The following is a 72,089-nucleotide window of genomic DNA, read 5'->3' as shown; positions in this document are numbered from 1 at the left end:
CAAATTTAACACCCACGTTGATTTTGAGTACACATGTTGTGTGGGTATTCTAAAAAGTTGATGTAAGCTATAGCTAAATAAAATAGATATATTTTCATAAACAATATGCTGAATAGATATAACACTGATTATCAGAAATCTAGTGACATATTTTTGATTAGAGTGAATGATACCTATTAACGGAGTTGAAAATTACTTTATGCAGTTAATATATATATAAATAAATGTTTGAATAATTTATTCACTGTAGATCTGTTTCAAATTCAAACTGAATATTACTAAGGGAGTTTCTCCATGTCTGTTATTATTATTATTATAAAAATACACATATACATAAACATAATAGATGTTCAGTTTATATGATCCTAACAAAAATGCCACTAAATGTACCATCTTCAATCTATGATTTTGATTACTTTCTTAAGGATAGTATATTTTCAAATAATGCAAACTAATTTTAAATTATCTGATTGTTTAAATTGTTTACAATTCTTTTAAAATAAGCATAATAAAACATTTATATTAAAGTTATTATATATGCATTATAAAACACTATCACACTCTATAAATATTTAAAATATATTTTAGTTCTACAACTTTTAAGCAACAATGTTGAGTTCGACACCAGATATCCCAGGATATGAATTAGAAGCAAAAAACAAACTTTTAATAGAACATATTAAAATAGTTAAAAACATGCCTCTTGCCTTTGGAATATTTTTTTATGCATCAGTAAAAATCCTTTCAGAATAGTAATAGAATAAAGTATAATTAGGAAATGGCAGTCAATTACTCTTGGAAGTATTTCTATTTATCACCATTAAAATGCTGCTAAGCTTAAAGACAAATGTTCTGTGTGTGTGCATTTGTCAGATAAGAATTCTGAATAAATAGTGTTCTTAAGATTAACATAAATAGCCTAAAGGAATGCCAGTATATGAAATAAGTCAAGAAAGAAAGGACAAAAGGAAAAAAAGAAATAAAAAATGCCAGGTATACCCATTCATCACAGTTTAGATTATTTTTCTGCTCTTATATTTATTTAAAAATTCAAGCATGAATTTCATCTATTTCTTTTTCCTAACATAATATGCCCTCACCCCCCTCACTCCACAGAATGAACTCATTTTAATAAGGTTACGTTCATTTTATACCACCATCTGTAAAACAATTTGGGAAATCCTCCAAAGAGATGTTCACACCATTTTAAAGTTTTTATTTTCTTTTTTTTTGCAGTCAAAGGGCTTTAACTCAGAGCATGGGTGCTGTCCCTAAGTTCTTTTGTACAAGGCTAGTCCTTGAGACATAGCTCCACTTCCTGTTTTCTGGTGATTAATAGAGGTCATAGTCTGATAGGTGTTCCTGCCTGGGATGGCTTTTGACTCTCAATCCTCTGATGTCAACCTCCTGAGTAGCTAGGATTACAAGCATAAGCCACAAATGCCCTGCTAAACATTTTAAATTATCTATATAATGTTGCTAATGCTGTAAGCAACGTAGAAATACATACTATCAGAAATAGTAATGGAAATGTCACTGTACACCTTTCTTTCCTTTTTCATTCTTTCTTGTGCACTTCTTTTCAAAAAGGAGTATTTTTTCACTTTTCTGTTTTTAAAAGTAAATCACTTTCTTATCACTTTTTAAAGAATTTACCATCTTCATCTACATGCATAATTTATTGAGTCTTTTCCTTTTGCTTCCATTTTCACCATTTAAAACTTTATCCTGTCCAAGTCATTAAGATTTTTCTGCATCTCAAGAGACTACATTTAGTTAGATGTTCATAAGATCATCTCAGTTATTTTCCCATCCACCACTTTAACGTGGTGTCATTAGGAAATCATCCTTTACTTGTTTTAAGAGGAAATATTCTAATTCAAAAATATATATGTATGCTTATAAACTCAGGATATAGAACTATAGCCTTGACAACCACAATTTTCCTAAAATAAGAACTGAGTTTCTACAGCCAAAGCAGCTATGTCACTACTAAGGAGAGTGGATTGTGAAATATCTTCAAGTTCTGGTAGCTTTGAGCCCATGAACCATACATGGGCTTAGACAGAAGCAATACCAAAATACAATCCATCTAGGGATGAAAACAGTGTAATGAAACTCATTGAAAAATATTGCATAACATTGAGTATAAGAATGAGGAAAATGCATATAAATGAGGGGATCAATATCACATATGCTTGTGTAAAATACCAAAATGAAACCTCTTTGAACAATTAGAAAATGCTAAAACAAATAAACATCAGGGAGATAAATTAGATGCTGTCTGGGATGAGCACTATGGGTAGATGGTATGATAAATGAGAAAGCCTAGTTATAGTAAAAAAAAATGTTCCATTCTGTTTTATTAAATTGTCACATCAATTTTTATGTTTAATTATATATGAACCTCTTTTTGAAAAGCAAAGAATGTTCCAATTGGTTCCAATTGTGGAAGCTTCTTCCCTCCCTCTCTCCCTCCCTCCCTCCCATCCTTCCTTCCTTCCTTCCTTCCTTCCTTCCTTCCTTCCTTCCTTCCTTCCTTCCTTCCTTTCTGCCCATCCTGGGGCTGGTACTTTGGGCCTGGGCGCTGTCTTCAGCTCTTAAGCTCAAGAATAGCATTCTATGACTTGAGCCACAGCGCCACTTCAGGTTCCCTGGTGGTTTATTGTAGAAAAGAGTCTCAGAACTTTCCTGTCCTGCCTAGCTTTGAACCCCGATTCTCATATTTCATCCTCCTTTGTAGCTAGGATTACAGGTGTGAGCCAATGGCACTGGTGGAAGTTTCTTTTACGTTGTAAAGAAAACCTTACGTGGTTTCCATTTTATAACACCAAAATATCCTTATATAATGAGATAGTTTTAGGAATTTTAAGGAAAGTAGAATGACAACATATATCCTTGAGCTGGTCAGCTGTCAAGAATATATTGTGAGATCATGCCTCATTCATTAAAAAAAAAAATGTTAAAGCATCAAGTTATTATAGGAATGGAGTAATAACTGAGAAGAAACAATTTGGGTAAAGGTTAGGAAATCACAACAGGTATTTTAAAAATTACATAAAATATCACAAAAGAAAACCGAACAACCCCTTCTTTTTTATGGTCACTACAAAATGCAAGTAATTAGATTTTTTTTGTTTTCACTTAGAAAAATGTTTTTAATTTTGTATTTATGGGTAGTTTCTAAAAGAAAGAGTATTTTTAAGACTACTATATTTTATTTACCAACTATTTTACTTGAATTCAAATAATATTCTTGTATGCAATACGATAACTTTCAGAGATCGTTTAATAATTGATTTTCATGTTTCATGAACCTTTCAGTTGTCCTCATATTCAGCAGGATGTTTCTAAAAAGATAAACTTGATGTTACATAAGCATTTAATGAAAATGTTTTACAGTTAGAAATATAATTGGTTAATAGGAATAGAAAAGAAGATACTAGGCCTTTAAAACACATTTAGAAATTAATTCTATGGTCATTTTGAATGTGAATTCTAACACAGTAACTTCATAAAATGTTGTGTAAACAGAGATATTCTTTTATGATAAGATAATTTTATAATTTCTAGTCTGTCTAAACACAGTTTCTCCTCAAAAAAGAGTATAAAATCCTGCTCATCTTTTATGCCACTTATCCTACTCTGAGACCTTGTGAGGTGATTTCAGTTTGTATCTTACAGCTTTCTAAGGAGACTATTTTTCAAATATTACAGAAGTAGTTTAAGATTTGCTTGAATTTTGCAAGGTTTTGCTTTATATGTTTCTAAACTTCTAGATTAGAAGAAGGCTAAATGAAATACCAAATTAAAGTTTACTAGACATAAGATTTGATTTCTGGCTAAGAGAAATAATTAAATAATCTGAGTGCCACTCCAAATACATTCTTAATGATTTTGATGTGGATCCATTATATTGTGATAAACACAACATCTTAAAATTTCAGCTTTTATTCCCTTTGAGTTTGTTAAACCACAGTCATGGACTGATAACCTCATATTATTTTGTTTATCTCTATGAGTCAAGTGGTCTTTGCTTGGTTTGGGGCTGGCAAACATATCCCAGACTGAATCCATTTGGGAGCCACAAAAAACAAAAAAAGATTTAAAAAGGAGAACCAAAACACTGAAAATATTTGGCCAACATTTTCTCAGTTATGACTCTGAAGTAGTTAAAACAGAAATTTGAAAGCACATTCTAAGTTTATTAGTAATGTAACAGAACACATTTTTAAAAAATTTTATTTCACTTTTCAAAAAGAAGGTATATTTTTGTTGGTTGAAGCACTAAAGTCATAATGTTAATGTCTATATAATAAATACATGTATGTTATATATGTAAAACTTTTTCAAAACAAATTTAAATAATATAAAACATTTTATTTTATGCTATGTTAAATTATGTATTTTATTTCATATTAAAATATAGTGAAATAATTCTTTATATTCTTACAAACTATAGAATAATCAATTTTACATACAATTTTACAAACAGCCTGGGAACAAACTTGTAACTTCGAAAAGAAAATGTTGATGACATAATACCTAAATGTCACAACATTTGTATTTATGTTATTACACAAGTAATTAAGCACAACTAACATTGTTTTGTAGGCCCTATCCAGAGTTCCTTGTTAGGCAGGTTTTGGTTGATCAATTTATCCTCTCATCTCAATTTGTAGTGGCCACAGTTGCCTAACTGTCTTTTTACTAATTTGTGTCAATATGATGTGAAAGATCTTTAAAGTTTATTTGTTTGTATCCTTTTTCATATTTTTATTTACATATTTCATTGCTGCTATGATCCTTTGTCTTTGAGGATCTAGGTATTTAGTTTCTTAGAGATTTTATGGATGTTAGAATGTATTCTGCTCTCAAGACTTCTATATATCAACCACATGTAAATGAGGACTACTTGAGTCAATTGGGAAAATGTTTCCTATCTTCTATCTTTCATATCCACAAGTGAATGGGTTGTAATGATGCATTTTCTATTACTAACATGAACACAAACATTGAGTCAGTTCACATTGTTAACACAATAATTAAAATTAATGTATTCTCAATATACATGTGAAAAATATGTGGAGGGCATCAAAATCCATTCAAGATGAAAATAGTTGTGTTTGTGGTAGGGCTTTAGTTCTTGCTTAGCTTTTAAACTCAATGGTGCTGTTGTACCATTTGAACCACTTTAAGCTATTTGCTCATTAGTTAGAGATAAGTGTCATGCAAGATTCTCTGCACAGGCTAGCTTCAAACCATCATCCTCAGTAGTGATACATTTATGATTGTGTGAACAGAAGTGATGTAATTGTTCTTGCTACATATTATATGTGATACATTAATTTCCACAAGGAAATCACAGCTAGAAGAAAAACAAAATATGAAAACCCAGAATCTAAACTTCCAACTTAGAATAGAATCCTAATGAATCTATTAAGTTTCCTAATAAATCTTTAAGTTTCATTAGGGACATATTTATAGGAGTTTATTGAAATAAAGTTTATTATTACCCAGATATTACATGATATGCAGTTCAGCATTGATTTCCCAGTGTTATTCAGGACCCAGACCAGTGGATACTTAAAAGTTACATAGTTTTAGTATAGTTGCCAGAATAATCCTTTAGAGTGCTAATAATTGAAAAAAAGTCTATTAAAAAATCAAATTCAAAGTTTTATTAACACTCCAGCAATTAAAGCTAAAGTAATTCTCTTGCATTGCTTCTTTGCTGGAGTATTACAAAGCATGTGAGTTTGATAACAGATTATAATTCTATGTCACTAACTAGGAATGAAAGAAAAAAATAGACAGAAGTGACTGATAGGTAACCCCTGGAGAAAGGATGGACTGAAATTTGATTGATTCCAGAAGTCTAAAGTTGAGCTAATTTGGGTGTTGATTAGACTTTTATTTCATTTTTTTTATTGTAAAAATACTTTACAGAGGGGTTACAGGTACATGAGTAGGGCAATGAGTACATTTCCTATCAAGTCTTGTTACCTCCCTTTTGATTAGACTTTTTAAATGAAGGGGGAAAGAGGGAGGGAATTATATTTTATTTATTTATTTATTTGTTGGTCATGGGGCTTGAACTCTGGGCCTGAGTGCTGTCCCTCAGCTCTTAAGCTTAAGGCTAGCGCTCTATCAGTTGAAATACAGTGCCACTTCTGGTTTTCTGGTGGTTTATTGGAGAGAAGAGTTTCACGGGATGGCTTTGAATGGTAATCCTCAGATCTCAGCCTCCTGAATAGCTAGGATTACAGGTGTGAGCCACCAGCACCAGGCTAGAATTATATTTTAATGTTAGTTAAAAGACAAGAGAAATGATGAGACCACTTTTTTGGTTATTTATATTATTACATTTTTCTCAGATAATATCATTTCTTTTAAATTTTCATTTGTGTGTGTGCTTAATTTTGTTTGGGATGTCATCTACATTACTTAATATTCACATCTCTTTTTGATAATACTTGTTCCTATGCATAGGAAGAATTTAAATGAGAATTAAAACATACATTTTTGGATGTAATAATATACATGGAATATTATTGTGTTAGTAATAGTTAGAAATGTCAAGTTTATATTCCCCTAAAATTAAATTTGAATTAATATAAAATACAGATTTCCTTCACTTCCATCCCAAAAGATTTTATTTTACAACAAATAGATCAATGCAGATTCCATGCTTCTGAATGATATAATAAATTAAAACATAATAATTTAATTTTAATATATATAGCTGTCTGAGACACTTGATAAATAGACTTTATGCTTGTTACTGATTTAATTTAATTTAGAAAATTATTATCTTTTATTTCCCTTGAAATATTTTCATTATACACATCGAACAAGACATTTGCAATATAGTTTGCATGTGAGTACATGTGAATATATATATGTGTGTATGTTATATATGTTGTATGCATTATAGATGTTATCCATATGGTTTCATATATATGTATATTTATATGTATGTATGTTCAGCTTGAACATGACATTAAATTATACGATTATATTTCAACCATAACAATTTATTGTCAATAGAGAAGTTTTCAATCCTGTAGATTTCTTGAATGTCTCCTGTTCGGGCCACTTAATGATCTTGAAGTGTTTTCACTTGTAAGGTGTCACATTATTTATGAGCAGACTCTTAGGACTGTGGCAGCACACTAGGCAGCATTAATAAAGCATGTCTTGGAGCAATGTATTTGTTTTCACAGGCTGAAATCAATTCACCTTGAAAGCTCTGCTCATACAGAATGAATAACTCTGGAGATAAAAGATCTATCCTATTAGCAATAAAAGAATAGTCTTGGACAGTTATAAATTTAAAAGCAAGTATGTTTGTTGTTATGCATTGTCTCTGCCTTTCTATATCTTAAGCTGGCTTGGTTATTTGTGTATAACGTGGGAAGTTTTTCTTTGTTCTAACTGGTGAAATCTGGCATTTTTGGACATCAAGGCAAGAAAAAACACTGAATCAGTGGGGCTCATCTGTACACAAAGGAAGAAACATAAAAATGTCATGCTGTGGCTCAAAGTGATTGAGTTCTAGCCTTGAGCTCAGGGAAAGTGTTCAGGCCCTAAGTTCAAACCCCATAACCAACACAAAACAGAAAGTAAGAGGGAAGAAAGAAAAAAGAAAGAAAGAAAGGAAGGAAGGAAGAAAGGAAGGAAGGAAGAGAGAGAAAGAAAAGAAAGAAAGAGAAATGAAAGGAAGGAAGGAAGGAAGGAAGAAAGAAAGAAAGAAAGAAAGAAAGAAAGAAAGAAAGAAAGAAAGAAAGAAAGAAAGAAAAAGAAGCATGAAGGAAGGCAGGAAAGAAGGCAGGAAGGAAGGAAGGAAAAATAAATTATATGCATCATGATTACAGTGTAAAAAATAAAGTGTTTCCCAATCAGAAATAGCTCAGATTTAATTAAAAATCAACATAGATTTACTTAAAATGGTTATTTTTTTCAGAAGAGAAAAACGTAGCTGGTGTTTTTCAGGCTATTTGAAGATTATTTTTCATTTCTTAAAATATTTTTAAAGAGTTCATTAATCATGTTCAGGTGTAATTTTTTGTAATTGTTTGTAATTGAATTTACTTGTAGATTTATAGACACACTAATGAATCCAAATGAGGGAAACCATGCAGCTTATGTTTTTTTGAGTCTAGCTTAATTTGCTTAATATAACTTTTTTCAAGTCTTTCCATTTCCTTAGGATGGGAACAATGTCATTCATCCTGATGGAAGTATAAAATTCAGCCTCTTTCCACTCTGCTCCACACTCTACACACTTCTACATACACAACTTGTTATAAACAGCGAAATCTTTAAAATCCTTACACTTCTTTCTCACTAATCTCTGGAAATGTGATTATGCTGCATAACTATAGAGCATTGCTAGTTTCACTTTAGTAAAAAATTTGAACATGTTATATAGATTAGTTGCTTTTTAATATCTTGAAGGTTATGTCTTTGAATGGATGCAATACTGTTCATTTATTGTGTAATTAAACTGTCATTTCTGAAATAAAAACTCTTTATTCATTATTCATTTTATTATTTGTATTTATTGTTTAATTGTAAGGTTTGTGGGTACATTTTATAAATAATTTATCAGATTTATAATATCCCTAATTGTAGTTTTTCTTTTCATTACACACACACACACACACACACACACACACACAGGAGCAGCAGATACATTCATAAACACATGTATATATGCATTTTTTTAAATAATACATTCTTTTGGTTTTAATTTAAAATAGACATAAAACTGTAATTTAAAATACTGTGTAATCAAATAAAAAATTAAAAAAATTAAAAATAAAAATGTTCCAGCAAAAAAAAATACTGTGTAATCTATAGTACCTTTCTTTATAATTCAAGTTATATTTCATACAATTTGTACAAAATTGCCATATACCATTTCATCTTTTTCACAAGCTGTGAACCATGTGTATTCAGGTTATATGTTGAATGTTGACATGTAAGTTTCCAATATTCCATTGCTTTTCTTGAAGGATTATCTTTTCTGCATTGAACTATCATTTCAGCCGTGTGAAATGTCAGTTAAATCTATTTTGTTTAGATTTCTGTTATTATTTCATTTATTTGGTTTACAGGTTTATACCTCTGAAAATATCACTCTTCTTGGCTTACTTTAGTAAAATTAATTATATGTTGGAACTAATTGAATAAATAATTATTTGGTCTAATTAATTAAAATAGGGTAAATCTTAACGTTGAAAATTTTCAATTGTCTATATCTGTTCTTATCCAGAGTAATTCATTATTTTTGATATCTTTATACACTTTTTAAAATTAATTTATCAATACCTCAAAAAGTTGTGTTAAATGGGTAAATAAATCTCTAAACACAACAGAGAAGTAATAATAACTTAATAATTTTATTCTAATGTTTCTAATATGACACATATTTTCATTAATTTAATCTTCTTCCATTATCATTATAACCTTTGTGTATTTTCCCATGTAGAGATAAGCCTGTTTTATCAAAATGACCTACAATAAATAGAATGTTACAATAAGAGATTTAAAAAATATTTTTTAATATTCACATTTCAGATATTAATTAAATACAATTAAAGATTAATTAAAATTCAATTAATTAAGTCTTTAGCTGCTATTTCCAACTGACGTTTTAAATTCAGTTTATTTTTGTCCCTGTAAAAATATCAGATGAATGCAAGTAAAGACAATTTTACTTATTTCTTTACTGTGGCTAAATTTATGACGTATTTTCTCCTTTTATTGCATGAGCTGTTACTTCTCCTGTGATGATAGAATATGAGATCATATCTTTACTTTGTTCCTGGATATAGGGAAAAAGTGTTCACTCTCATTAAAGGTGATGTGTGACATGTGTATTCCAAAGATAATCTTTATTAGGATTCTGAAAATTCTATTTTACTAAAAGCTTGTTGAGGTCATTTTTCATCATGAGCAGATATTGAATTCTTGTCATTCAAATTATTAGAAAAGTTAGTACCAATATAATAGGACTTTATTATGATTTTTATATGTTTTTATTGATTTTAGTATGGAATATTTTGAATTCTCTACTAATTTGATCTGAATTAAATTTAATTCCTCTCCTACATACTGCAGTACATAGTTTATATGAATAGAATAACTTTTTATCTGCCCTATATACTTTGACCTGTACTATATTTCATAAATCTTATCTCCACTAGAAAACCAGAAGTGTCTCTGTGGCTCAAGCAGTAGAGCGCTCGCCTTGAGCTGAAGAGCGCAAGGACAGCGCCTAAGCCCAGAGTTCAAGCCCTACGAATGAAAAAAAAAATCAATTGCTAGTATGCCCTCAGTTACATTGTACCCAAACTCCAAAACGCTACTTATGGTCTGTGTCTTTAAGTGGGCTTGTTCTATTTCTGTAGCTTCTACTCATTAATTGATTGCAAGAGGAGCCCCATATTTGAGACAACCAAATATATAATACAAAATTAATATTTTTATCTATTTACTATCTAAAATATGAAAATTGTATAAAATAATGATATTCATATTTATTATTTGGTATTAAAATTACAATACAACAATCTGAAAAAGTTTGAAAAATAAATCTCTACCTCTCACTTTGTTTGGGTCAAGGATATAGAATATCATAATTGCAGATCACTGACAATGGACCCACCTTGACATAGAAGTCAAGTTATCAAATAATCCTGTCAAACCTTTGTCAATGGCAACTCTCTCTACAGTACTTTTCACAACACAGGAGGAGGCATTCTCTAGACTGAGTAATTCAGGAACAAATGAAATAGAAATCTTTCGAAAGATGAAAATGTAAGCTTCCATACTCACACAATAATCTTTGTAATACAATGCCATCATATTGCTCATATCATGATCATTAGAATTAAATCCTGAAGTCTAGCCTATACATAGTATGACAGAACTATGTAAAATTTGAATGCCTGTAAGCAGAATTCAATGTAGTCATTCTAGAAGTTCTCCACCACCAAAACAAATACTGATATTCCTCCACTAATCCATACCATAATAATGACAAAAGTATTTTTTCAGTTTTTATATAAAACCAGTTTTTCTTTTTCACTTATTGAATTAAAAATATGCTACTAATTAATCATCCAAAATACAGGATATAAGATTTTATGATAGTTTTGTCAAGAATTGTTTAGTAGCAAATATGCATGTCACTTGACATTTATCAGAGTTGACATTAATAATGACTCACTAAATTATGTTTCATATAATCCTACTGTGTGCTAGGAAAGGAGGCAAAGAGGAAACACTAAATTGCTAATTATTTTCTATTTGTTTCTGTACTTAGTAAATAGTATCTAAATTTGGGGACTTAGTCATATACCTATATTTTTCTTCAGTTGCTAAATATATTCCTAGGAAGTTACAATGGAATTTATCTAACGTATCACAAGCATCAAAAATCTACTACTGATGCCATAGAGATATGTCACTTAAAATGAAGTCTTCTGCTAATCCAATGAATAATCTGAAATTAATTTTGTTTTTGTTATCAAGGCTTCTGGTAAGCTATATAAATGATATCTCTTGATTCATCTATTTCGATACCTTTTAAATATATTGCCTGAGACTGACAGGGGCATTGATGACTACTATTTGGATCTGACCCTCCTGTAAACATTGTACCATTTATCAAGCATGCTGATGAGCACAACATATGAACTGGTGCCAGGAGGTCTTAGTAAAATTCAGATTTATTAGATTTTTTCTTCTCTTTATCTAAGAAGTCTGTCATCCTGTCATCCGGCATGAGTAATGCTTTCAAGTTGAATGAATCCGAGATAGAAAGAACAAATATGCTGCCACTTACCATTCTTTAAAATGCCTGACTAATTCTGAATTCCAAGTGGAGGGAATGGACTGCTGACATGAACTATCTCTACCTTGTGAAATTTAATTCTTCTTCTATTTTTTTCTTTTCCTTTAGTCAAGATTGAAGAAAGAATATTCACCCATCGGGAACAAAATTTACAGTTCCCTAAGCAAATGGTGGTGGCTATAAATTTTTTCCTCATTTCTCTTTCTTTTGCAATATCCTGGTCACTTACATGTGTGAATTCATTATGCTTTCAATATGACACATATTGGATTTCTTGTTTGACAGCTGTGGCTGACAGATGAGGACATTCTAGAGATCATTCAAGGGCTGATGCCCTTGGGTGAGGTTGAGAGGTAGATGGCTGGCAGCTTATTAAAATTGGTTTGGATTTCTAATGGAGAAAATCACTTTCATAGCTTTGAAAGTGCACCAATTTCAACATTACAACGGAAATCTAATCACTAATGCAACAAGCTAATACTTTATTTTACATACAAAAATAACTTTTCAAATCTTTGTCCCCCCTCCTTCCCTCTTCAATATCAAAATTCTGTTTAATGATAATACTAAATTCTGTCTTAATGCATATTTGATTAAATACATAAAGGAGTCAATTTAAATATTACTCATTCGTATATGATATTCACAGTGGCTTAGTCTATGAAATTGTAAATGTTAGCTGAACAAAACTACATGTTGTCTATAGGGGAGAAGAAGAGAAAGTTCAGCATTCTGAATTTAAGAAAATATGAAAATCTTCAAAATTGAAAGATATAATTTAATGAATAGAAATTTATTAGTTCACCCTGGACAATGGAATTGCAATTCGGGTCTATATCTTTTGTGAGCCCTCTACAACTCAAACCACAACTCCAACTTTGATCTTTCTTTTTTTATTAATTAATCAACTTTTTATTGTAGAAGTGTTGACAGAGGGGTTACAGTTATATCAGTCAGATAACAAGTACATATTTTTGAACAGTATCACTTCTTCCTTCCTTTTCTCCTAGTTATTTCCCTTCCTGATCCACCTCTCCCACAAGTTGTATAGTTCATTTTCAACATTGCATTCACCCTTCATCTCACCATTTTTCTGATTATTTCCAAGATATAGTCTTGCAAGCTTTTCTGCTCAAGGCTAATAGATGTCAAACCACAGTCCTTCTATTCACAGCCTCCCACGTAGCTAAGATTCCAGGAATGAACACTCCATGCCTGGAAAACGTTAAAATTCTCAAGAGAAATCAGGGAATGGCTAAAACAGTTACAGGTGATGGGTGATGGATGGAAAGTTGGCAGGTGAACAATAAGGGCTAATGTGAATGGCTCCACCTACAGAGTTCTTCAAGAAACTATATCCAGTCTTGTAACCTTTGTAGTGACCATGCAGAATAATTCTGAAAAGCTAGATCTAGTGACACTATGCTACAACTTATATTTTTGTAAGAAGACCTGCGTGTACGATGTCTGTGCACTTTTTCCCTCTAATTTCACAATGCAGACTTTCTTCTCCAATATCAACTTCAGGAAATATAAAAGGCCAAATAATAAAACAAATTAATGAGATTACAAAAGACATTAGTCTCCACAGGAACATTTTAATATATCAAGCTAATTAAATCACCAGCCAAAAACTTGACTTTCAACTTCTAGTAAAAATTTCTGGAGTTGCTCATTAATATTCTTGATGCTGTTGCTTTAGGTAATGGTATTCGGGGATAATAAATGTTTGAAGAGGTTCTACATAGCAATTAGTAATATTGGAATGCTGTTACTATATTAGCAGCCTTATTGACTCTAACCATAAAATTTCATCACTGTGTAACACCATGCCTAATCTAAGCTTAGAGACCACTTAAATAGGATCCCAAAGCAGTAGCTTTAACACTTTTGACATGTTGATATGACTCTGAACAAATCAGGTGTGAAATGCACTACATTTCCCACAGAGTTATCTTGCTTCTCTGTCACCATTATTTCCCAGCCTATATAGTGCATACAATATTATGATGATATACTACACAAGGAAAGTCAAGATCAGCCAACATCCTGACAACACTCAGAAGAAAACACCTTGATGGGAGAAAAAAAATAAATGAATCTCACCAATAACCAAATAGGATTTATATAACCTTTGAGGTTTTTGGTCAAATATTAGTATGTTACTCTAAGATTCTTATATACATATTAGCAAAAATTGTATATTATAAATAAGAGAGAAATAATCAACATCATCTTTGAGTAGAGAAGATTAAGGTTACTCACTCAGTGAGCTTGGGTTGATGAACATTCATAGTGTCCTGATACTACCATTTCTAAAAGCTTTTCAGATAGGACATATTTTTTTAAACTGTGAAATAATAGATTTTTTTGTTAAATTACTTTTGTAATATTTTGGGTAATTAAATAACATTGACGTACCAAATACAGAAATAAAATTGAAGGGTTACTTTTTTTCATGTATAATGTAATTCAAAATTGTTAAAATGGTCAACATTTTAGAAACTGAGCTGAATTAATAATAATAATGCTTGTCTTACAGTATGACTATCTCAATTTAATACTTAATATAAAATAAGTTTTCAAAACATAGGGAATTAATTCAATTTAAAATTTCAATTCTAATTTCCCTCATATTAGGATATGAGCTGTTTTATTATATGAACTTTTAAAAAATAATTTTGATGTGTGAAGTTTGAAACTATTCATTACATAAATAGAATTATAAATCAATGACAGGTTTGCATTTTCAATAAATTAGATTTAGCTAATGAATTAAGCTAAAAATAATTGAGTTTCACAGGAAATTACTGCTTTTAATGCATAAAATATTGTTTTAGTACAAGTAACTAACTCTCCTCCCAAATATCCATTATGCTGTGAATTGGTTTAAATACATATTACAAGGACACTAATGGATAGTCGCAGTCAATACAGTAGATAAGGAGAATCACACTGTGAATCTAGCTTAGAAAAACAGATAATCAGATCTCAACAAGTATGCTGAATATTTTAAGGGTTTTTTTTGTCTTTCCTGAGGCTTGAACTCTTGAACACTGTCCCTGAGTTCTTCAGCTCAAGGAGAGTTCTACCACTTGAGCCATAGAGCTACTTCTGGTTTTCTGGTGGTTAATTGGAGATAAGAATCTGCCCGGGATGGCTTTGAACCATGATCCTCCATCTCAGCCTCTTGAGTAGGTAGGATTACAGGCAGGAACCATTGGTGCTTGGCCAAGGCAATTTTAACACGAGCTACATAGGAGGTGTATGAAGGAAGATTGCTTTCTAAGGCTGTATATGGAACAAGACAGGTGACTCTATCTTAAAATTCTACAAAAAGGACTGGGGGATGGCTCAAGTGGAAGTAGTTCTACAGAGCATGTTGAAGCCCTGTATTCAAATCCAGGTTCCATTATATATACATATATATGTATATATATATATATATATATATATATTTGACAATTCCATTGATGTTACTTTTTCCTTGAGGAAAATATTCATTTTTATCCATTTGATGTGAACTGCAAGTAGTGATCCATTTATAATGAATAGAAATGACAGTAGAGGAAGTAAGTACTGTTACCATGCAGAATCCTGATTGAAAACACCTAAAACAACCATATTAATATTATCAGTATATAATATTGTCAATATGTTTTCAAAAATATATATTATGCAATAAGAATGACTCACCTAGGGCTGGGAGGCTGGCTCAGTGGCAGAGTGCTTGCCTTGTATACATGAAGTCCTGGGTTTGATTCCTCAGTATCACATAAGCAGAAAAAGCCAGAAGTGGCATTGTGGCTCAAGTGGTAAGAGTGCTAGCCTTGAGCTGAAGAGTTGAGGGATAATGCCCAGGCCCAAAGTTCAGGCCCCATGACCGATATTTTAAAGAAAAAAGAAAGAATGACTCACCCATGCTATTGTATACTTCTTAAGAGGTCATAACACTCATCTAATAATGAGAAATATGTGTCAATCAAGCTATTCTGTATAAAATATCTGTCTTTTTTGAACTTCACATGGCCAAATCCATAAAACACAGGAAAGCTTAAGACACTAAGGAAATAATCTCAGAAATGATACATGGTGACCTGAATGAGATAGGTATATACTGTTAATACATCTTGAAAGCATACAATCATGCAGCAATAGCCAAGCAGGCTCAGGAACCAAACTCAGAACCTCAGATGTATAGACATTGATGTCACTTCAACACCATGCACATAGCATTCCAAATATCCTCTTAAATTTAGCCATACAACTAAAATATTAAAAAATCTACTAATAAGTGTTTAAAGAAAACAAAAAATTTCATAAATAAAAGCGAACTTTGTCCTAATATATTAATTTTCCATCCTATATAATTTTTGACTACCTTATTATTTTTCTTTGAGTAAATGCAAACCATAAGAAGATCATTATATGAAGATAAGGATAGCATTAGCTAATTCTGACTCTAGTATTTTCTGGGCTACCTGATAATGAACTTCAGGTAGGAACTGGCAGTTTCACCTATGGAAATTACTCATATTATTTCATTCACCTCATCATCTACAGATGCTAAACAGATGCTGATATTCCCTGAACGATATATTCATTTACTGAATCAGATTTAAATGATAATTCATACCTAGGCTTCTTTTGTCAAAAAATATCAATACTATTATATGCAGAGCTTATTTCTTCCATTGAAGTCATGTGCAAGAGTGAACAAGCTGTACATGACAGAAAGAATGTTTGCTTGCAAAATACCAAGAGAACATTAGAAACTTAAACGTTGGAGCCCATCGTTCCTTGTATCCCACTTCTGTGAAAATTAGGTGTTGGTCTTGGAGTGATGCCAATGTAAAATAAGACCCAAGGTGATTAGTCAATTACTGTGTACATTATCGGTGGAGATACATCTTTTATGTGAACATAAATATAGAAAAGTTTTAATAATTACTATTGTTAACTTTTGCAATTAGATATGCTGCTATAGGTTTTATAAACTTCACTTTTTCATTTGTGATTGTCCTCATGATCTTGTTTTGTGATATATATTATACACTGGTTAAACTGAAAGTCAATGAAAATCATTCCATTTTCATCTGTTTTTACAGATAAGAAATCTAAAAGTGCTCTTTAATGTGCTTTATTCACTATGATATCTAATAAAATAGATTACACTTAGAAATGGTGAGAGACTTCCATTTTTCATGAGAGAACTATTTTAAAATAAAACTCAAAGGCTTCATAAAGAATATGCTTTTATGTGAGGCTATATGTTGAAAAAGTTCAAGCATGAATACACAAGGTGAAATTGGAGAATATACTAAAGAACAAAGTAAAAGTAAATTATTTTGTGCTTGTTGGGGAAGACATGGTTAGTGACTCAGTTTATAGATGAATTGTGCTGTGGAATTCATGAAGTTTTCAGGTACACAAAATTTCCGGCTTCTAATGAGTAGACAGATTAGAGAATATCTACTGTCCATAACATTTAAATGAGAACTGAGGGTAAACAAAGTCCTTCAAAGGAGTGTAGAGGGAGATGCCTGGATGAATTGGGTATAATGATATTATTATTTATGATATTGTTTGATCAGCCATTCTTCATTAGAGAAAGATGCACACACACACACACACACACACACACACACACACACACACACACACACACACACAGAGTGAAATAAGTCACTTTTCTTCCAGATTCCAAAAGCATCACCAAAGCTATAAAAGAAGATTGAGTAATTTCATGCTATGGTAGTTGAATTAGATAATCAAGAGCATCAAAGTTACTTCCATTGTCCTCTGTTTATATATACTCACTGATTTTGGTACTTTGCATCTTGTATATACATTTATCTAATTTGGGGAAAGAAAAGGGAATAACAAAATGCTGAAACAAGGACACAGGATAACCCAATGCAACAATGAGACTCACAAGACACTATGTTAGAAATGAACTTTAGAACTTGGGGGAGGAAAGTGGGAGAAGTGGGGAGGGAAGGTTTACTAGGAGAAAAACAAAGGAGGGGTTACTATGCTGGACAAGAAATGTACTCATTACCTTCATCATTTAACTGTAACCCCTCTGAACAGTATCCTTACAATAAAATAAAATATATTCATATAGACTCTTCCTATCATGTTATAGCAATCTCAAGAAATGAAATGATTAAAAATAACCAATCTGAACATTTTTAAAAATAAATTTGATCTCTTCATAAACTATCATATTAGAAACTATGAGGGACAGTTACATATTCCTTATTTGATAGTAGAAACTCAAAATATAGGTAAAACAAGTTTGAATATACAATGTAGTCATGTAAATGCAGAGAACAGACAAGAACAAGTAAGAAAAAGAAATTTAGGGAATCATTGTGTTTAAATATTAGATACTATACTGTAATAGTTTTGATATTGATCAGTGGACATTACTGTGGTTTTCCAATTCTAGAAAAACATACATATTCAAGCTTTTGTAATAAGTGTTAAATCAAGATGCAATTTTTAAAAAGTATGCTTCATTTAGATATGGAATTAAATTACTTGAGTATGTAAATTAAAATATAGTTATTAGGTACATGATTTTTAAAAATAATTTTCTTAGATGTCCATTCAGGTTTTTTACTTTGACTAAGATAAGTCAGCCATAATCTAATTCTTTCTTTCCTTTCCAATCTTCCTCATTGAAACATAGAGACTCTAAGGAAAACCAGTGTTCTCACACCCCAAAGTCTGTCAAGCACAGATGCATGATGATTTCACTCTAATCTACAATATCACATCCCATTGTTATTCTGAGCCTTTTTAGAAATGAAACCAAAATGGCTATGATTTGGCATGAATGGAACTTGATTTAAATAAGGGATGCAGTTCTACTCATCCCTGAATACTCATAGATCTTTCTGTTTCATCATTTTTCTCTCTGGCTTTTATGGCTTGGCCACTTCCTTATTCACTTGTTGAGTGCTTTCAGACATCCCTCCCTAGCCTCCATTATTACCCCAAAAATTGTATATTTATTCACATATAGATATCAGAAAATATTTAATTTGCTTCTTTGTGTATTATACATGTATAAGATTAAATGCAAGTTGTTATGACAGATACCTAACATTGCTTTTCCACTACTCTAAATCTAAAGAGTGACTTGAAAAGGGTAAATACTGAAAATTATTGGTTCAAGGAACAAGACTTAGTGCATATAATGGTTGTTACAAAAATAGTACAATCTGTTTAGTAAATTGTTTTGGAAAGTGATTTTTTAATCATTAACATTCTCATGTTAGAATTAAACTTTTTGCTTCTTTGAGCTTCAACCAGGAACATGAAGTAGAAAATTTGGTTGTCAGTAAGTAAATAATCATATCAATAACCAACTCAAGCTGACAAATATATGCTGATTTATAAAAGTTCCTTCTGAATGAAAAGCATTTATTTTTTTCTAAATTTCTGACTAGGATTCATTTCACAAAAGACTTGCCAAGGGAAAAATATTTTAATGACTGAGAAATAATATTTTCATACAACCTTTCAAAGACTGAGAATAAAGTAAACTATTCGCTGCTACATCAATATGAAATTACCATCAACAGTTTACTTTGGCTAATGTTTTTATGTGTATCTTAAAAAACATATTCAAAGTTTTTCATACCCTATTTTACTGAAAATAGATATAGATTTTAATGGCTATATCTATCTCAAATTGAAGCAAATAATTAAGTAGTTTAGTTTTGATCTCTATGTATTGAGAGCCTACTAAGATCAAGATATTATGCAAATTGGATAGAAGTCATCCTTTACTTAAAATGTCAATAATTTTTGATCCAATTTGGGATAAAGCTCAAATGTATTTCATTGCATAAAAGATTTGTAACATGACTCTTGTATGTCTTTCAGATATATCATGTTGTACACTCCTTTCCAGCATTCAAGATCACTCTACAATCTTCATGCTCAAGTAGTCATAATGGCAGGAATATCGCATAACTACATACAATTGTGTGTAGATTTCACTTCAATTAGAATAATTCCATTGTAATTATAGCATTGTATTCTTTAACACTTCATTATCCAGTCTTTAGAAAAAAAATATTTCTCAACCTTTATGCTAAAAAATAGAGATTCTGGGAGAAACACAACAAATCAGAGAAAGGTTGAACAAAAGGGATTGCATGAAACTTCAGAACTTCTGCATGGCAAAGGATATAGCTAGCAAGATCAACAGAAAGCCATGGAATGGAGGCTTCACTAGCTATACAACATATGACCTCATATCTAAACTATATTTCAAAGCAAAAAATTGAATTTCCAACAACAAATCCTCAAAGAAACAACTTCTCCATTAATAAGTTGGCTAAAGACTTAAAGAAAGACTTCTCTGAAAAGGAAATAAGAATGGCTAAGAGACACATGAAGAAATGCTCAACTTCTCTGGCCATGAAAGAAATGCAAATCAAAACAACATTGAGAATCCACATCACTCCAGTTAGAATAGCTATAATCAAGTAATCTATTAACAACAGATGCTAAAGGGTGTGGCCAAAAGGGAACCCTACTGCACTGTTGGTGGGAGTGTAAACTTGTTCAACCACTCTGGAAAGCAGTATGGAGATTCCTCAAGGATTCCACATACAGCTCCCCTAAGACTCTGCAATCCCACTTCTGGGCATTTACCCAAATGACCACAAGCAAGGCCATACTAAAGCTACCAGCACAACTATGTTTACCACAGCATTATTCACAATAGCAAAGACATGGAACCAACCCAGATATCCCTAAAAGATGAACGAATCAAGAAAATGTGATATATATATATGCTTCCACCAGAAAAGATGACATTGCCCATCTTGTAAGGAAATGGAAAGATGTGGAAAAAAAACATATTAAGTGAAGTAAGCCAGACCCCCCAAAACATGGTCTAGTGGTTTGTCCTATTTACGGTGATTAGGATATGTCTGAGATAATCTTAGCAAATGACCAGAATAGCTCAATAGTTGTGTACATACAGACCATACAAGATGACAAAAGGGAAAATGAACTCCAAGACATGGACTCAGAGGTTTTTCCTTTGTTGGTGGTGTTTTTAATGTACTATGTGGTTTTGTTTTTGTTTCTTTTATATGTTCTTCCCCCTGTGGTATATGCCCTGTTGACCATGTATTTGATTTGGTACTCTGGTATTGTGTATACAACAGAATAATGAGAATAAGGACCAATGCAACAGCGATATACACAAGACAATAGGTTTAAAATAATCTGTACAACTTCTGGGTGGGAAGGGTGGGGAAAGGGAAAGTAGAACAATGAGAGAAGGGGTAAAAAGTTTGACAAGAAATGCACTTATTACCTTACCTATGTAACTGTAACACCTCTCTATATCACCTTGACAAAAAAAATAATATGTAACTTGCCAAGTTCTTACTCCAACTCTTACCAATCAGGAGAATAGAATATGTAGTATCAGTCCAGGCAGAATTTTAAAAGCAGTTCTAAAGATGTTCTCATGTGATAGAATGTCAGTTGAGCAAGAAGTAGAGCACAAGTCTCTGAATTCAAACCCCAGTAATACACACACACACACACACACACACACACACACACACACACACACACACACACACACGTATATATTAAACTTTCAAAAGAGTAAGGAACTCGACCTGTTGTTTGTTTTTCTTTTCAACTGAATGTTATACAAGGTTTTTGTTGTTGTTGTTTTGTTTTGATTTTTGCCATTCTTGGAGCTTGAAATTAGGGCCTAGGTACTGTCCCTGGGCTTCTTTTACTCAATGCTAGCACTCTACCACTTGAGCCACAGGGTTACTTACAGCTTTTTCTGTTGATGTGGTATTGAGGATTTGTGCATGATAGGCAAGCACTCTGCCACTAAGCCATATTTCCTGCCCAAAAGAAAAGATTTTGACAGAAGAATTGCAGTAAGTGGTTTGGTAGTAAATATACAATGTTATAATGGGAACTCTATTCTTAAAGTCTTGCAATCCTTAGCCCAGCAGTGGTAGGTAGTTCACACCTGTAATCTTAGCTACACAAGACGCTGAGATTTGAAGCCAGCCAAGGTAGGAAAACCTGTGAAACCATTTTTTTGTTTGTTTGTTTTGTTGGTCATGGGGCTTGAACTCTGGACCTGGGTGCTGTCCCTCAGCTCTTCAGCTCAAGGCTAGTGCTCTACCACTTGAGCCACAGCACCACTTTTGGTTTTCTGAGTGGTTTTTTGGAGATAAGAGTCTCACAGAGTTTCCTGCTTGGGCTGACTTTGAACCTTGATTTTCAGATCTCACCCTTCTGAGTAGCTGGGATTACTGGTGTGAGCCACTAGCACTCTACTCTGAGAAACAATTCATCTTCTCCCTTCAAAGAAAGAATGCAAGATAGCAAGGGAGCAAGGAAGGAAGGAAGGAAGGAAAGAAGGAAGGAAGAAAGGAAAGAAGGAAGGAAGGAAGGAAGGAAGGAAGGAAGAGAAAGGTCGTTGTTTGGAAATGGAGCTGTAATTCACTTACTAGAACACTACTTGGGCACAAAATCTCAGGGACAATACCCAAACCCTGAGTTTCTGCCTCAGGATGGAACAAAAATAAATAAAAAAATAAATGTGCAATTCTGAAATAATGGTTGAGAGAGAACCAAAGAAAATAAAAAAGATATAATAAGGGAAGGAGGGAGGTAGAAAGAGAAAAGTCATCCAGAAATTTGGAGATGTATTTAGAAGAGAGGAAGTGGAAAGTTTCCATTATCTAAAAATCTGTAAATTAAATGTAAATAATTCTTTGTTCCTATTCAAATATTTTAGCTAACTTAACAGTTACATCAATTCATTATTGTTTTTATTCATCTTTTAATGCTTAGCATTTTTTAGCTCTATTAGTTATAATGATTGTACAAACGGTTTGTTATGATGTTTCTATATATCCGTACAATGTGTCTTCATCAAATTCATCTTCTGTAACTCACCCTCCTCTTTTCTTCTCTCTCTTTAAAATAATTTTTACAGAATTCATTGTTCCTTTTGCATGCATGCACATGAATACTTCTAGCATAGTCACTATCCTTAACCCTCTCTGTTCATGCTGCCCTCATACTCTGTTGCCCAATCTCCAAAAGAACCTGTTCTACTAGGCTACTATTCATTTACTTTATTGTATCTAAATTGTACAAAGGGATTTCACCAGAGAAATTGTCATATGCATACTTTATTCTTTTGTGAATATTAACCTCTTGAATTTCCCTCTCCTCCATTTCCCTTACCCCTTCATTATTCAAGGGCTTCCAGTGAGTTTTCTTTTGGCATCTTCATATGTAGATATGATATGTATTGATATTATTCATCGTCTATCAATATTCTACCTTTTTCAAAAATCTATATTTAAAATTAGAATATACAGAAAAATACAATCTTATGAAAACATGGAAAACATAATTATCCTTATGTAAGTTAATAAGGATGTATAGTAGTTTTCTATGTTTATACGTAAGTCATTTTTTAGTAACATTTAAGATCTATAGACATATATATATTGACATTCATCTATGCTTTGAACAAATTAACATATTGTTTGTAGTACATTTTTAAATATCTTATTGATATGGAACACAGCTGTTTACAGGAGAAAACAGATTTATATTGTGATAGTGACAAAAGTAGCTGACAACAGTCAACTAATTTTCTGATGCTTGAACACATCAAGATATTCAAAGCAAAGAAAACTTGAGTAGATTTCCATATGCTCAGTTGTTTTTACAATCTTCTTTACTTTTATTTAGCTCACATGAGAAATAGCTCTCTCCCTTGGCCTTGGAAAGGGTAACCAATCTTTCCCAAGGAAGTCTTCTCAGTGAAGTGTAGAAGGGATATTGTTTGACCACATGTTTCACCAAGTCCCATGTGGTATAAGAGTGGACATAAGCTTATGATGTTACAAAGAGGTGATGGAACCTATAGAAGATGAGGACCAATAAGAAGAAATCAGGTGGTTGCTGTTTTGCCTTGAAGAGTACAACAGTCCCTCAAGCCAGAAGGCCAAATAATCTTCACAGAACTCTATGATAGCAGGGGACAAATAACCGTGTTTTCATATTCATTATCCCCTGAATTTTGTCACTGTGAGAAAAAGCACATGCCAAGTTAATTACTGATAAACGATATCATGCACAAAGCCAGAGATGAAAATCCAGACAAGTAATCAGCTAATATGTAATAAAGATTTTCTTCCCTTCAGTGTCCAATAATGTTCTCCCATCAGAGGACTTACTACAGACAACTTTAGTATCTTTTCAATTGTTTGTTAGTAAAATTTTGTTAGAAATATTATAATGGTATGCAGATTTAGCAAATTCAAAATCTTCTAGAAATGCTATTAGTCTGTAAATGGAAGGAAGAGTTGTAGATTGAATCCAAAATTGTTTTCTGAAAGAAGACCTGCTGTTGGGGATTCGAGGCTTTTAATTAAGTTAGTAAGACCTACCAATGAAATGAAAGGTCTATGATTTACTCAAGTCTTCCAATTTAAACAGCAGTCTAATCTATTATTCCTCCATAGAAATGTCAACACAACTGTTTAGCCAAATATAGCTAAACCATGGTTATACCAAGTTTACACATAGACAACTGCAGTCTCTGTCTTCATCTTCCACTGATGCATTTAGGCACTCTTTAATCATTCAGAGACATGATAACCAGTGTCAAAACTCACACATATGGGCTGGTGTTATAGCTCAGTGCTAGAGCAAATACATAGGATGTCCAAGGCAATAGCTAGCTACCTAGCTAGCTAGATAAGTAGATAGATATATGGATAGAGATGTAGGTAGGTAGGTAGGTAATAGGGAGGTAGGTAAACAGACAGATAGACAGAAGATAGATTAGAAATGGTATTGATTAAGAACATTAAATTATTTGGAAATAAAATGTGTTTTCAAATTTAAACAAAATAAATGAAATGGATGACCTTTGGGACTTAAAAGCTTGGAAAAATTGAAATCAAAGTTACCTTTGTAAACATGCAAACTCTATGGCAATTAGATAACTATATATTAATAGATTTTGTACCCTTAAAATTCTTAATAAAAATATGCTTTTATAAAATTGCCTACTGAGTAAACGTATGTGGTTCTTTGATGCTGTGACTTCCATTTATTTTCATTTGTATTTATCTGCTACTTGATTACTGTGATTTCTTTTCATTATACTATCATTTTAAAACTCATTTCAGCTTTTAGAACAATTTTCTTTGACTTTTTTAAAACTAATTATATAGTTAAAAATAGTTTTTGCTATTTGTCCTGATAAGATAATGACAGTAGTCGTGATGTGTAATGTACTTTTCTAGGTTGCCTCTCATTATTCTTGTAGTGTGTTCTGACACCTGATAAATGCAAACCAACTTCAAAAGCACTTAGCCATGCAAATAACTATGCTGAAAGCATTATTGAATTTTGGAAATCCAGAGCTGCTTTTATATATTTGTTAGAATGCAACAATTATTAATCCTAGCATCAGTACTGAGCTTGCTGGAAATGACAACTCACCAAATATTTTAATTCTGAAAAACCTGTGTATGTTTTTGTTTACATAAAAGCTAACTTTGTGTTTTAAAAGTTGTTGAGAAGTAAACACTTTGGAAGAAAAATATATTTATTTTTGTAAAGCGCATGACCTATATTTTTATTGTGCAATATACTATTTCATTCCTTCAAAATGTTTACACTTAAATTCCTTTTGAGTTGTCCTTAATTTGTCAAAGCATCATTTGACTGTCATCCGTTCCATTAGTTTTTAATGATATCTTCTGCAAAATTAATGGCTTTCCACTAAGGTTTTCTGTGTTTGTTGGAATGTTGTATGGCAGGCAATACTGGGATAAGCCAAAGCAAATAGATTAATTGATGACATTGTGGCTGCAAGTTATGCAATTTTAAGATTCTCCTTTTTACAAACACTAAACAAGTAACATTCAGAAGTGTGCCCTGAAATAAAAATACACACCTTTTCTGAATGCTCTTATATTTCTGATTGCTCTTTAAATAAAGCACAAAGCAAGACAATCATTCTGAACATTTTTTCAAGAATAAATACTATTGTTAAGCTAAGGTTTGTTATAATAGCTTTTCCTTGGCAATTATTATTGAGAAGTAGTAATTAAGTCATAGAATTGATTTTTTATTGATATTCAATAAGGAGAAATAGACTGTTCAATGTTAAAAAAAAATGATTCCGCCAGGCAATGGTAGCTCACACCTGTAATGCTAGCTACTCAGGAGGCTGAGCTAGAGGACTGCAGTTGAGAGCCATCCTGGAAAAGAAAGTTCATGACACTTTTCTTTTAAGTTAACCCCCAGACAACTGGAAATGGTGCTGTGTTCAAAGTTGTAGAGAACTAGCCATGAGCAAACGAGCTCAGGAACAGCACCCAGGCAGGCCCTGAGCTCAAATCCCAATACCCCCCAAAAGAAAAATAATAATAATTCCTATTGCAAAACTTACTGATGCTTCCCAGTAGATCTAGGAACATATAAATTCTATAACTTATATTAACGTTCTTTCATTAATAATAACACGATTTGTGTTGAAGCAATCCAATTTAAATCTAAAATATTTGGTGAAAAGGAAACAATGTCTATGCACTACATCAATTTCTTCTTCTATTTTTTTTTTTTTTTTTGATCATGGAGCTTGAACTCAGGGTCTGAGCGCTATCATTGAGCTTTTTTGCTCAATGTTAGTGCTCTACCACTTTGAGCCATAGCGCCACCTCTGGTTTTCTAATGGTTACTTGGAGATAAGAGTATCAGGGATTTTACTGTCCTGAGTAGCAAGGATTACAGGCCTGAGCCAACTATGATTCAAATAATTTAAAGGACCATTGAATTTTTCATGAGATGAATGTGAAATTCAGGCAATTGAGCCTCAAAGCAAAATTTATTTCTTAGTTGTTCACTTAGTGACTTAATTATGAAAGGATTTTGTTTTTCCTCTTACGAAGTGGTTGAATAATACATTTTCTAAGGGTGAAATTATTTTTTATTTAATTTTTAGGAAATATATGAATATCACATATATATAAATGTATCCCAGAACAAATTATTGATACTTCTGAAAAAATTACAGTGACAGAAGAAATATGAATTAGGTAAAACTCAGGTTGCATAACTAAACATTTATAATGATTAATGTCTATAGATGCAGTAGCTTTATATGACTTGAGTATAAAGGAGGCTGAGATGTGAGGATCACTTTCAAAACCAGTTTAGGCAAGAAAGTTCATGAGGCTTTTTATCTCTAATTAATCCCCAAAATGCCAGAAAAGGAACTGTGGCCAAGTAGTAGGGATCCAGTCTTGGTCAAAATAAGTCAGGAACAGCATCAGGCCCTGAGTTCAAGTCCCCAGACTAGCAAACACAGGAAAAAAAATCCTCCATTGTTTTTTTTTTTCAGGTATCTCTGTGATAAATACAGAAATACTGAGCAGGGTGCTGGTGGCTCTTGCCTGTGGGCAGGAATGTCCCTGAGACTTTTATCTCCCATTACACTACCTCAAAACCGGAAGTGTTCCTGTAGGGCAAGTGGTAGAATGCTAGCTTTGAGCTGAAGAGTTGAGGGACAGCCCAGAATAAAGACTCGAAATGAGAAACAAGGATGGGCTATGTTCTCACTACACTGCCATTAGTGGTGCTCAAATAAAATTATCTAAAATCCATATGATGTCGATCCAGTACAAACAATCACTCAAGGGCTGGGATGTAGCTCAGTGGCAAAGCGCTTGTCTAGCAAGCACAACGTCCTGGGTTCCATCCCCAGTACCAAAAAAGAAAAGACAAAAAAAATACAGTTAAAAAAAAACCCCAAACAAACAATCACTCAAATGAAGGAATGTACCAGTGAAAACAGAGCAGAAATTTCTAGAGGGTTTAAGACAGACTTATATATATATATTTTTGTTCATGTTCCCTTTGGTTTTTCAAAGAAGAGTTTTTGTAATAACTTAAAGTATTCACCAGCCTCATTTGATGAAAGGCAATAAGAATGCAAAGTCATGCCAGACACTGTTGCTTTGACCTCACAGGAAGCCAAGATTCCTTCCAGAACACAAGAACCATAGTGATACAATCTAGAGACAGAGCACATCCCGTGTACAAATAGAAGCCCTCAGGAGCTGACATGGGAGATATTTCTTAGAATTTATATTGCTGTTTACAGTCTGTTTCCTGTTGCACATACCATATGCTTTGCATTTAAGTACAAATCAGATGCTCTGTACATAAACAACTTGAAGAATCTTCACATTACTGTATTAGCCAGTTTGGTTGATTATAGAAAGCTCCTGTCATACCAAAACATTTTTTTTTTTGATCCAGTCATGGGCCTGAACTCTCGGCTTGGGCGCTGTCCCTCAGCTCAAGGCTAGTGCTCTACCACTTGAGCCACAGCACCACTTCTGGCTTTTTTCCTTTTTGCTTATGTGGTGCTAGGGAATTGAACCCAGGGCCTCATGCATGCAAGGCAAGCACTCTACCACTGAGCCACCTTCCCAGCCCAACAAAACATTTTGTTAGACATCTGTGCCCTCAAGATTGCTTTTCAAAGCCAGCCCAGACACAAAAGTCTGTGAGACTTCATCTTCACAGTAACAGATAAAATCTCAATTGGTAGAAAATAAAACAATAAACTGAGTGTGTGCATACTTAGCTCTGAGTTCAAGTCCCTCAAAGGGAAAGAAAAACACAGGAAAGAATAGAAAATGGTTTCCTTCTATGGTAAATGTGTCTTCTCAGATATTATCATCTAAAAGGGTTTCTTGTTAAGTAGTGAACTTTCTAAGAAAATAGACATGCGGAGTGAGTTTAAAAGTGTCTGATACCATTATTAATAAGAGACATTTTAAATAAAATACATTTTCTTGTGGACAACAATATAGCTCATTATATCCTAGTTCAAAAAGTGATATTAGTAAACTTTTATGAACCATCTCTTTTACTTCAATTCCCTGGAGTGCTTATACTCCACATTTTCAAATAGCAAAGATTTTCTAATTAAAAGCATTTATTATTTGCATTTTTGTTGAGAATAAAATAATGAGTATAAGTTTCAATATAAGCATTTGAAATTCCATATTTTAGTCATTGCCTCACTTTTCCCTTCTACGAAATAAAAAAAATAGCTACAGAATCATGGAAAGTTTGCATAGAAAGCACTGGAATGAAAAATGAGGTCAATTTGGGTGAACTTCATAATGTTGTAGAAATCTATTTCCCCCTCAGATGGGCCAATCATTCATTTTTATTTTGTTGCTTACATGGTAATATTATTAAACAATGAAACATGTAGCTATGAATTGAGAGAATCTGATAAGTTTTCCATTAACAAAAGTGAAATTTAATACAATATGATTTTAAGGTAAAATAGAAATATTCAGGTAATTAATCATGTCCAAGAGTAACAGCACTCTGTAAAGTTTCACACAGTGTGTCTAAAGGAGGATGTTCTTAGGAGAAGATCACAAGGGCTCAATAACTATGAGCATATGAACATATACAATGATACTTATTGAAATGAACTTCAAGAAATGGAAGCAAGAGGTATTTTGTACTTGTGCTTCTCCTTTTTTCCCTTTCTTCTCTTTCTTTCCTTTTCCCTTTGATTTATTCCCTTTTGTTGCTGTATTTGTTTTCTATATCTTTGTCTTATATATATCTGATCTAGGGAGCAGGACGGGAAGTACAGAAATGGTGTGACAACGTGTGAACTAATTCAGCAGTCATATTACTAGACTCTATGTTAGAAATGAACTATACAATTTGAGGCAGGGGCGAGTGGGCAGATAAGAGGGGAAAAACTAGGAAAGAACGAGAAAGTGGATGACAATGTACAAAAGGAAACGTGCTCATTACCTGACTTACATAACTTACTCCTTTTTGTATCAGCTTAACAGTATGTTTTTGCCAGTCCTTGGACTTGAACTCAGGGCCTGGGCTCTTGTCTCCGCGCCACTCTGTGTTCAAGGCTAGCCATCAAGGCTAGTGGCTCTATACTTGAGCCACAGTGCCACTTCTGAGTTTTTTCTGTTTATGTGGTACTAAGGAATCCTACCCAGGGTTTCATGCATGCTAGGCAAACACTCTATCACTAAGCCACATTCCCAGCCCAGTAAAAAAAATTTTTAAAGAAATATTCAGGCAAAAGTGATACAGAAAAACAAGACTTGAATAAATTGGAGGTAGAGGCAGTGTTCAGAAAAAAGACTGGCACGAACATAATGTTCCTTCTACATTTATGTAGCAGCTTTTTTGAGGTACAAGTCACACATTGAACAATTCACACAGATAAAGTGCACATACATTTTTAGTGTATCTACTAAGTTATACAGTCATCACCAAAAGCAATTTTAGGATATTTTATCACCGTCCAAAGAAAGTCTTCCCATTAACCATCCCTCTAAATGGCTAATCCCCAAGCCCCACACTAAAACAACCATTAGCTCACCTTCTCTGTGGATTTTCATATGCTAGGCATGTTTGTGTAAGGAAAATGATAAAGAATGTGACCTTTGTGATTGGGTTCTGGGTTTTAGAGCAAATAACTCAATGTTTATCATGCTATTGTAGACTATCTCTTTTTTGTTTTACAAAATATTCTACTGAGTGGAAACACCATACATTATTTAATAATTAATAATTCAGTGGAAGGTTTCCACATTGTTTATGAAGATTAATGCTCCTAAGAAGGTTGCTGTTAAAGGTTTTTTTTTCAGACTTTTTTTTTAATATTTATGGTGTGTATCTAAGAAGTGAATTACTAAAATGCATGACTAGTCTACATTTACTTTTAGTGTTAAAGGTCAAATAGTTTTCCAGAAGAGCTGAAACCATTTCCACTTGCACAAAATTGTCTGAGGATTCATTTTCCCCAATCTTTTAAAAAAGTAATTTGTCTTTGTCCATCTTTTGTTTGTTTTGTTTTCACGCGAGCCTTTTCAGTGGCTATCAACAGATTTTTCACTTCCTGATTTGTGTTTCCTGAGAATGTGTATGTTGGATGTTTTTTTTTTTTTAAATCTGGTAGCCATTTGTATGTCTTTTTAGAGAAATTTCTATTCAAACCTTTTCTACAGTTTTTAGTGAATATATTTTATTGTAACACATTATTATGTACCCTAATAAAAACCCATATCCTTTATCTAAGATATATGCATATGTCTCTATATATTACATATATATTCTGTTTTCTTCACTTATGTGGCGGTAACACTTAATACACACACATATACATACTCAAATTTGTAAATAAATTGTGATGAAGTTTTCTCTATGTAGCTTTTATTTTGTTGTCTATGGATTTTTTTGTAATTCTTGAGAAACGATTGCTTTCTAACTATAACATTCACATTTATTTCAAGGAGTCTTGGGGTCTTGTATTTTCTTTATTGAGATAAATGTAATATGTCGTATCAAATGGAATTTAGAATTCATCCATGTGAATATGTTTACTTATATCATGTTTTGGAAGTCCATAGATTTTTGGTTTTATAGGATTTTTGACCTAAGGCCACTTAATTTAAGCCTCAACTCAGAGCCAATGTAGCTATGCCTTGAGCATTTTTTTTCTGCTTCAGATTTTTTTCATATAGATACTTATATTTTTCCCGTGGTCAGTCATGGACCATGATCCTGCTATCTGTGCCACCTCAATAGTAGGAATTATAGCACAGTTTGTTTATTGAGATGGGAGGTTTTTCACTAAATTTTTGGAAGCCTTGCCTTGAACTGTAGTTCTCTGAATATGTCCTTCCTAAATAGTTGTAATTATAATTGTTAACAACTTTATCTTGTTAAAACCCCTGCTATTTCACTATTCCATTTTCTGTATACACTCATTGAAATCAATTGGCCAAAAATTATAAAATAAATTTCCTGGCAGCGAATTCAATTTCATTGATCTATATGTTTAGCCTTATGAAGTTTGTTTAGTCTCTTGACCACCAATGCCATATAATTTTGCAGTTTAAAAATTTGAGTCTCTCAATGTTTTTCCATTTCTCCATTGTTATAACATTTTCAGATATCAAAATTTTATGTGAATTTTAAGATGAAGTTATAAATTGCAGCAAAGAAACCAGAAAAAAAACCTTACAAGTCTCAAATCATACATCAATTTGGAATTAAAACCCTTTGGAAGTATCATAAAAGCATAACATCTACTCTTCCATACACATGGAAAAACTATTTACAACTTCTAAATCTTCTTTCAGCAGTATTATTGTTTTAGTTATATTGTTCTTCTTTTGATAAATTTATTCTTAAATTCTATATCATGTTATGCCATTGTTCCTCATGTTTATACTACAAGGGAATCTCTTGTTTCAGAACAATTTCATTTCTCCTCCACCCCATTTGATAGGAAATGGAAAGACTTGGAAAAAATGATATTAAGTGAAGTAATCCAGACCCATTTGCAATAACTAGTGTATATCTAGGATAATTTTATCAGATGAGCAGAAAAAGTAAAAAAAAAACTATGTACATATGACTATATAAGATGATGCTAAGTGAAATGAGCCCCAAGATAAGGACTCAAGAGGTCTTTCATTGTTGTTGTTGATTTTTAATGTACCATGTGTTTTTTTCTTGTTTGCTTCCTTGGTATGTTCTTCCCCCTATGGTATATCCTTTGTTGTCACTGTACTTGAATTTGGTAACCTGCATCTTGTATATACATTTATCTAATTCAGGGAGTGGAAGGGGAATAGCAAAACACTGAAAACAAGGAGACAGTATGACCTATTGCAACGATGACAATCACAAGGCACTATGCTTGGTGGGGGCGGGTTGGAGAGTGAGGGAGGTGAGAGAGGGAAGGGATAGTGGGAGACCAACAAAGGAGGGGGTAATAATGCTCAACAAGAAATGTCTCATTGCCTTACTCATGTAACTGCAACCCCTATGTACAGCATCCTTACAATAAAATAAAATAAAAAAGTTAGATGAAGCTGGGAACTGGTGGCTGACACCTCTAATCCTACTACTAAGGATGGTGAGATCTGAGGCTTACATCTCAGAGCCAGCTTGCACAGGAAATTCTCTGTGAGATTCTTAATACAAATGAACCACCAGAAAAGCCACAAGTGGAGCTTTGGCTCAAGTGATAGGGCATTAGCCTTGATCACTAAATCTCATTAGCAGCACTATGCCAAGAGTTGAAGCCCAAAGACTGGCACACACACACACACACACACACACACACACACACACACACACACCAAACTAAATGAAATGGAAACTACTATGAGTGGTGACTCAAAGAAACAACACCCACTTTGTTCCACATGAACAGAAGTGATTCTCCAGGCCCTTTATTGAAGGCTCCCACTTTCTGTAAGAAAATAAACAACTGGAAAATGTGCTTGTACCCTCTATCTTAAAGATAAGACCAAAAAATTGGTCTTATAACCTTGAAACCTGGTTACGAATGCATCAATATAATACAAGTGCTCACAAGTGTCTGCCAAAGAACATGTGCCTTATACTGAAGTACCTAAATAAAGGGTGGGTCACAAGTTTTCCTGCATGCTTTGTTTCTGGGTCTGGGTGGATCTTCATTTATTGTATAAGGAGTATTAGGACTGTGGGTTACACAAGAAATCTGATAAAAGAAAACACACAATAGAAGGAGGGAATATATGTTGATTGTTACTATACTGCATTCATTCAGCACAGAAAACATAATATTTTTTAAAAATTTTTATTTTATTTTAAAGATGCTTTACAGAGAGAAGGGTTACCCTTACATGAATAAAGCGATAAGAACATTTCTTGTTGAGCATTATCACCCCTTCCCTTGTTCTCTCACTATCTCTTCCCTCCCCTGTTCATATTTAATAATCAATTCAATAAGTAAATTAATTAACTTAACATTTTATTTTTAATTGCCCTATATATATCCTTCAAAATTATATACAAAAAAAATTAGGCTACAATATGGGATAGAACTGTACAATCATACACCCTCAGAGACATGACTGACAAGAATATTTGTTAAAATATTTTTAAATGTTAAGGTTCTTAAATCTTAGAATGAAAGAGAAGATTCAGAACAATTTATAGAAGAAAACTATACTTACAATAACTATAAGTCATCTGTGTTTAGAGCAATTTCAGTTTTAAACAAATTTACCGAAACTGTTTTCATAGAGGAGAGGGAAGATATTCTTTTACATCTGTATATTAACTGAAGTTACTTATTACAATCTGATGTCCATTTAGCATCATAACATTTGCACTAAATTACTCTTACGATGAGCTAAACATTATACTTTATCACATAATTCAATAGTTTAAGATGCTCTTTGAAATTACATATTACAGCAAAATAACCAAAAGTTTGAAAAGGACTTTAGAATACTTACAGTGCAATACATATTGATATGGTTTATGAAGTCAAGAAATTTTCACAAGATTCTGCCGCAATTTCACTAAGACAAAAGAATAAAAGCAAAGAGATAAATATAATTTTTTTCCTGCACACATTTATATTGACTACTTAGTTTTTTTCAAAATTTAAGGCTATTGTATGCACATTCTTTCCCACTACAATTCTTTGTTATGTTTCTGCATATTATGATGAGAAGCCCTAAATCATGGCAGGAGTGGGCATATACAGTCTGCTACTCTTTAAATCCAGATTAACTATCCATTACTATCCAATCTATCTCAGGGGGCAAGTGTGCCTCTATTTAAGTTCTTTAATTTGGGAAATTGACTCCTATATATACTGAAGAAATCAAAAGACCTATTGAATCAGAGCAGTGAAAATAGAGCTGGGAATTTAGCAGAAATCACAGCCATATAAACTTTATAATATTTGTTTCCGAAAAAGACAATTTTTACCAAACCAAGGTTAGAGACAAAAATCAAAATCCATTTAAGGTTAGATTTATGGGTCATAATATTGAAGGAAAAAAATCATACAGAGTTATAAAGAAAACTAACTCTACATAGAACCCTGCTTCTAAAATAAGAATCAGCTCCACTAAATCACCTAGTTTCTAGCTCCAAACAAGGCTATTCAAAAACATAAAATAAAATAAAATAAAACTGATTCTCTATCTCCAACTCTAAAGCTGGAAAAATTACCCTTTTTCTCATAATTCTTATAAAGTAAGTTATCTCTTGCTAGTGAGAGCAAACATGTCCTTACCAGACTTGAACTACTAAACCTATTCTGACAATGTCTTTACCTGTGATTATTATTGTTTTGTACATCCATGGCTTTTGTAAGAATCCACTATATGCGCCATTTGTGTTTGGCTCTTTAGAGGATTATTGGGATTTACTTTGCTGGCGTCTATCTTGCTATTACTTCTTTTACTTGTGTTCTTCACTTACCCTTTCCCAAAGCAGACTGTGAATTAACTCCATCAGAAAAAATATGAGACAAAAATCACACTTCAGAAATAAGGGCCGCAGTGAGTTCTACAGATATAATATTATGCAAAAGAGCTTCCTTCATCTTGAATCATTTCAGAGCAATCCTTTTGACATCTAAAGAAACCACAGATCAAAAAGAAGCAGTAAATAACATCACAGATGCTATTAACTTCCATGTCTGCTCTTGTCCTCTGGAGTGCTGGTAGAAAGTCAAGTGCATTGCTCTTGTGCTGTTTCTATTTGTCACTTCATCAACTAACACAAGTTAGCTGTTTCAAGTTGGTGACTATCATTTGTGTGTCTTTCATCAAAAATTTTTCCCACTCTTTATTGATGTCTTTGTTTTAAGGTCTTACAGATAGATAATATACAGAACAAATGATTTTCTGTATCATTGTCTTTGTCCTTGGTAGATTGTCATTTTTTAAGAATGGGTTTCCACACTTCCACATTGTTGCTCAGATTGACCTCAAATTTATGACCTTGGTGACAGCCTCCTAAGTAGCTGGGATTGCAGCCATTAACCACCATTCTTGGCTTCATTATTATTTTTAATATTATATCTACCTTTTAAATTTATATTTTATTCAGGAAAATTATTTATGTGCCCTCTCTCCATTTCACATAGTAGAAGTATTATGATACATACTTTTAAAAAATAGCATCATTATATTAACTGAGGATGAGGAAAATAAAACTCAGATAAACAACTCTACATGAATCAGTGGAATATTCGAAGGTTTGCAGTTGAAACTGCATTAAAGTGACTGAAATGAATTAAACTTCTGTCTAGGCTTCTTTTTTATGTAATTCATTAATATACTACATATACCTGTTCATGTAAAATGTTCAAAAATTAAAATCATGAAGAACCATTGTAAGACCATTTCAAAGTCTTTAAACTGACTTCCGTCAGTGTGAAAAATCTAACATTTTAAGTTTGTGGCTTGAGTGCAGTACAGCACTTCTATTTTTTTAAATCCAATAAATTTTTAGCTTATCTTACATACAAAATATAGGGAAATTGAATGACAATCAGAGCTATAAATATAACTAATTGTAAAGTTATACAAATTTAAGAAGGTTGATATATAGATATATAAAAAATAAAATACATAATACATTGAAGGAAGTTTAATATGAAATATTGGTATCTAATGTATGCTACATGGAATTACAGGTTTTTCAAGGCAAATAAGAACATGTGTCTTGCAAGACTAAGATACTGTAAAGATATTGTACAGAGGGATAAGAGTTACATGAGTAAGGTAATGAGTACATTTCCTATAGAACATTGTGACCCCCTCCTTTGCTACTATCCTTGCCTTCCCCTCCTCCTCACTTCCCCAACTCCCCCCCCACAAAGTTACAAAGTTCAACTCACTTTCCTTCCTTCCTTCCTTCCCTCCTTCCTTCCTTCCTCCCTCCCTCCCTCCCCTCCCCACTCTCTCTCTCTCTTTCTTTCTTTCTTTCTCTCTCTCTCTCTCTCTCTCCCTCTCTTTCTTTTATTTTTGTCACCATGGATCTTGGATCTTAAACTCTGGGCTTGGGCGCTGTCCCTCAGCTCTTCAGCTCAAGGCTACCACTTGAGCCACAGCACCACTTCTGGTTTTCTGGTGGTTAATTGTAAGAAGAGTCTCATGGACTTTTTGCCCAGGCTGGCTTTGAACTCTGATCCTCAGATCTCAGCCTCCTGAGTAGTTACAATTACAGGTGTGAGCCACTTGGAGCCTGGTAGTTCAGTTCGTTTTCTAAATAGTGTCTTATATGTCTCATTGTTACAATGGGTCAAGCTGTATCCTTGTTTCAGCATTTTGTTATTTCCCATTCTCTTCCTAAATTAGACAACAGTATATACAAGATATAGGACACCAGAATCAAATACAGTGACAACAGAGGTTATACCATAGGGGAAGGACATATAAAAGAAATAAAAATAATTGCATAGTACTTTAAAAACAACAGCAGCAAAGATGAACCCTCTTGTGTCCCTATCTTGGGGTTCATTTGGCTTAGCATTATCTTATATGGTCATATGTACATAGCTTTTTACCTTTTCTGCTTGTCTGGTAAGATTATACAAGACACATACTAGTTACTGCAAATAAGGGAAACCATGGGACCTAGGTTTCTTTGGGTCTGGCTTAGTTCACTTAATATAATTTTTCCAAGTCTTTCCATTTCCTAACAAATGGGGCAGTGTCATTCTTTATGATAAAGGCATAGAATTCCTGAACACACACAGCACACACAAACACACACACACACACACACACACACACACACACACACATCACAATATTTAGATCCATTCATCAACTGAGGGACATCTGGGTTGGTTCCATATCTTAGCTATTGTGAATAGTGCTGCAATAAACATAGTTGTGCTGGTAGCTTTAGTAGAGCCTTGTTTGTGATCGTTTGGGTACATATCCAAAAGTGTGATTGCTGGGTCATAGGAGAGCTTTATGTGGAGTCTTTTGAGGAACCTCCATACTACTTTCCAGAGTGGTTGGACAAGTTACACTCTCAATGCAGCCTCTTCAGTAAATGGTTAAACACCTGTAGAAAACTAAAGCTAGATTTTTTTTTTTTTGGTCAGTCCTGGGGCTTGAACTCCGGGCATGGGCACTGTTCTTGAGCTCTTCAGCTCAAGGCGAGTGCTCTACCACTAGAGCCACAGCGCCACTTCCGTTTTTTTTCTAGTGGTTTATTGGAAAAAGTGTCTCATGGACTTTCCTGCCCTGGCTAGCTTTGAACCGCGATCCTCAAATCTCAGCCTCCTAAGTAGCTAGGATTACAGGCGTGAAACACCGGCACCTGGCTTAAAGCTAGTTTCTTATATATCACCCTGTACCAGAATCAATTCCAAATGGATCAAAGTCCTCGAAGTAAAAGCAGACACCCTGAAAACATTACAGGAAGAATAAGGAGAAATTCTAGGGCTCCCTGACACAGGCTGAAATTTTCTTATTAAAGACCCAGAGACACAACACATCAAAGAAAGGTTAGACAAATGCAATTTCATGAAACTTCAGAACTTCTGCATGGCAAAGGACATAGCTAGCAAGATCAATAGGAAGCCCACGGATTGGGCTTCAGTAGCCCATATAACAGATAAGGGCCTCATATCTAAAATATACTTGAAATTCAAAAAATTAAATCCCCCAACAACAAATCCTCAAAGAAACAACCACCCCATTAATAAATTGGCTAAAGACCTAAAGAGAGATTTCTCTGAAGAGGAAATAATAATGCCCAATAGACACATGAAGAAATGTTCAACTTCTCTAGATGTAAAAGAAATACAAATCAAGGCTAAGATTTCTATAGCCTCAGAGCAGCATGCATACAAGAAGTCTTTTAGCTAAGTCATTTCAGAATTGTTTGCAAATATATCACACTAGTTTATTCCTGGAAGTTTTAATTACTCTAGATTTTTCAGTCAACAACAGCTAAGAGGAAAGATGTCTTAAAAAGTTTTCAGAAGTTGGGGCTGGGAAGGCAGCTCAGTGGTAGAGTGCATGCCTTGCAAGCATGAGGCCCTGGGTTTGATTCCTCAGCACCACATAAACAGAAAAAGCAAAAAGTGGTGCTGTGGCTCCAGTGGTAGAGCACTAGCCTTGAGCTGAAGAGCTGAGGGACAGCGCCCAGACCCAGCGTTCAGGCCCCATGACCGGCAAAAAAAAAAAAAGAAAAAAGAAAAAAAAAGTTTTCAGAAGTAAAAAAAAAGAAACAATGGTTATTAAAATTTTTATCCTCAGCAATAGAATTTACATGTACTAGATGGGAAATGACAAGGTACCATGTGCACTTGAAGTGACAGGGTCACTTCGACTGAACTTAACACTGAGAAACCACTTTGCTACCATTCTCACATATGGAAAGAGAAGATCTGATCTGTGTATATAAGAACACACTCTAGCCTTACATTGTTGTTACACAAAATGTAGAGAGAAATCATTTCTTTCATACTAAAAAGAAACTTCAGTGACAAGAAAAAAATCTTTATGGTAATAGCCAATGTAACTGTTACCAGTTTTAACTTTAGATTTGCTCATAGTACTATTTAAAATGTTTTTCATTAGGTGAAAGAAAATCCATAGCTAATACACCGTAGAAAATCCCCAAGCAATACAATCTCTAAGAAGTCTGCTATTACAAAATCTCAAAGGATTTACTAAATTAAAGGAAAAGGAGGAAGGGACAAGAATGAGATGCTTGTCAAAGTCCCACATGGGAGAAAGGATCAATGTTTGGACAAATTGCTAAGCTGTTCACAAGGAAAAAATATAATACTTCAACAAGAAGTCCCTACTCAGGACATGAAAATAGTTATATCTATAGTCAAAAATGTATTATATAGTTATATAAAAAGTACAAGGAAAATAGCATGTTTTAAAATTACTCCTTATTTCTGAATATTTGTATGTATGACTATTTGTATTTGAATTAGCATGAATAAATTTTTTTTGTCTTTTTTTTTGTTGGTCATGGGGCTTGGGGCTGGGCACTGTCCCAGAGCTCTTCAACTCAAGCCTAGCAGTCTACCACAGTGCCACTTCCGGTTTTCTAGTGGTTTATTGGAAATAAGAGTCTTACAGGCATTCCTGCCTGGACTGGCTTTGAACTGCAATCCTTGGATCTCAGCCTCCTGAGTAGCTAGGATTATAGGCGTGAGCCATAGGCACCTGGCTAACAAGAATAAATTTTAAAAAGGGATTTTATTGTGATATGTCCACATGCTTATAATGTACTTTGGTTAAGTACACTTCATCTACATTCCTGTTCTCTTTTTTTAATTTAATTTTATTGTAAACTTGTTGTTGAGAGGGGTTATGGTTACATAAGTAATAAAATGAGTACATGTTTACTCCCTCCCTTGTTTTTTTCCCCATGTTTTCCCCACTTCCCATTCCTCCCTCACTCAAGTTGTAAAGTAAATTTCCAACATGGTATCTTGTGACTATCACTGTTGTATTGGTTCACCCTTTGTCCTTTGTCTCACTATTTTGTTATTTCCCTTCCCTTCCCCAAATCAGATAAACATATATCCAAGATACAGGGTACCACAATTAAAACAACAACAACAACAATGACAACAACAAACAATGACAACAGGGGATGAACCAAAGGGAGTAAAAATGAAGAAAAAAAGAAATAACTTCCCACAGTACATTAAAAGCAACAACAACAACAGCAACAACAAACCCTTTTGTTTGCTTATTTTGGAGTTCACTTCAATTAGCATCATTTTACATGGTTATATGTGAATAGATATTGAGCTATTGTGGTCTTCTGTAAGACTATCCTGGACATACACTAGTTATTACAAATGAGGGAAATTATGGAGTCTGTGTTTCTTGTGGTTGAGCTTACTTCACTTAATATGATTTTTAACATATTTTCTTACTTTTTTTATATTTTCTTACAACTGGGGCTATGCCATTCTTTCTGATGGAATAGAATTCCATTGTGTATATATACCACATTTTCTTCATCCATTCATCTGCTGAAGGGCATCTGGTTTGGTCCCATATCCTCCCTATACCATCTTCCATTTTTATATATTTTAGTGGGTTTTATTGTACAACTTTAATATGTACCTACAACCACATTACTAAAATACACTGAAAAATGATGCAGGGCAGCATTCATAAGCTGATTATTGTCTTAGATGTAAATCCTATTTCCTCAAACACCAGCCACTGCCTTATCACCCAAATCAGAGGTACAATATATGTTTTAAAAAGTACAAATACCCAGATCTAGGTAAATAATACTTGTTGGTGGTTCATTCTTAGGACAAGAAGTTCTATAAAATAGTGACAATATTAAGACAACTATTCTGTTAAGCCAAGGCAGAGACCTGTTATTTACATAGACCCCATTTTATAATATTACATATTAAAATGTTTATACAAGTCAGAATATAATAAAATTGTTATTGTGCACTCCTTCTTCAAAGATAGTGTTAAGTCAAGCATAATTCTATGTGAATTATTGTCCAATTATACCAGTCAAATTATTGTTCAATTGAAAAATATAAATTTTCCATGAAAGCTGAGCAAGGGTTGAGAGAAGTTTTGTTTGTATTTCATATTAATAAACAAAAACACAGGGTAAAAATGGGTTCAAGGGACTTATAAAGACACTTAGTCATATAGAATAAAGTAAGGGTAGTGTTTGCATTTTGTATTCCAATTCAAACTGCATAACAGAAGTACAGCCTCACCAACTTAGTTGAAATTATTCACTTGTGCCTAGAATACTCCAGGTGGGGTAATGTGCAAGAGGGATATATATTATGGATTTTATACCCATAATACACATTGGTATCAAGGAGAAAGAGCTTTCATTCCTTTAGAATCAATAGGTCCTTGCATCATTTTCAAATTGTAAACATGGTAATCAAATATAGTATTTAGTGACATATACAAGTTAATGCCCATGGGTTGTTGAGTTCTTTTTGCATAAACTGATTTTTAAGGTATCTATGAATATTTGAATGATTGAATCAAGATAATTAAAGAAACTATACTCCATTTCACATTATTTTTGTTGTGAGAGCATGGAACATACACTATTTTGTGGTTTTATAAGATATAATAAATCATAGCTATAGTCATCTTCCTACATTATTGCTTTGTTGAAAACCATTCCATGTATTTAGTGGTAATTATATAATTTGATCAATGTTTTTCAATATACCCATCTTTTAAATGACTCTAGGATTTGGTATCCATCATTGAATGCTCTATTTTTGTGAGATCAGTTTTTTTTAATGTGTATATATATGTGTCAGTTCTGTGATTGTGGTCTTCAATTCCATTTGCATTATTGTAAAAGGAAAAGCCCATTATTTTATGGGTATATATATGGGCTGCTTACATATTTTAAAAGTTGAACACTTTTAACATGTGTAGGTTTCAAATACTGCCTCCCATACTAAAGATTATCTTGTCATTGTTAGCTGTTTCATGTGGTGATTAGAAGCTTTTTAATTGAATGTAATGTTATTTGTAAATTTTGGCTTTTGTTTTTGCTTGCATTTGAATCCATTGCTGTTATCAATGTCAATATTTGTTTCTGTCTTTTCCTGTATACCTTTTATAGTTTCAAATTTCACATTTAAAAATTTCATCCCTTTTGAGTTGAAATTTTGTATGACAAAAGTCGTCTAATTACTTTCTTCTACACAAATCTATTTAGTTCTTATTCATTCCACTTATTGAAGATAATAATATTTTTTATTGTGAAAATACTGTACAGAGGGGTTACAATTACATGGGCAAGATAATAAGTACATTTCTTATCAAGCATCGTAGCCTCCTCCTTTGTTTCCCCTTTCCATCCCTTCCCATCCTCCCCCTGCCCCCCCACCCAATTCTCCTCGCTCTCCCCCCTCCAAAGTTGTAAAATTCGTTTTCGACATAACAACTTGTACATCTCATTATTGCAATGGGTCCACCTGTATCCCTATTTAAATGATTTGTTTTTCTCCTTCCCCTCCACAAATTATACCGACATCAAATACAGTGAAAGCAGGGTTATACTGTAGGGGAAGGACATACAAAGCAACAAAGAAGTAATCTTATAAATGCATTAGAAACAATCGCATGAAAGAAAAAAGACATTTGAATACATATCTTAGGGTTCATTTCCCTAACATCACCTTATGTGAACTTTTCTGCTTGACTCAGACATATACTAGATATTGCAAATAAGGGAAACCATGGGACCTTAAATAGTCTTATGAAATTGGTTGAAAAACTATAACTATGTTTCCTACTATGTTCAATTAGTCCAGTGTCTGTTTTAATGCTAGTATCAGATTTCTTGTGTTTCCTTATTTATTGTATTTGTAGTATATTATATTTAAAGTTAAAGATTACTTTGTCTCCAGGTCTCTTCCTAGTGAAGACATCTAATATGTAACAAGTTAGGCTTTATTATTGTTTATTGTGTGGGATATATCAATTTTCTCTGAAAGTATTAGTATTACAAAAATTTTAAATAAATAATAAAAATAACTCTCTCTTTGTTTCTCAATCTTTGTAAGAATATTGAAATATGTTCCAATAGAGTAGGTCTAAGAAAATATATATTTAAAGAATGATGGCTATAGTCAATTTATTTATTATATTGTAAAATTAAATGGTTGAACAATAGTGACATATATGATTGATATGATAAATTTTCTTTCCAACCTACTATAATTTTGTATGTTCCAAACAGCAGTTCACATTTAAGCAGGAGCTAACCTATTGCTAGAATTGTGGCCCAGAATGGTATTAAATAAATCTACTTTCACAGGGGTCAAATAGTCATAATATGATTAAGTAAAAGCAATTTTGAGAGCTCAACTTTTGAGGAAAAAAATAACATTATTTAAAATGGCCTTCATAAAACAAGCAATGCAGAGAATTTATAGGATATACAAGTTCAGTCTACTGAAAGTAATGTTTACTATCATAGTTAAATTTTAAAATTAAACTAGAAAGAAAATAGTTTAGTAGATATATTGATAGGACAAAATGATCAATAAAATTATAAGTACATTTACTCACTTGAACAATGGAGTGATTGATTTCAAGGCTTTTCAAATGGTATTCACATGGAATGAATTCTTACAAAAATGGGTACAAAATTCCAGTCCGTATGAACTTATTGGCACCTCAAAGATAATACTGTTTTTAGAATTATTGGGAAAGTATTCTTAGTCCTTGTTATTGAATCCCCTATTATCTGATATAATTATGGTCTCTTAACAATAGATTTCTTAAATCAGAATTTTCTCCTCAGTACAAATTGACAGATTGGAGGAAAAGAAACATACACAAACATACCTACATATGTTGCCTTACTGTTGTTCAAGTTGAAAATGTTTTAAATTTTTTACTTTGTGTGTGTGTGTGTGTGTGTGTGTATGTGTGTGTGTGTGTGTGTGTGCGTGTTGGTGTCAATTTGTGTGTTTGTGCTTGTGTTTGTATGCTGGTCCTAGGCTTGAACCCTGATTATTTGAAGATAAGAGTCAGGATTTTCCTACCCAGGCTTGCTTCTTTCCTTGATCCTCAGATCTTATCCTCCTGAGTAGCTAAGATTATAGACATGAACCACAGACTCCCAGCTAATTGTTAAATTTCATTGCTGTGAAAGTCTGCACTGAATACACCTACCCCTGATACACAATTTTATAGTTATTCTCACATACAATCTGGGCAGTAGTAAAGTTTTGAGAAGCTACGTACTTATGTTTGTGAGCTCTGCAATGAAATTTCTTTCTCTGTCTTATCCATTTTCTCTAACTAGTGAACTCTGGGTTTCAAACACTGTAGTCTTTTCTAAACTTATTGATCTTGTGGCTCATAAGCAAGTAGTTTCACAGACAATTTTATTAAAAAGGAAAAATAATTAGTATTATTTCTTCCATGCAACCGCAAATATGCGTTTTCTCCATTACCTTGCCAAAATTTCCACCTCTTTATTTCTACCATTTGATATAGCATGATAAAATTCAGAAGTAGAACAATCAAAACATGTCTCTTTATAAGAACATAGCTAAAGTTTTTGCATCATTTAATTAATCAATATAAGATTGAATTTAGTCCTCTTCATTGTTAAAATTCAATACACAAACATTTATACTGTTTCTTATTTATGTTAGTAAAAGATTTTAATATATTATTTCACACCATGATCAAAAGTAACACTTTACAAATAAGTTTATGTACTGTAGTTCAATTATAAATTGTTACTCAGCTTGAGCTGAGAAACAAATATCTAATGTTGTGTATTTGTATTTTAATACAACATATTCTACAGTAGTTAGAATATTATTTTGCACTTTTGATAATATTCTGGAAGCATTTAGGCTTACATATGTATTCAAATATGTGCATACTTACATTCATAAGAATATGTAATTCACTCTAATTATTCAATTGCATTTGTGGGAAAATTAGAAAAAAAGATCAAAACTATATAAAACTTTACACAAAATTAATCACAAACTTACCAAACTTTTGTAATTTGCACATTGTTTGGTAGGATTCTATTTACATTATCATGTAATATCTCAAACTTAACATTTTACATGACTTGATTTCGATGACTTCTGTTATGGCAGCCAATGATGTTTTGTTTTACTAATAATATGTGTTCATAATTGGGAAATTTTCTTGCCACCAAAAAATTGCCCAACAATATTAACAATAAATTAATTTCACATATTTAAACAGCTAGAAACTTTTAAATTTCCCATGATATATAATTCCTTAACAGTCACAGTACTTCTTATAAAATAGCAACTATATCTCGGTGCTGATGGCTCAGGAGGCTGAGATCTCAGGATTATCTCACAAAGACAGACCAGACGGGAAAGTCTATGAGACTCTTATCTCCAATTAACAACCCAAAATGACGGAAGTGGAGCTGTGGCTCAAGTTGGTAGAACGGTAAATGCCCAGGGACATCTCCCAGGCCTTGAGTTCCATCACTAAGACAAGCACAAAGAAAAGCAACTCCATTACATAGATGAATTATTTTAGCCCATGACTGCTGAAACCACCTTTGTCATATAAACAAAATTTCCAATTTTGTTTGAAAAAGAGACATTACTTAGGCTATTCATCACAATATATTTATCAGAGAGCATCCAAAATACTCACATACCTTTTGACAGTTTCTTATCATTGCTTATAATATTCATTTAAATCTGATTATTTTATACATAGCTTTCTACTATTAAGTATAAGTTGTATTCAATATGAAACATTTTGTTAAAAATCTGTTTCTTTTTTTAACTGTCTATGAATTGATAGATTTTTAAATTTTTGTTGTTATGGTAAAGGTGATGTACCGCTAAAGTGATGCACTTAAACCCAAAGTAACTAGATCCTTGCTTTGCTAAAGTCATTTTTAGCCTGAGCTACTCTCCCCAGGAGGCCTCATACTGTGAGGACTTCCCTTTTAGTATGAGCCTGGCATCCCTTGTCCCTGTAGTAGAACAAAGTTTTAGTTTGTGGGTGGGTGTAATGAGTTGAATTTTTTAGGAAATCTGAATATGAACTATCTTTATTTCCTTTTATTGTTCCCCAAAGTAATTTTTATGAAACTTTCATTATTTTCAAATTTTAAAGTTTTATTTAAAAAAATATTGATTACAGTTTGTTTTTACCTTGTAGCCACTTGTACTTAAACTATTTTTTTTGCTTATGCAAGAAATGACCTTCTTTATTTAAATATTGATGACACATGATGGGACATAACAATTATAGTTCTTGCTGGAAACAAGCCTTTTCCAAGCTTCCGTCTCCATTTGTTAACGGAGGAGGAAATTCTGAGAAATTTGTCAGAGTGAGTGAAAACAAATAACAAATCTAAAACAATAAGGAAAAGTATTTCTCAGCATCAAGAGCCATGGTACTTCAGGTATTTTGTTACATTTAATATGCTTTAAAATGCATTCTGAAAATGTTTTAATTTTCAAATATAAGGTATCAAGTTTGCCAGTTGTGAATGGTTCATGCTTGTAATTCTAGCTACTTGAGAGACCTGAGATATGAGGATCATGTCAAAGACTTTTTTTCTTTTTATATAAATGAGGGATTGAGAAAGGCCTAGATTGGAATCCTCAAATTAATCAAGAATCTAGCTACCAATAAGGAGACTGATATCTAGGGATGGCTATCCAAAGCCAGCTTAAAGAAGGAAGTTCATAAGAATTATGTCTCCAAATAAACACAAAAAAATCCAGAAGTAGAGGCTTCACTTAAAGTGGTCTTGAGCAAAAAAGCTGAGGGAATCCATTAAAACCCTGAGTTGAAGCACTCAATTCAGCACATAAAAATTTTAAAAAATCAAAGTAAAAAGGAACTGATAAGGTATATTTATATTTAAGGTACATATAAAAACTTCTGATATGTTATTTTAAGTTTTATTTTGTTTCTTTTTGACATTACTTGTTTCCCAATTGTGAAAGGAACCTTTTGAGATATATTAGGCCAATAAAATGAATCAAACATAATGAGACATGTTATAGCTTAGTGTTTAACCATCTCTTAATTGTTGATACAATTGAGTAGATTCATTAAAGTCACCATTTTGTAAGTTGTGATATAAGAGATAAAAATAAAATGCTCTCTTCCTAATTAGATGACTATGAAGTACCAATTCAATCTTTATTGGGGAAATTTAACACAAATAAATTGCCCCCCATTCTTTTTGTCCAAGTAGTCTTGTTTACTTTGTATTTAATTTTATATAGCTTAGACTTTAATAACAAAATAAATAAAGTATTAATATTATAGTTACATATCTTAGCTATCATAAATAATGCTGCAATAAACATAGTTGTGCTGGTAGCCCAAAAGTGGGATTGCTGGGTCATAGGGGAGCTCTATGTGGAGTCTTTGGAGGAACCTCCATACTACTTTCCAAAATTTACACTCCCACCAACAATGCAGTAGGGTTCCCTTCTGTCCACATCCCCTCCAGCATCTGTTGTTATTAGAGTTCTTGATTATAGCCATTCTAACTAGGGTGAGGTGGTATCTCAGTGTTGATTTGATTTACATTTATTTTATGGCTAGAGAGGTTGAGTATTTCTTCATGTGTCTATTGGCCATGATATGGAACCCACCCAGATGACCCTAGGTCGATGAACGGATTAAGGAAATGTGGTATATATACCCAGTGGAATTCTATGCCTCCATCAGAAAGAATGACATTGCACCGTTTGTTAGGAAATGGAAAGATTTGGAAAAAAAATACATTAAATGAAGTAAGCCAGACCTAAAGAAACATAGGTCCATGGTTTCTCTTATTTGGAATAATTAGTATATGTCAGAGACAAGCAGAAACGGTTAGATAAGATGATATTAGGCGAAATGAACCCCAAGATAAGGACATAATTTTTTTCCTTTCTTGCTTGTATTGTTTCTAACATATTTGTAAGTTTATTATTAATTTTTCTTTGGTCAGTCATGGGGATTGAGCGCTGTCCTGCGCTCTTCAGCTCATGGTGAGCGCTATACTACTTGAGCCACAGTGCTACTTCCTGTTTTCTAGTGGTTTATTGGAGATAAGAGTCTCATGGACTTTCCTGCCAGGGCTGGCTTTGAACCACAATCCTCAGATCTCAGCCTCCTGAGTAGCTAGGATTACAGGCGTGAGCTACCACTGCACAGCAAGGTGATTTTTTTGTTGTTGTTGTTTTTGCATGTCCCTCCCCCACGGGATAACCCCTGCTTTCACTGTATTTGATGTTGGTATAATTGGAGGAGAGGAAGGGAAAAAACAAATTGTTTAAATAGATGGGCCCATTGAAACAATGAGATGTACAAGATGCTATGTCGAAAAATCAGTGGGGGAATGTAGTCGTGGAGAGGGGAGGGAAGGGATGGTAGGGGAAAAACAAAGGAGGAGGCACCAATACTGGAGAAGAAATGTACTCATTACCTTGCTCATGTAATTGTAACCCCTCTGTATGGTATTTTACAATAAAAAACTTATTAAAAAGAGTATTGTAGTTTATGATTTATAAAATTGACTCAGAAAGAAGTTTTACAGATATTTTAAATAAGCTTATATGTATTCTTGGTCATAGTTTATTTAATCACCTGTAGAAGAAACACATGATATTTCTGTGAGGAAAAATGAAAGAAATTGAAATCAACCTGGCAGAAAAGTTACTTTTGGAAGCTATCATGTTATAAATTATGATATGCAAATCAAGTCTTAGTTCTATCTCTCTCTATTATCATCATAGTGTCTAAACAGACATGAAAAGAATTATAACTTCTATTTTTCCGAATAAGCTTAAAGTTCTTGAAGGCAAATGATTTATCAAGAGATAATTTATTTTTTTGTTAGTTGTGGGACTTGAACTCAGGGCCTGGATGCCATCATTGAGCTTCTTTGTGCTCAAAGCTAGTGCTCCACCACTTTCAGCCACAGTTCCAATGACAGTATTTCAGTGGTTAATTGGACATGAGTTTCTCAGTGACTTTACTGCCTGGGCTGGCTTTCAACCATGATCCTGAGATCTCAGCTTCTTCAGTAGTTAGACTTCAGCCATTGGCACCCAATGGGAGTTTCTTAAATTAAAAATAAAATGTGGTGTTTTGGACAATAGACAGAATCAGTTGTTTAAGTTTAGGAAAACCATAGCACATTTCATTTAAAATTTCCTCCTCATTCCTTATGTGATTGCAAAGATATGTGCAATCTCTTTCTGACAACAATAATCCCCTCTTTATATAGGGATCTACAACATCTACCCAAGTATAAGTTTTCCTCATTTTCTAATTTTCACAGTATTAGGGGGTTTGAATTCAGGACTGATAGCATATTAGGCTGGTGGAAAAAGACTGAGCCATGAGCCATGCATCTAGTCCCATTTCTTACCGATTGTTTTTAGGATACACCCTTATTTTAGCAGTTATGCACTTGCTTGTAGGTATCTTTTCATTACTGGAATCTCAGGTCTCTGACATCCTGTCCTGTTTCTTTTTATATAGGTGGTATCTCAAGGACTGGCACATTGATCCTCTCAAACTCAGCCTTTCATGTACCTTAAGGCTTAGGCTCACAACACTGTGTCCAGCTAAGAGTTGAGAAGGAGTTTTACAAACTTTTTTGACTGGATGTGAGCTGTCATCTTCCCATTTTCTACCGGCCAAATAGCAAAGGATTACAGGGGTGAGCAATGAGAACGTGGCTGACTTCTTTCACTTCTAATGAAAGTTACATTCAGTTCATAGATCTCTTTGGCCCCAGGCCTGCTTGAAGAATTGAACCCTCCAGACTAAACAAAGACGGAAAGAAGGAGAACAAATAAAGCACAATTAGGAAAAACAGAGAAGAAACTAAAAGATATAGAAATGGAGGGCAAAGAAAAGGAGTGTAAGGAAGGAAGGAAAGGAATGAACAGGTTATGGGATGAAAGGTGAGGAATGACGTGATGAAATATGTTAATCTTTCAAATCTTTAAAAACTGCTGGTTACAAATGAACATATAAATGTTTCACTTGATTTTCTGGGTTGTGTGAAAATGAAGTCTCCAATGGAAGCAAACTGAGTTTACTTAGATAGGACTAATTTTGTTGTTGTTGTAATTGTTTAAGAGGAGCTGCAAGGTAAAATGTCATTAGTTCACAGAAAATTTAAAAAAAAATCTGCATAAATAGTCCAGTAGTAACCTCTCAGGTCATCAGGTTCTTAGCACATAAATTAAATCTTCTTCTCCTTAAGGTTAAGTTCAAGATATACTCAGGAAAAAATGTTTAGCCAAAATTCTTCTAGAAATTACACACAGTTTGATTTCTTCATAAATTGGGCTATATGTACACTCTTATTTTTTATCATAAGATGTGTATACTGTATCATAAGATACAGTATAGGAATATGGATGTATAAATTCTTACCATTAGAAATATGGCATACATCTAATAATGAACAGATTAATAATATAATAAGACTATATACTGAAAAAACTTTATAGAAAATATATTATATCATTCTAAATGGGAAGCGATAATATTCCTGGAATTCTTCTCAAGGGCAAAGACATGATTTTTTTTCCAATCATTTGAGCAATGTATATCGGGGTTACACTGCACAGGAATCCATTAGTTATCCTTAGGTCACTGTCATTTTCATTCTGGTTATCAGAAAATGTAACATTTTTTCAAATAAACATTCATATACTGAGTGGAAAAGGGAAATTCATAAAAACATTACAACATTAGCAATTTTAACTTACATTCTTTCCAGGTAGATGGAAGGATATAATTCATCTTAAATAAGGTATCAAATTCCTTTAAGTCTGATATTGAAAAGCATTTAATGTTGATGTTCTACCAATTCTTATATGTAGTCTTGTATGAAAGTATTTAATCTCAGTATCTTGGTATCTTGGTAATTTGTACTCCAATTTAGTAACCCTATTCAAAAATCTCAACTTACATATTATCATTGTTTTTACAAAACTGGCAAAACTGTTTTTTGAACCCTCAGTTACTATTTTCTTGTTATGTTTGATAAGCTCCATCAAGGAATATTTTAACTGATTTACCAGGATAGCAGGCCATTCACAAGCAAAAAGGTAAGTATTTGGCAGTAAATTTATTGAAAGTAAAGTGCTGAAAGATTTCATTAAATTCCTATTTTTTATTATATTGATTTTATCTTTTATATTGCAAAATTTGCTATAATGCTTAAATATTTCACAGACAGTATATGAAATGCTTTCCAATATTTTCTTTATTCCCAAATATTTACAAATGATCACAATCTTGTCTGTTTATGTAAGCATTCTTAAATAATCTTATTAAAATGCCCAATAATTTGATTACAAATGCACACATTTGGTTTTTCCTTAATACAAAATGCAAAACTTATAAAAACATACAAAAATAAGCTGGAATGTAACATCAGTGTAGTGTACATGTACATCATGTATGAACAACATGAAACTGTGTATTGGTATTGTGTTATTAATAAGTATTAGTTAATAGGGTATTTCCCAAAGAAATTATTCCATTTGCTACTCCATTATTTTGTATTATGGACAACAAGTAAATTAGTCATCTTTTTTATTCTGTCCATCCTGAGAATAGAACTAAGATACACAGAATAGAATAGAATATGGTACAGAGTACTCTATCACTGAGCCATTCTAGCTTTAATTTTATCCATTCAGATGAGTGTATGTTCGTTTTACTTTAGGATTGCAGGGTCTATTATGTTTACTAGTAATGAAATTTAAAATCATATTTTCAGCCACAATGATACACAGGTTGTATCTGTTGTATGTCTTGTATTTTGTTCTGCTTCCATTTTTCAAAATTCTTTTTCTTAGTGATTTGTGTATTATTTATATTCCAGAAATAATATTATTATAAACTTTATGTTTTGCAACTATAATTTCCCACATTGTGGGATAACTTTATTAATAGAATCTGAATTGTAACCTGATATAATTTATTCATCTTTCCTCCTACAGTTTATGCTTCTTATTATATAGAGAATAATAAATCATTTCATATCCAAAGAAGAAATCATTTTGTTTTAAATGACTTTTAGAGAATACATTGCTCTCCAATTTACATTCAGATCTTCAATACTTTCAGGCCATTTGATTAGTAGTTCATATTTCTTTTCTTTCCTGATATCCTCATCAAAGTGACTTAGATCCAACTTTGGAAAAAAATCTCTATATCCATTTCTCTACAAGAATTTCTCTTAGAACATCATATGAGACCAATAGGTTCCCAACCAACAACAGCATTTTGTGCTTTAAATAACTAATATTACAAATAATCCATCCAGAGTAAAACAAATGAAAAAAACAAAAAAGCAGAAAAAATGAAATTAAAAACACTAAAGCAAAATAGTCCCAATGAGCATATAGTTAATATTCATTTAGCATTTCATCCATTCTTTCTCAAAATTGTGTATACAGTAATTACTATTACTCTATAGAAAATAGTATCTGTGACTTTGTAGTGCATCTCTTCTCTTACTTTTACACTTATGATTTCTATATTTGGTCTTTCATGATGATCTTATTTAATGTTGTAGTGTTTCTTCTGTAGCTGATTGTTAACTGTCTTCCTTACTTAATCATCTATCCCTGCTATTTTATTTTCAATTAGTGTAGTCATACAGTAAAGTTTTCTATTTGGGTTATTTAGGGTTTTCTTATTTCTAAGGTGTCAACACTTCTATTTCTAAATTGTGTTTATTTTTTATGATCCTATACCTCTAATTGAACTTTTCTTCCATATTTTGCATTTTGCTTTTTATTATATTCAACTGTTTGATTCTGTTGTATTTGAGTCATTCATTTATACATGTCATTGTTAATATCATTGATGCTCATCATTTTCTTGACATTCATTCTTTACAGTTGTTTCTCATCCAAAATCTTCATTGTGAACTTGCTGAATTTTGAAGCCTACTCATTGTCTTGTTTTTTTAATATACATATTTCTTGTGTTTTTATGTTTGGATTTATATATTTGGGGATAATAAGTTTGTGTAGGATTTATTCTTTGAGTTCTTTGAGGTGAAGTTATCATGGTATTTAAGCAAGACTGAGAATTGGTCATTCATTTAGAAATAGGTATGATAAAAAATCTCTCTAGAATTGTCACAATGATTAAGAGAAATAACTAGAGGACAGAGTAGGTTAAATTATTATCTGCTAATATTAACTTAGTGAGAATATTTGGTGATATTAATCTTTAGCCAACATCTTACCACGGTTTTACTTTTATTCCATCCTTGGGAATCATATAAAAGGACAAAGTTGCCTTTTCACATTCTATTCCCTAAAGCTATCAGCTATTTGAGGACTCCACTGCACACATATATTCCAACTTGCTAAATCATATTCTAGCTACGGTTTGACTAGGCTCCATTCATCCCCAGGTCAGGTAATTGCTCTCTATAAAAAATGAGTTTAGAGGAAGGTACCAAAAATCCCTTCAGAGCTACATAATTTTGAAAAGACCTAGAATACCTTTAACCTTTCATGAATTTTTCTCTACCATTTGTCTTCAAAATTTACAGATTATAAAATAGGCTGCCTGCCCTATTCTCTGCATAAGCCCCAAAGGTCACTGGTACAGACTCTAAGGCAGCAAGGAATGACAGACCAGCCACTTCATAATAATGATATTTTTCTCCAAACAAAGCATTCCCCTAATAGAAATGTTTATCTCTTTTCCCTTTATCTGAGAGATGCTTTCTTACAGGTTTTGGAGTTATTTTTGTGGATTTCAAACAGCACAATAAACATAATTTTGCTAATAAAATATTATATTAAAAGTTCATGCCATCTTTTAGAATCTAATGCTTTCTAATATGATAAAATTGAAAGTATAATGCAATATTTACTAAAAAGTAATGGATAGGCCTTTCCATTTACTTTTATCATTTAAAAAATCTTCACAAGTGTGGTGTTTTAAATACTACTAGTACATTTTGATGAAGAAGAAAACTCCATTATAAGGGATTAATTTTCTAATGAAGAAATATCACATAGATTCACATCTCTTCTCTACATAAGTAAAAATAATAAAGATGGTGAATAGGCAATAATGCTGTCTCCATGGAATAGATGTAAGATGTTTTCTTCTTTTAGGTACAATAACGTTTTCTTTATTTTAATAAAATTTTCTTGTTCAGGATTTGAGTGTCAGCATAAATACAATATTAAGCAATATGTCTTTCAGGAAACAATAGTCTACGATAAATTATGTGAGATATAGATTACCTTAGAAAAATTCATAGCTTTTAACTATTTTTAAGTTTAATTAATAAAGAAAAATAAATTTACACATGTAAATGTTTTATTTTATGTAAAAAAAATCCAAGGTGCTAGTCTGTTTTGTGTGTGTGTGTGTGTGTGTGTGTGTGTGAAAATACCGTACAGAGGGGTTACAATTACGTGGTCAAGGTAATGAGTACATTTCTTATCAAGCATTGTTGCCTCCTCCTTTGTTTCCCATCCCTTCCCATCTTCCCCCCCCACTACCCCCTTCCCCTTTCCCCACCCCCCTCCAACCTCCCAGGCAATGTTGTAAAGTTCGTTTTTTGACATAACGTCTTGTATATCTCATTGTTGCAATGGGTCCACCTGTATCCCTATTTAAACAATTTGTTTTTTCCCTTCCCCTCCACAAAGTATACCAACATCAAATACAGTGAAAATAGGGATTATATCGTCAGGGAAGGTCTTATTCTTTATCTTGGAAAATCGCACAGTAGATTACAGGTATTTGATGAGTAATTTTATTTTTCTTGCTGTTGAGTCATTTCCCTTCATAAGAAAAGCTCTGTTTTCAGATTTGTTCGGCATTACAGTTTCATTAGAAAGAATTTGTTCCCAATTTGTTCTTTCCCACTCAAGAATGACCCTTTTGCTGATAACTCTGGAAACCTAATTTCTGTATAGAAAAGGATGAATCAAAGGTCAAACATAGCAAGCCTGGCAATATTCCCTGTACTGCAGTTGCAATTTATGTCAAGGAGAGAGAGGAAAGGCAAGAACAGAAAGTAGACCTGTGAATTTTAGTAGAAAATCTATATTTAGCCAACTGCAGTTAGATATACTGCATTGGTCTTTTGGAGGGAGACCAAAAGTAGTCTATATAGTAGATAAATAGACAGACAGACAGATAGATAGATAGATAGATAGATAGATAGATAGATAGATAGATAGATAGATAGATAGACACATATACCTGATATACATGTGTCTTATATGATTAGGAAAGAATTTCAATATTTTTTTACAAAACAGAAAGTATATATGACATTATGGAAATTGCTGCTTTATAAATTTAAAAATGATATGTATACATTTAAAATGTAACACAATTTTTTATATTTGGATTCACTTATTTGTGTCTTTTCTATTTTTGGTGGTAGAGTTAGAACCCAGGGACTTAAGTATCCCATGTAAGTACTCTACTACTGAGCTACATCTCCTGTACTTATTACTCTCTTTATTAAGTTAGCTTTTATATGATGTTCCATAATTATGGAACACATGTCTGAAATGATTAAACAATATAACAAAAGTTTTAATTTTTATAGCAGAATATATTAATATGAATGGCTTATGAATTTTTACTAACTCTGCCCAATACAGGGTCATAATTAAGACCCAACTTTAGATTTAACAAATAGCAAGAACATACAATAAAGTAATTGAGATGCTTAAAGTTTTGAATTCTCAATGAAAAATTCCATTCTTATATTTTTAGTTTTGTTTCTACTATATAAATTATACCTTTACATTTTCCTGAAGTGATCCTCAAACAATGGTAATCAAATACCATTGAATATTGTTTCTTCTATATATTTTTACATTTTGTTTTATTTTATTGTGAAAATACTGCACAGAGGGGTTACCATTTCTTGGGCAAGGTAATGAGTACATTTCTTATCAAGCATTGTTGCCTCCTCCTCTGTTTCCTCTTTCCATCCCTTCCCATCCCCTTATGTCCCCCCATTCCCCGGCCAAAGTTGTAAAGTTCGTTTTTCGACATAAAGACTTGTACATCTCATTGTTGCAGTGGGTACACCTGTATCCCTATTTAAACAATTTGTTTTTTTCCCTTCCCATCCACAAATTATACCAACATCAAATACGGTGAAAACAGGGTTTATACCGTGGGAGAGGGACATTCAAAACAACAAAACAATCATCTTATAACTATGTTAGAAACAATCACAAGAAACAAAAAACATTTGAATCCTTAACTTGGGGTTCATTTTGCCTAACATGAACTTATGTGAACATTTCTGCTTGTCTCAAACATACCCTAATTATTTCAAATAAGGGAAACAATGGAACCTATGTTTCTTTGGGCTTGGCTTACTTCACTTAATATAATCTATATTTCTTATAAATGTGAACTCGATGTATTTAAAATCTTTTCCTTAGATTTCATGCAATAAGTTTGTCAGATTTAGCATGAAAAATACAAGGTAATATGGTAAAATTGAAGTGTTTTCAGGTGTGTGTGTGTATGTTATGAAATGTTTTAGTCACAAAGGTTGCTATTTACTTCTTGTAGTCTGTTATCAATTCTAGTTGAATTTCAAACATCAGAATAGTTGAAATACTATTAAATTTAGATTTAGATTTTTAATTTATTTTCATTACTTTAAATATAGATTTCCTTTTTGTCCTAAATATCCTTATTATTGGCTTTAAATGTTCCAAAGTGTACTGAGGTGAATATGTGTTGTGAATTTTATGCACATTAATGAGGTAAAATAATGGTTCCAATTCTTACTATTTTTACAAACTTTCAAAGATTTCTTTTTCCATTTATCCTATCAGAATCATAACTGTGAATTCCCAAGAGATATAATAACTTCAGTATTCTCTGCAGGGTATATTTATAGATGATATAAAACTACACCATAAAAAGAGCAGCAATTACCTTCAATAGATTCTGTCTCTATTATATTACAGAAAAATAAAACCAAGGTAAGAATATTTTGACAGTAAGAAAATCCTAATAGAACAATTTCCACCCAACAAGAAACCTATCTTTGTACCTCACAAAAGCCAAACTCTTGAGGATAAGTATTAGTAAAAAATAGAAAATAAAGCAATTTTAATGCTGAGGTATAATGCAGTGATTGCCTGGACTTTTAATACTGGAATTTCTGGTATTATATTGTATTGTAATATCCTTCCTGAACACCTCATCATCTTGTCTTCATATACTTGTCAAGAAAAATACTTGTTTCTATATCTGATTTGTAAACCCCAAATTCTATGACTTCAATCTTTCTGCATTTTCTTTATTGCTAGTTCAAGCTGCTATATGAATAAAAATGAGTTAAGAGGCAGAATATGGATATTAAAAAACAATGAGGAAGAGATTCCCACAATTAAAACTCATTACATTTAACTCTTCATTTGCATTTTTTATTTTTACCCTAATGTCTTGATATTCACCTCTCCCCCTCCTTTCTCCCTCTTTCCCTCGCTCCCCCTCACCTTCTCTTTTTACAGAGTAAACACCTAAGAAACGGTCAGTCTTTTATCTTTTGTGTTAAATATATCTCTTTCACATAACTGTTGCACACTTCGATCTTTTATCTGTTATTAAAAATTATCCACGGGTCCAGGCGGCTGTGGCTCATGCCTGTAATCCTAGCTACTCTGAAGGCTGAGATTTGAGAACCAAGGCACAAAGCCAGCCCTGCAGGAAAGGCTGTGAAACTCCTATTTCCAATTAACCACCAGCTAACTAGAAGTTGTAGCTGTGGCTCAAAATGGTTGAGCACTAGCTTTGAAAGAAAGAGCTAAGCGAGGGACAGCCTCCAGACCCAGAGTTCAAGTCCCACAACCAATAACAAAACAAACAAACAAAAAATAACATCATCTTCTGTGCATATTCATCTGTTTGTTCTTGGAGTGGTATCTAGCATCAGTGTCGTTATTTTCTAAATAGAAGAGACATTTTCATGAGAGTTCTACTCAGTTGTCTTCATGTCCAAGCCTTTAGAAAGTTTTACATATTTTCCTCCCAATTAAGCATTATTATTATTGTTTTTCTTTTTCTTCACATCAGCCACCTTCTTTCTAGACCATAAAAATAGTTTTTCTCCTGGCTTCTATCTGTTTTTCTCATTCTAATAGTATTTTAACACTTATATGTCCTGTGTAAAATTATTTCTACCTCTGTAAAAACTAAAATCATGGTAATGCTATAAATATGGGTTCAATTAGGTAGGATATGAATAAAATTACTTTGTTCATTGAGAAACTGGCAAGTTACTACCTGTTTCCATGTCACTGAATTCTGAGGAACAAAGTAGGTAATACATTTCAATCTGATCTTTTTTGATTGAGAATGTAAAATAAAAAAGGAATAAATGAATTTAGAGTAGGGCTGTAAAGGAAAAGCCAGTGACTTGGAAGGACTTATAACAATAATTCATAAACTGAGGGGAAGGATAGAGAGCATTTCTTTAAATCGGACTGTAAGAGGCAAAAATTATGAAGCAAATTATTTACATTTCACTCAATACAATGAAAAGCTATGTATATTATATGGTAAAATCAAAATATGGTAAAATCAATATATAGTAAAATCAAAATATGGAAAATATAAAATAAATTGTATATTTCCATTGCATGAAAATATCATCTTACAATTTTGCTTGTTTTGAGGCATTATTGCTTTCTACTGCTGATCAAAATGCTTCTTATAGTAATTATATTTTAGCATCATACACACACAAAATACAAATATACATTTTCATCTGTATATAAATATGTATACTTATATGGATTAATGCATACAGAGTATAAAAAGTAATATATTATTTTTAATAGTATGTATTAGTCATATTTTATATAGCTGCAAAAGCATTAAAAACTTCAGGAATATTTAGGATATTCATTAAATTATTTTTGTATATTAGTTACTACAATTGAATAATATTATTCTGATATCTTATATAATGCTAAACCAAAGAAATAAAAGTATTAGATAAGAAAGGGTAAAAAGAGCCGAAGAAAAAAATTAAATTTAAAAAGTATCCTTTTGCTTTATCTGTACTCAATAATTATATGAACTCATTTAAGGTAACTTACTTATTAAGTAGAAGTACATATTAAGGGATATTTCACAATGAGGTCAGTAATTTAGAAAACAATATTTTATGAAAATTCATATTGCTCCAGGAAATTAATATTATTAAAAATAAATTATGTCAATTTAGACATACATTTGAACTTCCTGGTATCCTTTTCCAAAAACTGTGTTATCAGTTTAATTTTTCAAGCAAGACAAAACTTTTAATTTGTTCATAATATTGGTATATATAATATAAGTAAGTTAATTACAATTATATATTTGTCATTATATACTTTTAAATAAAATATTAAAATGTTAATATTATAATTCTTATAAGCAAGTGGTCTGGACAAAATGCAAAATTTTCTATTATTTCCTGATAATAACATAGCAAAATGTTTTGTTAATTTATTAATGACAATTTCATAAAATTCAATCATCAATAAATAATATATGCAGTTTAATATAAATGAAGGAGTCATCCATACAAATTTGTTACAGCAGGGCTCCTGCTTCACAGCTCATCAGAATCCTTTCAACACTTCCTAGAGAAATGCCTATACTGTGAGTTTTAAGAGTTGCACACTGGATAATTCTTGTTGTTCTAATAGATGAAATCATTACAAATCATCAGTGCTGTTAATAGGTCATTTTACAAGGAGTTAAATCATTCCATATTATCCAAGATTAGAACCTAAGAAGTTTTTCATTGGATATGCCTCATCTTTTCTGTTTCTCTTTTGGTATCTTTTACCTGTCTATATGTATTACCTCAATGTTTCTGTAACTTGGTTAATATCCATATCTATAGCTATATTTTCACCATGTTTCTGCTGTTCTATTAACTTAATGGAATATATTTGTTCTCCTGAATAGAGTTTACCAATGGCTGGACCGGAATGTCCATTGATAGTGAATGGGTTGATTAACTTCTTAAGTGATTTTTCTGGGGTAGATGTTTCTGCAAAAAGAAACAAGGAAAAAGCATTGGCTTCTATATCTCCTCTGCTTTCAAGTTGAAATGGAATTAATCTTACTTTAACAGGACTAAGTCAAGCCAACTATTCAAATAGCTTCAGGTGTAAAAACCAAAACAAACAAACAAAAACAATAGTAATACATAGAACTAGAAAAGTCTTCAAAAATATTTTTAAAATTTTCTATTAGCACCATCTTCCATTATCATCAATTAATTGCACAAGGTTTATAGAAAAGAAAATATTGTAAAGATGAAGTACAGAGAGGTTAGAGTTAAGAAAGTAAGATAGTAAGTGCATTTCTTTTTGAACAGTGTCACTTTTCTAATTTTCTCCCAGTTTTAATATACCCATATATACATATTTGTACCTTCATCAATGTCATCCACTTTAGCACTCTCTCTCCTGCTCCTTACCCCTTTCCCAAATCAGTCTCAACAAGTTTGGTTGTCCTATTTTCATACCTGTCAATAATATTTCTGTTCTGCATAAATCATTCTCCTCTCTCCATTCCCCCCCCTCTACTATTACTCACAACTGGATAGAACCTGTTTACATTCCTGTCACTCATCTTCCCAGAGAATGCTAACTTTCCAAATGGAAGTCACTGTAGTATTTCACACATGATTATACAGCATTCTAAAATTTCACCTTCTTAAATCTCACTTTTTCCTCCTTGAGTTCTGCAGGAATTTATACAGTGTGAGCCCCAGGGGATGAAGTTAACCTGGATTAGGTTTTTATTTCTGGGCCATAGTGACTTCTATGTTGGCCAGGGAATGACCCCACTCATTTTTAGAAGACGACTAGCTTGTATAGGAGATGACATGGCTGCTGCATTGATATTGCAACTTTTATTAATTATGGTTGTCCTTATAACTCTTCTAGAACCACCTTAGGAATGAACGTCCCAAGCCTTCCAGAGTCACTTTATTATAGTATCAGCAAAAGCTCAGAGAAATGTAGATATCAGAAACCTACATGTGTAAATTGACTAAAGCACTGACAACAGCCGCCATCTTGGGATAATTCTGACAATCTAAGAAGTCCTAATTCATCTCCAAGTTAAGCTCATCAATATTGTAGGTGACAACTTGACTTCTTTCCACAGGTTGGTGGCCTCAGGCAGGAATGGGAGAGGATCTTCCAGAGATTCACCTACTAACATTGGAGGAATGGGCAGAACTCTTTGTCCTTAAAGTACTTCTGATGTAGTCAAGTCTTCCTGCTCTTCATACCATTAGACAGGTAGCTTCTTATCCAGCCTGCAGATCTTGCTGAAGACTCAGGCCACAGGAAAACAATAACTTCAGAAATTAAATAAGAAGTATATACATATCAAAAGTTAATATCTAATGAAACATTACAACATGGGATCCAGATGAATATTAAAATAAATATATAACTTTATGAGGCAGTATAACATTAGGTAAAAAAAGCATTTCAGAAAGTTGTATCTTAAATGACTAGCTCCAGAAAAATGACATTTGAAAAAAAATATTTGCGACAGCATCTAGTTATATGTTAGACTAATAGAGTAAGTTATAAAATATCCCATTGCATTCTTGGAATTATAACATTTTATATAATGTTATTGACTAGCTGCTTATTGTCAAGTTGTCAGATTTCACCTATGGAACATTAATGGCCTAATTGTAGCTTAGGCATAGATTTTCAAAATTATTTGTAATTTTTTTCCTTTTAGTTTTATGGTTGATTCATTTTTTACAATATACAGGAAATGTTGTTAATCTCTATTATGCCATTCCAGAGGTTGGCAATTATAGTCTGTATAAAGCCAGGCAGTAAGTGTTTTAGTCTCTCTGGGCTCTGTTATTTTCTGTCACAGCTATTCAACTGTGGTTTTGTAACACAAAGATTTCAGTAGATGAATGATTATTTCTGTGTTCCAATATAACTTTATTAACAAAAACATGCAGTGGACCAGATTAGGCTGGTGAGTCAAGATATGCCTACTCTTGTGCTACATGTATTCATACTCATTGAGCCTCTCAGTGGTATCCACTGAAACTTTTACTTCTTTCAAATGCCCAAATTTTCTCCTTTACCATTGTTTGATGTTTCATACTTTTAAGGTCTACACTTAAAAAATGAAACTACTTACAGAGAAATATAGAGATTATGCTGATTTTGAAGTGAGAAAGTTCATTAATCAGGGACATAAATGAAAGGTGAACCTTCATTATTCAGAAACCAGTTTTCATATATTATCCATGACGGATATATCTATATCCGTATCTATATCTATATATTACCCTGGCCTAATGAATGAAGTAGGAATTCCACAATTTCTTATAACTGCCCTAAAAACTTTAGTGATTGCATTCTCAGCATAACTTGATGAAAAAGTGAACCTAAGTTTGTATATACATGTAATGTATTGATATTTGACACTTATAAAATTGATTAAATTTTGCCTCTGATTATTGGGATCCTATATGCTCAAACAGGAAGCCAAATATAATGGACAATTATAGTACAAGAATATATTCATCCTTAAACTAGTACCTAAGTATATCATTTAAGTAGATTTTTAGTTGAAAAATACTAAAACTGTTTTTCTTTCAAGTTATCATGTCAAGATACTAATTCTCAGTATTTTAGGCTAATATACTATGAGTACATAATGAAAATGCATTAACCTAAGAAAATTTTTTATCCCAATTAAAAAAAAAAGCAAATGGTTTGCTGTATGTTGGACCAGTAAGTATATGGGCTTTTATTTTAATATCTTTCAGTAGTTTGGGATATTTGATTTACTATAATTAGGTTCTAATTCATTTCTAATCATTTTTATCGTGTCTCAAAATCCACTTTTTACTCATACATTTTCTTTAATTGTGCTATGCCACTATGTATGAACTGGGAAATTAAGATCATAAAGCTAAATAATTTATGTTGAACAATCCTCTGAGAAAAAGAATCAGGTATATACTGGCAGAAGCATTCAATTTAGAAAAAAATTTCCAATCGGCAATATTAATCAGTCTTACAAGTATGCATGACAGGTATTTCATTACAGTTTTCCTTTTAAGTGAAAGCATCTATTCCAGTGCTATTTTCCAAAAGCTCACAGAATGTCTAATTGGCTGACGTGAATTCTATATGAAAGAATTTCACACCAAGACATATATCATCAAAAAGAATGTTCTGGAAATGGGCACAGCTATAAACTAATCTCAGTATGTACCACTTCATTCCACATACCACATCATCTTTATGCTGAACTTATTTTCTTGTAGATTGCATGCAATTTTATTGGCAACAATTGCTCAAATAAAGCAATGTTTGAATGATGACATAGCTCTCTTTCACTATTACCTTGTTGATCTTAGACATTTTGACATCTCAGAAATTCTGTTCAAAAAATTCCGGGTTGTATTTCTAATAATAATTTTGCTAAATCAAAGAACTCTCTTTTGTACCATTTTTTATTTTTTAATGAATTTTTATTTTTAAAATTGTTTTCTATTAATCTTTTTTCTTTTTTCCTATAATAGTCTTTTATTAGTAGTAAATATTTAAAATAGGCAAGCATATGGTTACATATTACCATACCAAAAAAGATACAAAAATCTTTTAAAAAACTGAGTTACTCCATTAGTTAAAAAAGTCACAATTTTCAATGAAAGTTCATTTGGTAAATTAGTATTTATTTATTTATTTATTTTAAATTTTATTATAAAACTGATGTACAAAGGGTTACAGTTATATGAGTCAGGTAATGACTACTTTTCTTTGTGAACAGTATTAACCTCTCCTTTATTCCTTCCCATTTTTCCCCCTCCAACCCTCCTCCCCACCCCCACCTCAAGTTGTATAGTTCATTTCCAACATAGTCTGTAAGAACATTCTTTATTAAGTTATTTTGTTTTGACATTGTTTGACACAGTTATTTTAAAATACTAGGTCTTTCAGAAAAACAGTTTTTATAGAAACTCCTTGTGGCAACTTTCTTAGTAATTATCCAGAGATTTAATTTAAAATAAAACATACAGTTGATTAGAATGCATTTATAATATTTTAATACTATAACTGAATGGCCAGAGAATATATATTCACATTTATATATACATATGAAGTTCTATATATGTATATATACACTTATTTTTTCAGAGACTTCTAATACATTTCTTAAACTGTAAAAATTTTGCAGTTATTACATAACATGGTTATTTCTGTCATCCCTAACCACTCTTAGCAGCATTTATGCTTTTAGCCATTCTTTTGTATCAGCAAAATATTATTTCCAGAACTGAATTGTTAAAGTGTGTATTCCTTTGTAAAAAATGTATTATCTTCAAGTAGTTGTACAAGGGAGCTGCCATTTAACAAAGCTGTTTATGAATACTATAGCTATATTAATGTCACCACTTTCAAGGTTCTCACTCATCATTCCCAGCACTAACCCTTCCCTCATTTTTTAATTTTCTTTGAATTTCTTAATGCTCATTGAATTCTCTACTGCATTCTCACTCTCTTTCTACTCTTCATTTTTCTACCTCTTTTGAAGTGTTTATTCTCCTTTAGAATCACAATGTTTTTAAATTGCTGACCAATTTAAATGAATACCAACAAAACAAAAACACTTTGAAGTCACTGTGTACCTTGCATGTTCAAAAGCATGCATTTACTGAATTTTTAAGGTATAATTATATTATCTTGAAATTTGTTATTGATAATTATAGTTAGACACTTCTCATTCAGATTATTTTAGAATGTATGATAATACAATATGTCTAAATGATTTTACATGAATAAAAGAAAAACAAAACTTAATAGCAGCAAAAGGAATTGAAACACAAATGGAGAAAAAAAAAGAAACTTCCTTTGGAAACCAGCACAATTTATCAAGTAGGAGTAACAGCAAATATAGAATTTCTGTAGGAGTAAAACTGGGAACAGTTAAAGAAACATCAGCTAGGATTTCAAAATAAAATGAATAACATCTATTTGAATTATTCAAATGACCAAATTAGGAAAATCACATGTATTTTACTTTCTTGAATGATGACATTTTGTTAGCTGTTCTTACATAGCTCACTATGATTTTGACAAGTTTATTTTTACTATTTTGTTGTTGTTGTTTTGAATTTGTTTCTATAGCCTGGAAAAAAAATCTATTTTATGTAGAATCAGTGATGCTGAAGAAATGCTGGCAATTATCTTTTCCATGTTTTCTGCATATTCTTTTTTTATCCTCTTTTTTTCTCTCCCCCACTTTTATTCTTCTTTATTTCATACAGTATCCTAAAGTTCATGGCTGTGCTTGGTTTTAAGAAGTTTTATGAAACATAGGTCTTCTTAGAACTTTTTTACATATTAAATATGTTATTTGTCACTAATTTTTATGAATTGCTGTAAAGAAATACCAAAAAGGAACACTATAGGTTGAAATGTATACAAATAATATTGCTCAACAATTTTGGAACAAACAAATGAAGCCAACCACACCACAAATAATGAATGTCTTTAAATTTCAGAATCATCAGTCCAAAGGAAAAAGAGCTTTAGTTATAAATATGAATGAATGTTAATACTTATATAATAGATAGAACAATGGATAGATACTAGAAGCTTTCAGTTTCACTTGTAGTTCTCATTTGGTTGAACTTAGAAAAATATATTAATAATAATGATTATATCTTATTATAGCATTTGTGTTGATATGGTTTCAGTGCAATAATTATTCATTTTCGTACATTGCATAGCAAAAGTAAGAAACAACTTATTTGAGAAAGAATAGAAGATACTTTTTTCTAACAAGTTCACCAACTACTTTCTCCTCCTTCTTATATGGCACTAAAACTAAGCATAGCAACAGGTGAGACCTAAAAGTTGGATAACTTATTAGGATCTGAATTTCAAAAATCTAGATCAGTATAAACAATTTATCTTTCTAGCTCAGAATGAGCTGGGCTGGTAGAAATTGATGATTAAACTGGGAAAGCTGCTTTATCAGGACAAAGTAAGAAGAATTTATCCTATGTATTGCAAATAGAAGTGACATTGATTATATGACAGTAAGAGATTTTTGGTATTAATTGATTAGGATTGGTATAGATTATGTGTTTGTTATAGACAAAGTAACTAGCAATCATGAATCCTAAATTCTGGCCAGATGTTTCAATGTACTGTAACTTCCTTTTCTTCATTAGTACGGTTTTTTAGTACAACAGAAATAAGATAGTAGACAAATGCAAAGAATAGTATCTTATGTTCAACATTGGGCAGTGGGACTAAAATTCATGAATATCATTCTGAGATTTATTTTCTATGAATTTCTTTCAAAAACTATGTATTATTCTTGAAATAAATTGTGAACATCTACTAAATACCTATCTATCCGTATAGATATAGATGATAGATAGATAGATAAATATCTATCTACTGCTTTCATCTTCAAATGTATTGTACAGCTTTGCTTGCTTCTTATAAACTGCTGTTGATTCAATTAACTTTTAACGAACAAATGACCATAGTCATTTTTTATGTAGTACTATTTATACAACTCACAAATAAAATTGCAAAACATCATCTAGCATATTTATTGATAATAGAAATAAAATAGATAAGTTTTTTAAAACAAATATTTTTGTGAATAAATCTTCTACCTATGATTTTTTTGTAAAGTATACCTAAAAAAAACCAGAACAAATTAAGCCATGAAAATCAGATTTCATTGAAGAACAGTACAATTAAAGTGAAAGAAAAATACTAATATGTTAATAGCATGATTTTGATGGTTCTGGTTAGTTTACTTTCAAAAATTGATAGATTTATGGTTTTATTATCTAGTGAGCATTATTTCGCCTACAAGTGTGTGACCAGTTTTATTAAAATGTGTGACAATTTTCTTAAAAATGGAATTCAAATACATCATTTGTTTCTCAAAATTACATGATATATCTACAGTATTTAGTAAAGGGACTATTTTTTAAAAAATTTCTTGTAAAGGTAATGTTCAGAGTATACTGTTACATGAATAAGGTAATGAGTATGTTTCCTTTGGAGCATTATTATCCCCTCCTTTGTTTTTCCCCTACTACCCTTCCCTCCCCCCCCCCCAAGTTGTAAAGTATATGTTCAACATAGTGTCTTGAACACCTCTTTGTTACAATGGGTAAACATGTATCTTTATTTCAGCATTTTATTATTTCCCTTCCCCTCCCCAAATTAGAAAAAAAAATGTATATACAAGGAGAGCACCAGAGTCAAATACAGTCAAACAGGGGTTATACCATGGGGGAAGAACAAACAAAAGAAACAAAAAAAATCACATAGTACATTATAAGTACATTAAAAACAAGAGCAACAAAGATAAAACCTCTTTTGTCCCTATCTTGGGATTCATTTTGATTAGCATCATCTTCTTTTGTATATTTTTTTATTGTAAAGATAGTGTACAGAGGGGTTACACTTACATGAGTAAGGTAATGAGTACATTTCCTATTGAGCATTGTTAGTTCCAGCACCATCTTTTATGGTCATATGTACATAGCTTTTGAACTTTTCTGCTAGTCTGGTAAAATTATCCTAGACATATACCAGTTATTGGAAATAAGGGAAATCATGGGACCTATGTTTCTTTGGGCCTGGTTTACTTCACTAAATATAATTTTTTCCAAGTTTGTCCATTTCCTAACAAATGTGGTGGGGTCATTCTTTTTGCTGGAGGCATAGAATTCAATTGTATGTTTATACTGCGTTTCCTTGATCCATTAATCAACTAAGGGGCATCTGGGTTGGTTCCATATCTAAGCTATGGTAAATAATGTTGCGATGAACATAGTTGTGCTGGTAGCTTTATTATGGGCTTGGATGTGACCGTTTAGGCAAATGTCCAAAAATGGGATTGCTGGATCTTAGGGGAGCTCTATGTGTAGTATTTTGAGGAAACTTCATACTGCTTTCCAAAGTAGGTGAACAAGTTTACACTTCCAGCAACAATGCATTAGGGTTCCCTTTTGGCCACATCCCCGCCAGCATCTGTTGTTATTAGATTTCTTGATTATATTCATACTAACTAGAGTGAGTTGGAATCTCAATGTTTTTTTTTTATTGTGGAAAATACTGTACAGATGGGTTACAATTACATGAGCAAGGTAATGAGTACATTTCTTATCAAGCATTCTTATCAAAGCCTCCTCATTTGTTTTTCCCCTACCATCCCTTCCCTTCCATCTCCACAAATACACTCCACCCCCACCCCCTCACCCCACCTAAATTGTGAAATTGTTGCAATAGGTCAACCTGTATCCTTACTTATACAATTTGGTTTTTTCCCTTCCCCTCCCCAAATTATACCAATATCAAATATAGTGAAAACAGGGATTATACCGTGGGGAAGGCACATACAAAGCGACAGTAAAATCACGTGGTACCTTATAAATACATTAGAAACAGATGCTGGAGGGGATGTGGACAGAAGGGAACCTTACTGCATTGTTGGTGGGAGTGTAAACTTGTTCAACCACTTTGGAATGTAGTATGGAGGTTCCTCAAAAGACTCCACATAGAGCTCCCCTATGACCCATCAATCCCACTTTTGGGCATTTACCCAAATGATCACATACTAAAGCTACCAGCACGACTATATTTATTGCAGCATTATTTACCATAGCTAAGATATGGAACCAACCCAGATGCCCCTCAGTAGATGAATGGATCAAAAAAATGTGGTATATATACACAATGGAATTCTATGCCTCAATGTTGTTTTCATTTTCACCCTCTATTTCTTATGTGATGACTTAATAGGTGAATACATGTACAAAAATTCACCACATAAGGTATTTCTCATACAGGTTGTTCCTAAAATATATAAAGCTATACTAGATATAATGTGTTTTGAAAGGAAAAACATAATGCATATGTTTCTGTTTTATTCATACTAAAATATTGATGTTATAAAGGAGGATATTTTCTTTTAATTCAATGGTAAAGATCAGAAAGATAAAAATACAGTTGAGACTCAAATTTCCAGTTTATCATTCACATGACATAATTTGGTTTGTATTTTCCTGTTAACATAATTAGTGTAATTGTTTCATTTCTTTTGTTGCTAACCTGATTTTGAAACTCATCCCTTTCATTACTCATTAAAATTTGCTTATATTAATATCACATTTAAAATCTTTTTCCAGACATAAAGGGAAACATTAGTGTGATGAATCTTCCTTGACGATATTCTAAATACACCATCACCCTTACAAAATGTAAGTTTTCTATTTTCAGAAAATAATTCATTATGCACTCCAATCAAAGACTGAGGGCAAATCACATATTTATTGATATTGTAGAAAATGAAAATAATTGCATCAGTGTTGTTTAGTGAAATACAGTGAGAACAGATTTTGAACATTGTTTTAACTTTTAACTATGCTAATAATTTTCAGAATTAAATGTGTATTTATCTTGCTAGCTATGTCCTTTGCAATGCAGAAACTCTGCTGTTTAATGCAATCCCATTTATCCAGATTTTCTTTGATTTGTTGTGTCTCTGGATCTTTATTTAGGAAGTTTTGTATTGTGCCTAGGAGCCCTAGTGTATCCCCTATCCCTTTCTGTAATATTTTAGGGTCTCTGCTTTTACTTCGAGGTCTGTGATCTATTTGGAGTTGATTTTGGTGTGGGGTGATATATAAGGATCTAACTTCAATTTTCTACATGTGCGTAGCCAAATTTGCCAGCAACATTTGTTGAAGAAACTGTCTTTCCTCCATCTGATAATTTTGGTTCCCTTATCAAAGATTAGGTGGCCATAGGTCTGTGGGATCATGTCTGGGTTTTCAATTCTATTCCACTGGTCCTCTAGTCTGTTCATGTGCCAGTACCAAAATGTTTATATAACTACAGCTTTATAATAGAATTCGAAGTTGGATATTGATATTCCTCCAGCACATTCTTCCTGCTAAGGATTGTTTTTGCTATTCGTATCTTCTTTTGTTCCATATGAATTTTTGGATTGCTTCTTCTATTTCATTAAACAATGTTTTTGCGAAATTTATAGGTATTACATTGAATTTGTAGATAGCTTTGGGCAGTATTGCCATTTTAAAGATGTTAATTCTCCCAACCCAAGAGCATGGGAGGTTTTCCAAGTCTTTAAATCTGCTTTAATTTCCTTTTTAAAAATTTTAAAGTTTTCAACATAGAGGTCCTGGACCTCTATGTTAAGTTTATTCCTACATATTTTTATATATTTATTTATTTATTTGGTCGTGGGACCTGAACTCGGGGCCTGGGAGCTATCCCTTATCTCTTCAGTTCATGGCTATCAATCTACAACTTGAACCGAAGTGTCACTTCCAGCTTTTTTTTTCTTCTGTTTATGTGGTGCTGAGGAATTGAACCCAAGCCCTCATGCATGTAAGGCAAACACTCTACCACTGAGCCACCTTCCCAGCCCCAGTATTTTATTTTTTTTAGAAGCTATTACAAAAGGAGATGCTTTTTTTTTTGTTTCAGCCACACTCTTCTATTGTTGGCATACAGAAAAGCTATTGATTTTTGTGAATTTTATATCCTGATACTTTGCCAAAGTTTTGGATCAACTCAAATAATTTGTGGGAGGAGTTTATGGCATTCTTTAAGTACGGGATCATGTCATCTGCAAAGAGGGAGCGTTTGACTTCTTCTTTTTCTATTCGGATCTCTTTTATGTTTGCTTCTTGCCTTATTGCTCTGGCTAGGAATTCCAATACAATATTTAAGAGGAGTGGAGGGAGCAGACATCCTTGTCTTGTTCCTGATTTTAGAGGAAATGATTTTAACTTTTGACCATTGAGTATAATGCTTGCTGTAGGTTTGCCATATATGGCTTCAATTGCATTGAAGAATGTTCCATGAATTCCTAGTTTCTCCAGAGCTTTCATCATAAAGTGGTGTTGGCTCTTGTCACATGCTTTTTCTGCATCTATTGAGATGATTATGTGGTTCTTGTCCCTGCTTTTATTGATATTTTGAATTACATTAATTGACTTGTGTATATTGAACCAGCTTTGCATCCTTGAATGAACCCTGTTTGTTCATAGTGAATTACTTTTTTGATTAGATGTTCTAGTCTGTTGTCCAGAATAGAAAGCCCACAGATTCAGAGAAGGTACAACAAACAAGGACTCATATTAAAAATATACCTAAAGCTCAAATATTAACCCCCCCATAATAAATCCCCAGAAAAACACATTAATAAGTGAGCTAAAGAATTAAAAAAAGACTTCTCTGGAGAAAAAAAAAATAGCCAATAGGCACATGAAGAAATGCAAAGCATCACTGGCCATAAAAGAAATGCAAATTAAAACCACATTGAGATACCACTTCACCCCAGTTAGAATGGCCATTATCAAGAAAAAAATAACAGAAAATATTATCAAGAAAATAATAACAGATGCTGGTGGGGATGTGGCCAAAAGGGAACACTAGTATACTGTTGGTGGGAATGTAAGCTGGTTCAACCACTCTGGAAGGCAGTATGGAGGTTCTTCAAAAGACTAAACATAGAGCTCTTCTATGACCTAGCATCCCATCCTGGGCATTTATCCAAATGATTCCAAACTAGGCCACACTCAAGCTACCAGCACAACTATGTTTATTGTAGCATTATTTACCATAGCTAAGATACGTAAGCAACCCAGATGCCCCTTAGTAGGTAAATGGATCAAGAAA

The sequence above is a fragment of the Dipodomys ordii genome, unplaced genomic scaffold, assembly GCF_000151885.1.
Source record: "Dipodomys ordii isolate 6190 unplaced genomic scaffold, Dord_2.0 Scaffold65, whole genome shotgun sequence".
Classification (NCBI taxonomy): Eukaryota; Metazoa; Chordata; class Mammalia; order Rodentia; family Heteromyidae; genus Dipodomys; species Dipodomys ordii.
Note: the sequence above shows the minus strand (reverse complement) of the source record.